The 72089-nt window shown below is 35.8% G+C and overlaps 1 pseudogene; it reads right to left on the reverse strand.

The window, feature by feature from the left end:
• Positions 1-12344: 12344 nt before the first annotated feature.
• On the reverse strand, positions 12345-15232 carry LOC114508813 (annotated as a pseudogene).
• Between the last annotated feature and the right edge of the window lie 56857 nt (positions 15233-72089).

Genomic DNA, 72089 nt, shown 5'->3' on the forward strand with positions numbered 1-72089 from the left:
CAGGGGCTGGAAAGAGCTAAATTGGCAATCAGTTTAACTCTGGTGAATTTTCATCTCATTGTAATTTCTATCTTTATAAATGAGTAACATGTTCTCTTTCTGTTACCTGTTTTACTTCCATTCTATGTCTTCACCCCATCCTCACACACTAAATTAGGTTAATGTAAGGTAATGAAAATCATGCATGTAAATAAATTAGTAGAACATACTATTGGTTTGTTTATGTCATTATTTATTATAGTCCTAACTTCTCCTGTAAATTATCTTAATTATCTTTTACTCTCCGAGTTCCATGCAGATACTCAAGGTCAGGGAGTTCTCATTCCATTTCAGTTGTCAGCATTGGTGATTTCTCAGATATGTCTGTTGTTGAGAACTTGCATGCAGTAATGGAAGTAGTTAACTGTATTAAAATTATATAAATTATTTCAAAAAGCCAAAAAGGGGTTAGAGGATAGAAGGAAAAATAAACCTAACCATTTTATGGTCAGTCACCTCACATTAGACCAAGATCAAGGCCGTTATACCAAAAGATAATGTGAGAACTGTGACATCTTGCATTTGTCCTTTATTTTCAGTTGTCTTTGTAAATATGAGGTCTATGTGCCAAGAAATGGACACTCTGTGTTTCATCACTCTAAAACACTAGGACATGAGTGGGATTCTCTCAGGTGAAATAAACATAGAAATAAACAACAGAACCCACACATTTTTACCAGCTACATATTTTGACATTAAACTTTCCTCATTCAATGACAATTGGAATTGGGCTCAAAATACCAAAACCCTTCAACTGCCGGAGGCATTAAAATTTCTCTACTAAAAGTTCTTTTAGAAATCTCAGAGGCTCTGAAATGGGAAAGCTCCGCAGTGGTTCATTGATACTTTGTCTCCTAAACTACTGATAGGTTTACATACTGTTTATACTACCCATTCCACATACAATGAGGCAGAATCAGAAAAGGAAAGGTTTTCCTTTGAAGTGCTACATCCCCTTGACAAGTGTTGTCAAGACCCAAGCCTTAAAATTTCAGCAGCCAACAGTCTACCATGGGGCACTATTCCATTCACAAGTAAATGAGATGAACTTCATGTTCCAGCCTACAGGCAGTGGTGGTGTTTGTTTGTTTTGCTGTTACAGCAATATCGGTGAAACAGAGTTTTCAATTACATTTTGTTCCAAAAGTGAAATTTAATAAGCACAACTCTAAAGTGATGCATGTGTTTGGTGCTCTATGCTTCAGTATAATGTAGGGAGAATTTTATGTAGGCATCTTATTGTTCTTTTATCTAACAAAATCATGTTAAAATTGGTGAATATATTGTCTTGTTAAGAAAAAAATTTAGCTTATTTTAGGCAAAGAGCTTCACATATACTATAATAACAAAATAAATTCCTCACCAGGTGTACCACATTTATATGAAAAGTAAAAGTTTGATTTGATTTTTCATTTAATTTTATTTCGTTTGTTCTAAGGGAAAAAAGGTTTATGTATAGTTTGAAAAAGTTTTAAAGCATTCACTAAAGATGTGAAATTTCTGTAATGTAATCACTTTTCACAGCAACACCACTCTCTTTGTTAAATCATGTGATTCTCTTAACCTCCTAGCTGCAAATGAAGGTCATTGTTTTCACAAGAGTAAATTCATGCATGTTCAAAACAGCCAATTAGTTGAATGGATCATAACAATATTACATGTGGATATATTATAAATCAATTAAGATAAATAAAAAATGGGTAAATTAATATTATTTTATGGTAAGAAGATATTTCACTCTAAATTTAAAGTATGGGAGACACAGATTTTGGTGCATACACATCTTAAAAGTTGATAGAAAATGTGTACAAAACAATTAACAATAATAATAAGTGTCATTTATTTAGCATTGAGAAGGCTCTAAAAACGTGGCTTACCTATTCCTTTATACCAAACCTCATTCAAATAGAGATAAAAGGACAAAATCCAAACAAAACCCAAATTCAAGGTCTTCATATGATCAAAAGCAGTCACAGTTATCCAAATACTTAGTTTTAACTATTAAAGTGACTGCAAATTTAAAAAGTACAGTTGGAGTTGAACCACAAATTTGAAACCAAATAATCTAATAGTTAAGTTCAATTTTGAAAAGTATATAATGCTGATATTCCATAATATAAAGAATAATATTGTAACTATTGTTGCATAAATTGAAGTGTTCTCATCCTTTATCAATAGTGCTATTTTAAGAGACCTGCCTCTGTAGTGGTAAATAAACCTCTTCCAGTTTTATAAGACACACTTGATTAAAAATGGTTTTTAATTCAAAGAAGCTTTGAACTAATTTAAATTTTGCTAAATAATACAACAGGTTTATGTTAATTTTACTGAAGCCGGTCAGGTCCTTGGTACAATTCTTTTTATTTCTTACAGATCCTTAAAAAAAAAACGCTTTGCTTTCTAAGGGTTTACAGATAAGCCTTTCAGTGATCTATTCTTTTTTACAAGCAAGTGAGGTCACTCAAGGAAAACTCCATAGAACCTTTTTCTCACTTTTGGTTTCTTAAAATAGATTATCCTTTTTGGCAGCTTTCTAAGAGGAAAACTAACTAATAATGTAAATGTAATAATTATAACTTGATGGTTTCTAAATATCACCTACAATATCAGTGACATCCTGCCACATATGTACATGCCCATAGTCAGTCTTTTAGATATTTTCTACAGCAGCTACTTCCCATTTTCACTCTGCACATTCTCCTTATTCCACTCAGTCCAGAGCAAATATAGTGCTCAAGCCTTCAACTTACCTCAGAGCCCTGAGATCAAATTTACCTATAACTGGATACTTCCTTACATTCCTCTTGTCTCAACATTCTTCTTATCTAATTTTTTTTGTTTCTCTCTTCATTTCCAGACTTTTGAAAATAACATCAACAGAAAAAAGTAACTAAAACTCTCTGATTTTTCAGATCAAAGCATATCATAATGACAGCCTTTGACTTCCACTCCAAAGTATATTTCTGCTGAAGTCATCCATGCAATGGCTCATTACCAGTTTTCATTTTATCTGACCTACTGTTAGCTTTTGACATGGCTACTCACCTGCTCCATTTGGGAAACTCTCTTCTCTCTTACAGCTCATGAATTTACCCTTTTGTGTTCTTCTCCAGTTATGAATATACTAACTACTCCTCTTAGGATTCTTAACAGAGCTCTCTTCTTCTGTACACTGAATAACTTTTAGTGTTCTCTGTTATTCATTGGCCAACCTCTTGCTCTGATTCCTTTCATGAGTGGAATTATCTTCACAATCATCTATTCTTAAGATTTCTAGCCTATGGATGATTGCTATGTCTATATACTCCCCCTGTTCTGAGATACATTACCATCTGTGTATTTCATAGACAACTTAAAATTGACATGAATCCAACTAAATTAATTAGCTTCAACTTCTAAGTCTGCTTCTCCTATACTCACTGTCTTTCTTATTGATATATTCATCTTCTTAATTTTACAAATAAGAAATACTAAAATCAACCCTAGCTGCTTTTTTTTCTCCTCAATCTTCACTACCTGTCTCTCAGTGAAGTCTATTCATGTGTTTACTATTTTATCAATTAAATAGATTTTGGGATATAGCTTAAAATTGTCATCTAGACATTGCATAGACATAGAGTTCAATTTAGATTTTAGAACATGTAGTCAAGAAAAAACAAAAAATAAGAAACATAAACTTTGAAGAAAATTTCATGATGCATTTGTATTTGTCTTTTAAAGAATGAACATGCAATTAAATAAATATATTTTATTAATCAGTCACTCACCTTATGATCCTGTATTAAATTATAAAGCTATATGGTTAAAAAGAATAAATACATTAGAATTCATTTTCAATTAATTTCTTTTTCATTATTTATACTGGACTTTTCTTTTCGTTTAAATTTTCATCATAATGTACCAAAGCTTCTAAGTTTTCTCCCTTGCCTAGGAATATCCCCTCTCTGTTTTCCCCCCTGCGTTTTGTTTTCATTTCATCCAGGTTTATCTTTCTAAAAGTCAGAATTGCATAATCAACTACACTTTACAGAGACTATTCACATGTGCAAAGAAAACAAGAGATTTTTCATTTGATCTATAACTGATTCAGTCTTATAAGCCCTTCTACTTAACATATACTAAGAAAAAACATTTTTAATTCAGTTTTTAAAATTAATTTTGTAATAATTTAAGTAGCGTATTTTACATATTCATTCATTTTGGGAAAACATGATTAGTTTCTTAAATTTTAGCTATGCATATCTTACCACTTTCTTTCTGTCCACCCTGTCTCAAATAGGTGTTTCAGAATATGGAGGTAGCTATGGTTTAGCTAACCAATGGTTTCTGCTGTGGCGATACTAATGACTCTTGTCTGGTTCCACACAGCTTCTGCAGGTACTGCTGGTACTTCCCGAATGACTCAGTTTCACCTTAGCTGACTTACATTGTAGATTTCTCAGGGTGTCTTCCATGTCCTTCTGATTCCTCAACTCTTTTGATTGCTATGCAATCTTGACTTTTGGGTAGAATTTCCTTTTGAATCAGTAGGCACCAGGAAGTCCAACTAATCTTGATCTCAACTACCTTCTTGCTCTCCTCTATGGAGCAGCAGGAGTCCCTGCAGGCTGTCCTTGGCACCTGGGCACTGAGATAATCAGGAAAATCAAATCGGATTCTAACTACAATGATGTATGCACCACTGTACTCTGATGGGGCCATCCTCTGCATTGGAATGGGGGAACAGCCTAGAAGGTGATCGATTACCTTCTAAAGTGTCATATGTAAGTAGTAGACAGTAACCCCTGTCCTTGGCTGTTTCTCATGGAATCCTAGATCCTGAAGCAATTTTCCCTGAAATGTGAGGGATACAATCTGAGCACCTTGCTCTTCTGTTTCTCTCTCCTTTATTTTTAACACAAACCCCCATATTGGAAGGCAAGCTGTTCTATTTTCTACTTCCTGTCTGATCAGGTCTTCCTTTATCTGAAAGTTTCTTATCAAGTTTGCTATTTCAAATCATTACTTGATAAAAAAATGATAATGAAATTTAGCCTACTCACTTTTTTTATTAAACAAGATAATAACCTTGTCTTCCTTGAAATAATAAATTTCAAGGTTTGCTGGAGGTGAAAGCCAGCAAAAGAATGTTATTTAAGGGCTGTAGTGAAGCCCTGATAGCTGATATTTCTTTATTGTAATGCAAAGGCAGGACTTAAGCTTTGATTGCCCAGCCTTCTACTTCTAAGATTTCTATCTCTAATAAAACAGTTGCCAACCACTTGATTAGGTAAAGAGCTTCCTCTGGACACTCTGTCTCCAATGCTCCTTTGTTTTAGAAATTTTGGTTGGTTTCAATAACTGATGTTTTTGGATCCCTTGCTTCTCTCTTCCTTTGTTTTAAATTATCACTCTTATGTTTTAAATTCACAGATGGAGAATGAGCCCCTGAAACTTAGGCTTCCCACCCTCAGTTCCAGCAAAAGCAGAAATCCAGGCTTATGCTCATTCTCCTTTTCCCTACCTGTGACCTTGCTGTAGCCTCAGGTGTGTTTTGTACCCCACAGGACCTGTAAGTAATGAAACTTTTGTTCCAAGTTTTCCTGATGGTTATTGCTGAAGGTGTCTTGCAATCGTAAGAAACACAAAGCTGATTCAGCCCCAGCACTGATTATCTGTAGGCTAAGACCAGTACAAAACAAAAGAAGTAAAAGATCAAGTTAATGTTTTCAAATTGTTCTATTCATAATACTTTATTAATAAAATTTGATTAATTTTTTTACCCATATATTACAGCAGAGCTTAAGAAACTATAATCCATTTCCTATTTTTGTAAATAAAGTTTATTAGAGCAGAACTACATTCATTCATTTGCATACAGCTGGTCTTCAACTATTATTATTCCCTTATAATGATGATGACAAAAATTAAATCAATTCCCAGAAGAGGTCATGGTCTATATGGAGTTTGTATGTACTCCCCATGTGTGTGTGGATTTTCTCTAGGTTCTCCAGATTCTTTCCACATCTCAAAGAAATGCATTTTAGTTGAATGGGTGTGGCTTTATTGTCCCAGCCTGAGTGTGTCTGAGCAAACCCTGTGATCCAAGGGTGTCCTGTCTAGGGTTGTGTCATACCTTTTTTAGGTGGGACAGATGACTACTAGAGTGGGGAAAGGAAAATGTGGGAATAGGATGGAAAGTTTACCTTGCTCACAAAACGAGGAACTCAGCTGTCCTGAGAAGTGCAAAAACAAGATCACAAGATGGCCCAATGGCTACAAAAAAAGCTCAGAAAGCAGAGAAGTGAGAACCTTGAAATCCTGTGGGCCAGTCCTCATAACAAGCAAGGGGAATCTTGACATGTGAGGCAAAAGAGCATGTAACCCTTAAAATCTCCAACAGGCTCACAACAGTGCTCAGCCTGGCTGAGTTGCCTGCTTATGCTTTATGACAAGCGAATTTCTTTAAATAAACTACTTGCTTTGCTTAATTACTGTGCTGTGTCTCCCACCTGAATTCTTTCTCACAGTGTGTGACAGGAACCAGGGACACGGAAGCTCATGAACTTGGGTCTTCTCTGGCCACATCTTGAGCTGTCAGGTTAAGTTGACCCTGAACTGGAATCAGCAAGTTGGAAAAATCACCTTCCTAGTTTTTATTAATCTTTGTTAAATGAATGTATAGATCACATTTATTTCAATGTGTAATATTAGAAATGCTTTGGGACTTTATTTGTAAGTTTGGTGATATTTTTGTAACAAGAACTTTGCCATAGGAGCTTAACTCTTGTGTATATAAAGTAACCTATTGGAAAATTGGTTCCTTATATGTTGTTTCACTTAAAGTCACAATTTCCAAAATCTATCAACAACATTGGAAGTTTACTGTATTGTATTTGGTTATTTCATACTACAGTGGTAAAACTGAGTAATTGTAACCAAGGTCACATGTCCCACAATGCTTAAAATATTTATTATTTGTCCTTCACAAAGGCTAAGAATCCACCTGGTGCCCAATGATCAATCCAGAACATTTCTTGCTCACGTCCCTAATAAGGTCTCTTATAAAAAGCAATCTATAGTTTTTATTTTATTAAATAAACTATAGTTCCTTTATCTCAGGATAATAGTTTATTTTTAAAAATATTTATTTATTTATTTTTTAGAGAGGGGAAGGGAGGGAGAAAGAGAGAGAGAGAAACATTAATGTGTGGTTGCATCTCACGTGGCCCACTACCCAGGCGTGTGTCCTGACTGGGAATCGAACCTGAGATGCTTTGGTTTGCAGCCTGAACACAATCTGATAGGGGTTTAAGACTTAGGAAAATTTAGCTTAAGGTAAATAGTCATAAATCTAGCAAGTAATGTGTATGTTAAGTTTTTGTTTCAGCAACTACAGATAAGGCGCATCCTGGTGCCTGAGATTAAGCAGTTGACCTCCTGGGGCATTGGCTGGAGGCATCTGTCTCCTTGTCTGGAGACATCTGTACCAGGAAGAAGCAAGCGACTACCCTTCCCTCTTGGAGGCAACTGTTGAATTTCAAAGGCTTTCACTGACACCTTGTTTGCCCTCCCCCACCCCCCTTATAAAAGATCTGGCTGGGAAAGAAAGAGGAAGATGGTTTGTTAAGGTATGAACCTTCCATCTTCTCGGATCGCTGGCCATCTGAATAAAGCACCTATAAAAGATTCAATCACTGTCATTGCTTATTGGATTTGGTAGTGACGGGCAGCCCAAACGCCGGTGTCTTTTCCGGTTACAGTAGGACTTTGCCCATGCATCACAAAATAAACTTCTATTTAATTATTAATAATAATAATGTCATAATAATAACCTATAATTAATTTATTAATTAAAACGCTGGCTATGCTAATTTGCTTAAAATTTTCCAATAAACTAATCCATTTAATGAATATGAATAAAATGTTTGTCATACATCAGACATTACAATAAGTGCTGAAGATCTAATGAAAATGTGGGTTCTTGGGAAAATGCTTAACCTTTAATAAGCATCATTAATATTATTTTGGATTCTCAATTTTTACTTATAGCAAATCGCTTCTATAACATGACTCCTTGTTCAGTTATATAATTTAATGTCCAAACCTAAATTATCTAAAATAGAACCTATTCATGATGACCCAAATACATGCAAAAATTAAATTATTATATAGTAAAAATGAATGTTTCCATGATTAGTACTTAATTTAACTGATATGTACTTCTTTGTCAATCTGTATATTGGTATTCTTTACCTGTTTTAGGTATTTAGTACAATAGAATGTGCACCAATATCATCTTGTAACAGGGGGAGTGTCTGGCTACATTGCTGGCCGATCGGGGAGACCTCAATTTGAAGGAACTCAAATCTTGCAGGAAAGGTTGAACTCCTCCAGAGAAGGGAGGGACCACAGGCTAGGCTGCAGCATCTGGCAACAGTAAAAAAAAAACTAGTGTGTTCAGTGTGCAGCACCCTGGCAACCAAGCAGCGCATTGTGACTCAGCAGGAGGCTGGGCAAAGAGGCAGTGCCTCAGGGTAGCCCTTCGCTCACTGGAGCGCCCCTTAAGAGGGGTTGGGAAGTGCTGGAGGCAGCCTGGGATCAAAACCCAAAGCTTGAGTGTTATTCTGTTTCTCTGTAGATAAGTAAACAAGGAATGCAGCTTGTGACACTGCTGACATAGGCTGTGGGGGCTGGATGCTCTGCAGTGGGGCAAGAAGCTTGTGCCCCTGTGCGTAGCTGGGGAACTCCTACCCGCGTCTGGATCATCTTGGCCAGAGGAGGGACAAAGACGCTGAGTGGGCTGGTGCTCATGGTAGGCATTGTCCTAGAATTGGTTGGGATTTGGACACTCCCACAGCACGTGGGATTTTGAGGGAAAGATTTAAAACGGCGGAAGCACAGAAGATCACTCTCTTCCTCACCCCCATGGGGGTGGGGTGCAGAATGTTCTTGGCACCCACGGGACAGTGGGCTCTGCTCATGACTCTTGCCTTGCCCTGCTCACAAGGTCTGGAGTAGGCTTGCACCATGCCGGCAGCCATCTGGCAGGATGCTGCTACCCTTTCCCACCAATATCCGTTTGATGGTTGTGTGTGGTGGCAGCCAAATCCCAAATTGTCCTGCAACATTCTTCCTAGTGTTACTTTACAGTTTGGGAAAAATTTATTAACAAGAGAGAAGCTAAAAAGTAAAAACCTTTTATATCTTTCAATAGGTAGATTATATCGTAATTTGCATTTTTTGACCAATCACACTCTGTTCTTTTAATAACTACATTCATTAACTTTTTAAATTTAATTGTACATTTTCACAAGAACAGCAGTATTCCTAAAGATACTTTCTTAAATTAAGATAATTTATCGATTAATACAATATTTTTTTATAACATTGGAGTGTAAGAGTTGCCTTCTCCCTAATTCTCATGATTAAACACATTTCTGCATTCTTTTGACAGGAAGTTTTAACATAATTAAAAAGAAACTTTTGGTGAAATATAATTAGAAGGTCCTCTAATGATTTTGTTCTCAGTTCTCTATTCTTCATGAAATTCATAAGAATACTTGAGAAAAGCTGAGTTTAAAAATATCAATAGAAGCAGTTTGAGAAACTTGTCTCTATTTTAATTAATCTTACTCAAATAATATTAATTACATAAACTTTCCCTGTTTAAGTGCTGTGCTGTTCTAAAAAATGAGTTTTTGATAATCAGGTCATTGGTTCACAGATGTATGTATTTTTTTCCTAAATGTAGTTATTGAATGCCCACCACCTGCCAACACTGTAACCTGTATGGGAGACTTAAAGATAAAATGGTAGCCCAGAGAGGTACACTAAACAGACCTGTAAACACGATAGAGTGATAGACACCTACACCCTTATCTCCTTAGAGACATGTGGAATTGTTTTAATGTTTTCATGAGGTATTGAGTTTTGTCACTAAAAAGTACTACCAGTTGAAAATCTTCCTTATGTTTGTATCCTAGAAATCTACCAGTAATCTTTTCCTAAGCCTTTCTTAATTACTATAACTGAGTCATCATCAAACAAAATACTCAATTCTACTCTATGATAATTCACTGTGAGATAATTCTCCTAATATTAATGTTGTCTTTTAGAATGCTACTTACTACCTAACTAGCACAGCCAAATTTGAATACTAATGATTAACATTCAACACTTGGTATATGGCTTACATATAATTCAGTAAATTTTCAAATATCTCGGAGGTATGAAAAATTTCTAATCTTGGTTTGTGAATGTTAATTTGCCTGAAGATCCATGGCTCATAAGTAACAGCACAGGGACTGGACCCATGTCTCTGCCACTGATATGTTTTGTATAAATAGCACTAAGTCCTAAATTATAGAGGACCTATATGGAGAGTTTATAGCATACATTTCACGAAATTAATTCATTTAGTAATGGCATATCATGTACCAATGATGCAAAAGTAAATATGATCTCTACCCACAAAAGATCTACATTTTAATTGGAGAGGTAAGATGTAGTGGTAGCCTTATAAATGGAATAAACAAGTCTACCTGTATAATAATAATAAGGTTGTTAGGTAAACAGTAAGAAAGAATTATGTATATATAGTCTAGACATAAGCCAGAATATGAGCAATTTTAGTTTTAAATACAAAAATATAAAAAGAGTAATGTATACTGTGTTAAAGTTTTTAATATTGACAATGATTGGACATGCCAGGTTAGTGACTAGACAAACAGAAAGATGGGAATATGAAACACAGAGTTATTGGATATTAACCAAATAAGTGTTAAGGGTCAGTAGAAAACACTGAGATTTGGAAAGCTGCATAAAAATAAACAGAAAGAATCAAGCTGCTAACATATTTTCAAAAGAGCCTTGTTAACCTAGCAGTGCTTGCAAATTTGGGGTGTAAAAGCTCTGCTTGACAAGTACTATATGTTGGAGAAAACAAGTATTAGATTGTTTTGTAATACTTAAAAAAATTTTAAATGACAATCTAATACATTTCAAGTGATATGTTTTAAATTTTATTTTTTTAGTGTATGGAAAGATACTTTTGTGAAAATTTGTGAGATTATAGTTAATGAGCATGTAAAAGAGTGATTGCAAGTATTTGGTCTAAAAAAATTTGGGGAAAGAAAAGATGCTTAGCATAAGTCATAAATCTCCACACAGCAATACATGTTATAAATGGCTATGTAACTTCAAATTAAGAACTATGTTTGGTATGAATTAATTACTTTTACTGCCTACCTATTTCATCTTCAGAGCATCCCTATATCGTTTTATATATTTATATATATATATATATTTGTGCTCAGAATTATGTTTCATTCTATGAATCATTCAAAGAGTCCATAGAAAAGAATTTTGTCCTGACAAAGCTTTTATTTTTCTTGGAATGTCAATCATCTCTAAAATAATTATATTTATATTTTCCTGATATTTAAACTTAAAATCAGAATGGAGAATTTTAACAGCAAGCAAGAAACAGAAGATTAATCCTACCTTTTATGATTTGAATGTTTGTGTCCCCCTCAAATTCATATGTTAAAGCCATAACACCTAATTGAAGGTATTTAGGGGAAAGTCTTTTGGAAGGTAATTAGGTTTAAATGAGGTCATGGTAATGGGATTCTCAGGATAGCAATAGTATCCTTAAGGTAAGAGGAATCCTTTTTCCTTTTTGCCTGATCCCTCCACCCCCTACCCTCCCCTTCCTGCAGCAGTCATCCTGCCCTCTATCTGTGAGTCTGTCTCTATTCTGCTTGTTATTTTGGTTTGTTCATTAGATTCCACATGAGTGAAATCATATGGTATCTGTCTTTCTCTGACTGGCTTGTTTCACTTAGCACAGTGTGGTGATTGCAGTGGGGAGGAGGGTATAAGGAGGCCAAATGGTAATGGAAAAAATACAATAATTTTTTTTTAAAGATAAAAGGAAGAGACAGGAGCTTGTTCTCCCTGCCAAGTGAGAACACAGCAAGACATTAATATCTGCAAGTCAGAAAGATATTTCTCACCAGAACCCTACAATGTTGACACCCTTATCTCTCAGACTTCTTGCCTCCAGAACTTTTTTCAGTGACACTTTTCCTTGCTTTAATATTTTTGTCTTTTTCTTCTTTTGAAATGAGCTCTCAATTACAAAATATCAAGGTACACTAAAAAATGGCAGCCACTGGCACAGTATGGAGAAGCCCACAAATAAGGTCAGATACCAGCAGTAGGTGGCAAGAGGTGGGAAGTGATTGAAATAGTGGTTAACAAACATTCACAGAAAGCTAAAACTATCCAACAGGTTATGCCCTAATTTAGCACAGGTTACACTAGTCACTGCCTTGGTGGGTGGCCTCAGTGTGTTTGGATTCAGATTCTACACAGCAATACAATTTCTTCCAGTTAAGAATTCCTTGCTTGCACTGATCACAGGGTGACTGGAGGGCATCTGACCAGTCTATTAGTTTTTTTAAAATGCTGTTATAGACTTGACAGATGTCCTGAGAGACTTCAGGTACTCTATACTTCAGCAACGGCATATAATTGGGTTCTCCTGGCTGGGTACATAGCTCAGCCAAGATCCAAAATGCCTGTGGTGAGCTTCAGAGATTGGTACACCTGCCCTTCCACATTTATCTTGGCAATAGTATAGACATTGTTGTTTTGCAAGTTGCTGGAAACAGTGTCAGAACTTGAATGGCATTCTTTAATCTAAAATTAAAGTTCATTTTCATTGGGAATATCCTTCCATTTTGCAAGGAGGACCTGGCACTCCATTTTTCCATCTTCTACAAAAAGCACATTGAGTGGGGTGAGGCAGCTGAAGTAGAAGGCATCAATATTGCTTTTCACAGCCAACTGCAGGTTATTCAGACTTCCATCTTCATGACTGAGCCCAAGGTGTTGAGAGGCAGGGAGACATCAATACTCTGGTTTGGCATCAGTGGCATGTGGACAGCCAGAGGAGTGCTGGGGATTACACCAAGGCTATTCTTGTCAAATTGGATTGCAAAGTCTGTCATGTGCTGCAGAGCTTTGTTGCTGAAGTTCATTTCCCTATAGATGTGCCTCTGACAATGAGTAAATGTTCTGGAAATCTCCAGCCAGCCAGCCTTAGGAGCCACATATCCACCATGTGTCATGTCTATCCTGGTAGAGAGTTCAAATAGATCATTCAGATGACTGCTGACCACAGATGGAGTAGGTGAAGGAGCAAAGGTTGCAGGCACTGATGATGGGATGAAGGATTGTTCTACCAGTTTATCTAGTCCTCCTCCCAAGAGATCCGCTGCTCCCATCTGCATGGAGGACACCTATGGCAAAGTGACTGGGGGACTGAGGTCAAGGTTTGAAAGGTCTCCCAGAAGGTCACCTAAAGAGGGAATAACCTGAGGCTGCACCAGGTTGGTGGCAGTGGTGGTACTAAAAGGGCTATCACCAGCATCAGTGCTCCCATGATGTATTGGCAAGTGTTTGCAATGGATTCCAGGACTTCCTTCCACATATGTGTTGGGAGGTTTGTGGTACACAGATGCCAAAGAACCAATGTAACAGATTAGCTCATCCAGTAGTGTTGGCACAATAAGATCTTTTTCTCAGAGATCACTGGCTTCTCAGATAAGACTACTTCTTTGGCTGTGACAGGGTCCATTGAGAGAAACCACTAATAAATATAGCCCCTATCTCAAAGGCTGGATTATCAGAATCCTGTGTTGTCAAGCTCAAGACCTGCTGTACCAGCTCCTGTGTTTCTGATGGTTTCTTGAGAAACAGCTTCACTATGGCAGTATGCAGAGTGAGCTTCACCTGGGTGCTTTCATTCTGAAAACCCTCCAGGAAGCTTTCTAGTAACTTATATGCATTGTCAATTCAGCGGCATCTCCCACAATCCAAATCATAGCTGTTCTAACATCTGGCTTATCCAGTGAGTCTAAGTTCTTACACAGAATAGCAATGATAACTTTCATACTTGTTGGGGCACTCATGGAAGGTGTCCCTGATGACAATAATTGCTTTTTGGATCACATAACTTACTGTGGTCTGGATAAGATCAGGCAATGTGCTTACACAACATTCTGTAGATTGTTCTACCTTGCTGCACCATCCAATGACCCACACGGCTTTGTGAACAAAGCATCAATCTCTGTGGCATATTTGTTCAGTTCAGCCAGAACCTGAGCAATATTGCTTTGGGATGCTAAATGGATCATGATGTCTAACTTCTCTAGTGGTAACATAGATGTTAAACTATGAGCCGGCTTCTTCAGCAGCGTGTGGTAGTGGTCAGAGTCCTTTGGGTAGCAACTCTAGAAATTTCATTAGGACTTTTACTGCTGAAACCAACATTGCTGAGCTGTCATGAGATAGCTGGGGAGTCACCTGCTTGCAGATGCTCTGAGCCCCCTGATCATTTTTAGGATTATAATTGGACAGGCATTCCAGAATGAAAATCAGGCCCCATTCAGTGCACTCCTGGCCTATCAGCAACTTATTAATGTTCTATGGGTTCAGATCAAGTAAATTGCTATTTGGGTGAGATTTGCTGATTTCAGATAACACTGTATGGCATTAGCCACCACCATTGGATTTGAATCTACTAAAAGGTCCTGAAGAGCATCCAGAAATCCCTCATCTTTCACCATTTGGGCATTAATACCATGGAATTTTGCCTCATAGACTGATGCTGTTTTCTAAACATAGAGATCCTCATCCTTCAAGAACTTGCTGAGGACCTCATAGAGATATTCTGTAATCTTGTCCACCGGATGCTTTCTATGGTTCTGACTAACAAGGACTGAACCAGAGGATTGAGGTCATCACAATCTTTCACAAAGCTATGGACAGCCATGATGGCCAAGTCTGGCTGACTCCTGGCATAGTTCATCAGGCAGAGATCCACAAGCTTCTTTAGTGACAGGCTGTCAGTCTGCACACAGTTCACTACATCTGGAAAAAAAGCTAACATCCTTCCCCAAGGTCACAGAAACAATCGCTTTCTTCACAGCCCCCTTTCCCTTTTCTTTCTTTTTATTGTTGAGTTCAGTCTTTAAGTCAAAGATTTCTTCTTTTTTATTGGTCGTGAAGTACTTGGAGTCAGTCATGGTGTTGGCTCTTTAACCTGTACTGAGATAGCAATGCAAAAACTAGTAGGTAAAGCAAATGAGTAAAAAATATCTGTTCTAGCCTCCAGAACTTTGAGAAATCAATTTCTGTTGTTTAAGCTACTCACTGTACAATATTTTGTCATGGAAGTCTGAGCAGACTAAAACTTTACCCTGTTGCTGGCCTTCAAATGTGCTTTCTAGGCTTGAATATTTCCCCACTGCACTCAGGTTGAGAAGACATGTGACTATTCTTTCTAATACCAATATGAAAACTGAATTATATAAAATAAGACTTTATGGTAACATTCAAAATAAGGAGATACTTTGGGGGTATTACAAAGAAGTGAAGTATAAGTCTCTGCTTTTTGTTACTAATGAAATTCAAGAAAATATATTCTATGGTAAAAACAAAAAAGAGGTAAAAACATAACAAGAATTAATAAAGCAATAAATTGAATTAACTAATTTTTACCTGAGAAGAAAAACTAAAAAAAAAACAGATCAATAATAATAGGAACAAAATGCAGCATAATATTTAAAGTAATCAAGAATCATGCAGATAACTGAGTCAGTATGTATACCAGAGAAAATGTAAAACATAGTCGATTTTCTGTGGAAGAGAAAAGAACAGAAAGAGAAAACAGAAAAAAAAAGATATTATGTTAAAAGAATGTTTTGCATTAAGGCATTTCCATAAATCGAGATTGTATTAAAGAAAATTAACTGGAAGTGCATAAGCAGATATTGAAGCAGATAGTTCAAACATATTGAACTAGAATATTTCCCCATACATTAAGTATTTTTATTGTTGTTTTTTAAAAAGCTTTTATTTATTTATTTTTAGACAGAGGGGAAAAGAAGGAGAAAGAGAGGGAGAGAAATATCAATGTGTGGTTGCCTCTTACACGCCCCCTACTGGAGACCTGGCATGCCACCTGGACATGTGCCCTGACTGGTAAGCAAACCAGTGACCCTTTGGTTCACAGGCCAATGCTCAATCCACTTAGCCACATCTGCCAAGGCCGTATGTTAAGTTTTGGATAAAATAGACCAACATAAAGAGTTTGAAATGGAAAAATATAAATAAAAACTAACACTGCCAACTTCTTGTAGTGTAGGAAAGAGATTTTAAAATGTAAATGTACTCAACAAGTATGGAACAACATACTTACACTGTAGTAAAATATGAAGACTCAACAAGTGAAAACAAGAGGCAAAATTAAGCATTCACAGAGAAGAAATTATGAAACTAACCACAGTAATTGAAAACATGAAAGAAGAAATAATAAAAATAAAGTGATAAATTAGTAAATAGAATAGTAGCATTAAAGGTAAATAAAAGCTACTTTGATATCATCATTAAAACTTAAAATACTAAATAATTTGAGAAAAATATAAAATATACACATTTAAAACCAAAATTTTATACAATTACTATTTATTTACTAAATATATATATTCAGAAAGTTTTAAAAATTAATACAAAATAAAATATTTTCAGAAAATATAAATGATTAATAAGTCTTATAGAAGAAGTGGAGAATGAAACTAGACCTACCTTTATGGGACATAATAAAATAATACATTTAGTAGTTATATCAAATAAAATGTCAGCTGACTTTTAGCGTGTTATTTAAAATTTGCAAAAATGTATTTTTAAAAATATTGCAATGTGTAGACTAGTATACAAAATTTTATAAATTATTTTCTGAAACTAAGACAAAACTGTGCTATCAAAAATTTTACTATAGTAAAAAATAATAAAGATAAATCACATATTCAAACATTAAAGAAAACATTTTAATTTAAAATATATATTATAAAACTAACAAAACATACAGAAATACATAATAAAGTAGAATTGTTTTTTCTGTAAATTCTCAGACAGGATAATGTAATCAGTTTTTTTTAATGTTTTAATGTATTAAAATAATTTAACTCATTATACATTAAAAGAAATATATGATTATGTAATAGATATTTGATAAAATTAAATATATAGATAAAAGTTGTTAATAAAATATGAACAGAAGTATAAATTTTTGCATGTTATAAGGATATATATTAGTTATCCCATTTAATTCTAATTTGTCTGCCAGTGCATTAATCTTGAATTTTCACCCAATGTAATAAAATAATACAACTATTGTAAAAAAAATAAAACCTATTGTTCCATATTAAAAAAAAAGATGTTCTATCCAGGAAGGGCATAAACATTGATTCATATGCCTTCAGGATTAGTGACAGGTCAATGATTAGGTTAGTTGTACAATAAAATTAAATAATTAGTCATTTTACCATGTTTGATACTAATTTGTTAGGTTGATGAACTGAGTAATAAAACAGGTCCCCTTTCCACAATTAACCAAAATTTTAAATTTACAAAGATTGTTTATTCAGAAATGTAAATCCCAATATAATTCAAGCATTAGAAATATTCCTAATTTCCCCCCAAAGATAGTTCATTTTAGATGTCTTATGTTTGTAATAATGGCAGAATAATTTAATGAGTGCCAGTGCATGACACAGGGGTGGTCTGCTCTGTACAGATGAGCAGGTGGTCAGGTGTTTCAGCTGAACTTACATGGTAATGACATGGGTGGTGTGGGTTGTAATTAATGGATTATAAATGGCTTTGTCAGACGCTACTTCGAGCTATTAAAAATGTCAAACATTTCCTAGGACTTGGGTTTTGAATTTCTGACCAGAGAAACTCCAGCTCTATTGATTGATAAATAGATGAAAATGGGAATGTTAAAAACAAAGTTGTAGTTAAGTGGATAAGATCTTTTTTTTAAGAGTTTATTTTATTTTATTTTTTAGAGAGGGAAGGGAGGGAGAAAGAGAGAGAAAGAGAAACATTAATGTGGGGTTGCTGGGGGCCTGCAACCCAGGCATGTACCCTGACTGGGAATCAAAAGCTGATAAGGTCTTAAGTGCGTATTTCAAAATGCTGTTTATTACCCACCATGATTTTTTTGCAGATGCTGTGAGGCTAAGTTTATTTGAAAAGTTATTTTGCAACAGACTTAATGTAGGATTTCCTGGTAAACACGCTTTATTATTGATATTTTAAATTTTTAATGAAAATCAGTGAATTTTGCAAAGTCTAAGTCTTTGTGGAAATGGTAGAGTAAATGCATCATTTCTGCCTAAGTCCGTAAATTTTAGTTTTTCATGTAACATTATATTTTGTCTGCTTTTATATAAATCAATTTATTTTTAATAAATATAAAAAGGATAGAATATTGACAATCTACTTTTTCATTAGTTATATTGTTTTATAAAGGAGAAGTTGCCACAGAGTACAGATATAAAGATTTTGGAGGGATAATTAGAAGTGGAGGAGTTTCAGGGAACACACCTGTCCTCTGAGTTCTCATTCTTTCACAGTGTGGAGGAGCCTGGAGTTGTTTTGTACATGTCGTAGCCCAGGTTGAAATCTTGGCAGAGGGAGGTCAGCTTCAGCCAAAAGTCTAGTCATGGGAGAAGAACTTGTCAATGGGAAAGAACAAAAGATTAAATATTTCTAGTTGGCTGCCTAAAATAAGCTAGGTTGTGGCGGATACCGGCCAGCAGTCTCCATCTCTGCTGCAGATGCTCGTTGAAATACTAGAAAAACATACACAGAGACAACCAGGTCCTCTGGGGAAATGGGGACAGAATGGCCACTCTCTCTAGTGGAGAGCATGTAGTCTCCATTCCCAAGTAGATTTTTATTGAGAATACAGATTTAGTTTGTGGATTCACAGTCTGGCAGAAAAAATCAAAAGAAGTAGGTGACTTACAAAGGTGCAGACACAACCCCCGCTGTGATTCTGGGCAGAGTTTGGGGTTTTATCACTACAGGACCTAAAAGGCTAGTCTGGTTTCCTGCTTGTGCCTTCATATTCTAATCTAATAACATCTTCCAGCAAACAGATCTCACAGGATCTTGCATATTCTATGTCCCAGGCCTGATTACCCTGGGGGTCCGCAATCTCTGGTCTGGGCTGCAACACCCCTGCTATTTCCGCAGGCCCGAGTCGGGCAGAGGAGACAAAGGCAGCCAGGAGACTTGGATTTCTCACATCTAAGAACAGGGACTCAGGCTTTGACAAAGCCGAGGGGGCAGGTGTTGTTGTCCATCACCCCTTCATTTCCACAGCCCCGAATCTCTTCCCAGAGGCCTCCTTGTAATCATGCCTGTCTCAGATGATTCCCTCCATGGGAAATCTTAGCTATCATTGGCTAACTGGTCAAGCTTAGGAGGTCAGGCACAGAATAGCGTTCATGCCAGGGAAATTAGTTTTGTCTCCTTAGTGGCTCCTGGTCTGGAGGTCTCTCACTTAGCCTAAGTCATGGGGGGTTACAGCTTCCTGAGACCAGGCAGGGCAGTCCCCAACATCAGGTAACACCTCGTTTCACTATATAGCAGGACCTCCAGTCCAAAAGCAGTGCTGGGAGTGTGCATAGTAAGAACCAAAGACCACATACCTAGGCTCTGGGAATAGCCCTACCAGCCAAAAATTGGCAGTTCAGTTAAGTCAAATTTTGGAAGGGCTTTAATAATTTAACATCCATTGTGGAATCACAAATATATATTGGATAAGTTTCCATCTTGCCTTATATATTATATTATGTCCCATACTTTATGTGAGAAAATTCCTTTTTTTATTAATTTGATCTGAAGCTGTAATGGAATCGGAATTTGGAAGTCTTGGGAGTGGGTAATTACATTTGATATATTGGAAGTAGGCAAGTAATTTGTGGGTAGAGGACCAACTATAGTGGATTAAATATATTCAGGTGGGGGTTCTCATTCTCTTTCCCTTGAATCTTGGTTTACATGTGACTTCTTTGAACAATAGGGTGTAGAAAAGTGGCTCTTTCCCACCCTGGCCTTTAAGAAGCTGGAAGCTTAAGCCTCCGCGTCCCTTGGACCCTGATATGCCCTGCATGAAGTTTGGAAACCCTGCCAAAGAAATGATATGGAAAGGGCCAGACACTAAATGAAATGGGAGTTTTTCAGCCATCCATGTATGAATGATGGGTGTGTACATAGAACTGCCCTGGAACCTCCAGACCATCCCAGTAAGAGTCTAATATCCATACAGGACCCTAGTAAAACACATGGAGCAGAATTGTATAACGAACTCTGTGCATTCTTGACCCACGAGAAATGTAAGATATGATAAAAAGTGTAAGTCACTAAATTTTGGGGTAGTTTGTTGTACATGAACTGATAATCAGTAAAAATTCTCTTCAAATGAATTCAAATTTTCATCCAATTTCAATAAAATCCCATTTTGTGTAATTAATAGAAATATCTTATATGGAAGAAATGTGAAATTCAAATAAAATGATATTGTGAAAGCATATTAACGAAGAAGTACAAGGCCATATATAATATGTATTATAAACTTTAAATAATTTAAGAAAGTTTGATGGTGGTGTTATAAAAATCATCCGGAGCAAGAGAATTAAACCAAGAAAATAGAGAGATTTCAGCTTACATAGTTGAGTTTATGAAAAATTTGTCACTGGTGAATAATTCTTTCATGAAATATCTTGTATAGCACTGTGAATCGGATACACATTTCCAAATTTGCCAAAACTGAAACACCAAAAGAACTAGAATATAATGTAGCTAAGTATTAGCTTGGAATTTTTATAATTATTTAAAAAGTATATGTATTCTTGTATTTTAACTTTCTAAGCTACAAATTCTGTGTGGGAAGGAATCACATATTTGTCTTTTTTAATCTCTCACAGTGATTATGAAAATTTAATATTTTAAAATTTTATGCTTCTAAACACAAATGTTTCTTATAAGATGTATTAATGCAATTACTTAGTAACTATCTTGGTTTTTACTATTAAAACTTAGACAATTTCCTCTAACTGGTGTGAGAAAAATTTGCATGCAATCAATTTTTGTTCTCCTAAATAATCTTGCTTCCAAGAAATCAGAGTATGGAGAGCTGTTCTTCCAGTTAATGTACTGTCATATAGTAAAAACATATAGTTTCCCATAGGCAAGGGTTCATGATATTGTCAATTGACATTTAGCAGCATTTACCTCTTGGCTGACAATTCTCCATTTTGCATAATACATTTTTTTTTTCTTAAATAAAAACTAAAACACAGGGAAATCTTCAGTTGGCATGTCCCTGTGGGATGGCAGCATGATCGACATCTACGTAATAAAGGCAGATTTCTAATGCACCAAGACAGCCACACTTCCACACTCTGACATTTTCCCACACCCCAGACCTACATGCTGAATGCTGACTGATGAAAGAAGAAAAAACAATGCATCATGGAAAAAAGTAGCATGAGAATACATAACATTAAGTACAGTTGCCATATGGTATATCAAAAAAAATGGTTTGACAGTTCTATTCTTTTTAAGTACCTAAAATACCTGATGAAAAAGGCCATATATTCATGTTGGAAGGAATTTTTACTTATAGGCAATATTATAAAACATTCTTTAAATCATAGACACTGGTTATGTAGGATTTCAAGTAAAATTTTTTATTATCCCTGATACATTGGAAGCAAAATGATATTTTCTCCAAATTTCTACTGAATAATAATTTTAAGTGCATAAATGTGAATGCTAGTTGTTTAAGTGAATTTACATTTTATTAAATTCATTCTAGTGTTACTACTGCCCTTTGCCTTCTCACACATGTTCACAGTAGGGTTAGGGGATGGAGCTGAATATTAGACACCTTGAAGACACTGAGCAATCATTGAAGAAGCAATCACAAGTTTCTTAACTGCCACTAAGGCTTAAACTCACTCATTCATTTACAGACACAATAAAAAATAATGATGGAGTATCTGCTGCTCATAATTATTCAATAAATGATAAGAATTCAATATTACTGTAGTATTTGAGGAGGTCACAATTTAGTGAGAGTTTAAACCCAAAAGAATTGTATATTCGAATACTATTGTTTTACTGAGGATCTAAATCAGATGTAAAGAAAGCGATACAGAAAAAAAAGAGGAATTTAATCTAATCAATCATCTTTGCCAAAGTTTCCTTAGCAATATCAATGATCTGAACTTTAAAGCTGAGCTTTGGGAAAACTTCAGTGGGGATATATATATATATATATATATATATATATATATATAATATGTATGTATGTATGTATGCTTATTCTATTTTTTCACTGATGATACTATAGAAAGGAGGGGGGCTCTCTGACACACACCACTGTTGCTACAGGACACAGGTATAAAGATTTGGGGGGAGATCATGTATAAGAAGAGAAGTTGCAGAGAAAAATAACATATATGCATACATATGAAATCAGAGGTGTTTCAGGAGAAAAAAGCCATAAGAAAAGGCAGTATTTAGCATAACTATGCTGAAGAGCAATGGGCATTGAGAACAATGCTTTGAGGAGATAAAGCTGTGATATAATTGAAGACAGGCAATGGAATTCCGGGACATTTATCTTTACTCTGCACTACATTTAGTTTTTTGGTAGAAGTGTGACACTTTCTGATTTAGGTTTAGTGGTGGGAAAAGGATAAAATAACAAAGGATTGCTTGGAATTGTAGAATCCTGTTGGGGTTTATTGTAGAATCCAGAGCAGAGATAACAAGCACAAAATTTAAGGTGCTGGGAATTGGGGTTATAAGAAGGGAAGGATTTACTGATGATGCAACATATTCAAATTTAAGCAGTTGAGAATATTGCAAAACCATTAATTGAGTAATGGTACTCAAGTCTACAGGAAGAAATGCTGAGTTTTCTTTGGGACATGTTGAGATTATGGTAACTTCATACTCTTTGTGTTAACTGGAGTATGGTGCTTCAGAGGGCAACTACATGTATGCAGAAATCACGAAAACACGAACACAGATGTCATGTGGGAGATGAAAGTAACATGGAAGAATGGTGAATTAAGGAGTGAAAATGGGCATGATTAAACTTCAAATGGGGGTGGAGAGATAGACTCAACTCAAGGAATCAAGCATATGGCTTGCAAAGTCCAGAATACTAGGAGAAAGCTGTGCTATAGAAACCAAGAGTGAACTAAAGGTGGCTGATGGTAAATGCTTGAAGGACACCAAACAGTTCAAGTTACAAAAAAGGTACTTCTGTGTTTTTGAGAAGTCAGCTTTATCAGAGTTTTGAAAATAAAAATCAACTGTCAAAAGGTTGAAGAGTGAAAATGAAGTGGTAGAAGGTGATTTTAGAACTTGCATCCAAGTAAGTTGGAATTTAGGAAAACAGAAAAGACATCTATAGCTTGATAAACGAGTTGATCTCAAAATATTCTTTCCAAATGAAAGTAAAAGTTGAACATATTTTTATGTCAAGAAAGTAGCCAATGGATATCAGTTTAATGTTTCCTGTGATATATTTATTATAAAATTACCAAAAACTAATTTGTGCTTATTTTAGTCTTATGACTTGCTCTTACTTTCTTATTGTTATTTGGAACTGTAGTAAGTGAGTGAAATATAACTCTAGGTTAGTATACATTTTGTGGGTCAGATAAAACATTATTAAGCTGTTGTAATCATTTCTGACTTCCCTGAGAAAACACATTGTCATTATGTAATGTTGATTGGCTGGTGGGATGGCATTACTTTTTCAGTAACTAGGAATAGTTGTCTTGCTTAATCCTCATGTATCTTTCTATGGTAGGAATTAATTTTAATTCTATGTAAAGGGGAAAAGAGATTGCTCAATAGTAACTTCATCATTTGGAATAAGAACAAATATATTTTTTGTCATTGTTTTTAGCCAATTTGTGGTCTTTTATATTACCATGTTATCTACAGCAATATATTTCTCATTATCATATTAAATGAGTTCAATAAAGACTCATTCATTCATTGTTATCCCATAACACCAAAGTGTTTAACGCAGCCTAAAGCTCCCTAGTCACTTCCCATATACAAAGCAGTGAGGGACTAAATATTCAATAGTTTATTGTGTATTCTTTTTCTGCACTCTGGCTGTATATTTATTTGTAAGAAAGACATTCTTACTTAGTACATATAATATGCATCACAGAACTAGATGGCTCTATAGGATTTGTAGTATGAAGTATCCACCCATGTAATTATGACTTTTCTTTAATGTTATTCCCATTATTCAGAAGATTACTTTTGTTGGACTGAATGATATCCACTGGTGCAGTGAAACTTTGTATTAGCCTTCTTTGGATTTCTACACCTCAATGCATGCCTGGTCTGCAGGTTTAGCTTGTTCTATTGTGCTTCAGTGTATTTGTCATCCTGTGGTTTCTCACTGTTTTGGTCATTTTGAAGTACTATAATGCTTTCCTCCCTGCCAGGACATTTCTTATAATGTTTCATCATCAACACAGTTTCTTGTACTCTCAGAGAAGGTAAGATCATATATATATATGCTCTGTAACTATGACTGTATTTTTAGAATCTCATATATACACTGTAACTATAACTGTATTTTTAGAACTGCTATTCTAAAAATACAGAAGTTCTATGTACTGTTTTTGCTTGGCTGCCTAAAGAAGCACAAAAAACAGTACATAAGAATTGCTGCTTGAGATTGAATATCTTATTTGTTGTGGTGTCATAGAAAATTAAGTCCTTGATAGTCTGAATGATGTTTTGTGATGATGAAGATGATGCAATATGTCTCTTCATAGAATGAGGGGAGCAGAAACTGGTGGAACAGGGTGAATAATCACCCAGTTTTGTAGTTGGGAAACTTCGTTCTGGTGATTCTATTGTTACTAAAATATAAGAAATTAAAAAGAGTTTTTAAGAAACTTATAAAACTGACTTTTTTTCTTTCTCTTTAAAAAAGAGTGTTGGTCCCATTTTATCTTATCTTACCTCAGAGCAAGTAAAATACCCTCTCAAGAATAAATTTAACTAAATGTGGATGGCCATTGTTTTAATATTTATTCTTGGTAAACATCTGCAAAGCCTGTTGCCTTTTCATCGTCTGTCGCCTTCAAGGACTTAAACGGAATCCAGACAAATAAATGTGCATGATTTGACATTCTGTTTATATTTTAATTAAAGTTTGGGTTTTGATTGGCTAAACTTTAAATCTAAAATAAAAGTAGCATATGCAAAGAAATATAATTTAAGTGAAAGTGTTACCATAAAAGAGTACATTGGAGCACCAGCAAGTCTCCCCCATCAGTCAAGATGGTGGAAGGGGGAGGTTCTTATACTGAACATGCAAAAATCTAGCAAGCTAATTGGATAGACAAAACAGTCCTCCCTCCCCCATACCAGGTTGGGGGTGGGATTAGGGGAAGGCAGGCACCTGAGCCATAGAAGTGAAAATGGTGCAGAGGCAGGTGCTGGACCAAAGAGGCCTATTATTCTCCTGAGGAAAGAAGTGATTGGTTGGGAGATGGACTCATCCCAAGAGTAGGAAAGTTTGGGAAGTTGATTGATCATTTTGAGAAAGAACCTGGTATGCCCCAGCTGGAGCTAATATAATCCCAGAGTAACAAACAGGTTCTCTGCTGCCCACCCTGTGATGCACTTGCCTATATATTCTCATGTGCTCTCTTTCCCAGTAGCACATGACCATGTGTCTCCATCAGCTGCACAGCCTGTGGACATGTGGGATCCACACACAGGCTCCAGGAGGGAGCCTGAAATGGACAGCAGCCAGGTATAAGCTAAACTACCTGGATGTGGGCTAAGACTGCTTAGCAGCCTCCTGTGGGCTCCAAAGGACTGGCTGCACTTTAAAATGGAGCAGGAACTCAGGACACCGACTTTTGTCTTGGTCTTGCCGAGGATGTTTGGATGTTTTCCATGGCAAAAAGAGGAGACACTTTTTGAGAATGGAGTCTGCCATTCTCCCAGGTTGTGTAGTGCCTGAATAAAATCTCTTTGCTTTTGCACCAGCATCTGTCTCACAAGTTTGGCTTTTGTGAGGACAGGCAGCTGAACTTCTATTTTCGTTCAGTGAACTTCTATTTTTGTTCAGTTACAAAAGTACTTTTATTTTCTTAATCTACACTGAAAAAATATGCTCTTTAGATATACAAAATAACAATTCAAATTTTCTTCAATGTTCACTATAAACATGAAAACCATAATATAATTTATATTCTGCTTTATTTGTCTTTTCAGCCAATAAATTCACAAATACTCTATTTTCAAAAAACCAATGAAATATGACTGATATAATGGTTACAAATACATATGTTATTATTTTTATAAGGAATATGAACTTGGAAAAAGTACACTTTCTTTTGTATACTTTTTGTATATCAAATATTTCATCACAATCCTAATAAAGAAATGTAAGAAAAAAGAAATAAAAGAATTAAAATGAATATTATGCTTATTCTTTGGGAAAGTATTATAATTGTATGTTTATAGGGATATAGAATAAAAATAGAAAATCACTAGGTGTTAGCATGTGCTTTCCAAAAATCAATCAAATTTATAATACAGAGTACTTTAGGATGCTTGTGTTATATCAATATTTCTTACAGTATCTTACATGTAATAAATCCTTCCTACTTTTGCAATTTGGTGAAATTTTTGTCATATTAATGGTTGATGATTACAAAAATATATAATAGACACATTTCATTGCGATTTTACACGTCTTTGATAACAATGCATCTTGACTATTTGTTCATGTTTATCAAATATTTGTAGTCTCTTTGTGGTGAAATCCTGTCTCACATTTGCCTATTTATCAATTGGATTTCACTAATTTATGGACACTTAACATAGGATTTTTGTATTATAATGAACTTAACACCTTTTCCTGCTGTTTTTTATGTGAAAACTTTCTGAACTTGGCATGCCTTTTTATAGTTTGTTTACTTGTTTGTTTTAAGTTAGGTAATAGTAAAATTGCCAATAGTTTTTCTGATATTTTCTATCAGTTCAAAAATTTGTTTTTATTCATAACATAAACATTTAATTTCATATTTAGTTCTTTTCTTTTTTAACTAAATTCTTACCAAGTGTTGCTGCTTATAGCTCTTGGATATCTCAGGTGCTTTTACTTCTCTCCATACTTCTTGTCATTATAGTTTATTTAACCTTGACTCTTCTATAGATTACTGCATCAGTTACCATATTGTTCTCCGCTTCTTTCAATCGATTTTCTATGTTTCAAATTGAGTGACCTGCTTATTCTATTCTGATACTTAAGATCTTTCCTAGTTTCTAATGCAGAAGCAAACTTCATCTCCTGGCTTTTGTAATTACATGTTTAGCTTCATAACTTTGTTTCCTGGCATTTTTTTTTATTTCATTTCTTTTCTCCAGATGGAATGTCTCTTAGTTCTTTTTTTAAAAAAAGACTTTACTTATTCATTTTTAGAGAGAGGAAGGGAAGTAGAAAGAGAGGGAGAAAAACATCAGTGTGTGGTTGCCTCTCTAGTGCTCCCTACTAGCGGACCTGGCCTGCAGTCCAGGCATGTGCTTTTGGTAATGGACCTGGTGACCCTTTGATTCACAGGCTGGCACTCAAACCACTGAGTCACACTAGTCAGGGCTGTCTTAATTCTTGAATGCAATGTCTTTCTCTCTTCTGTGGCTTTTCATAACGTCGTTCTGATAACTATCATTCTCATGCATGTCGACTTCTTATCCAAGTTAGTGCTTACTCAATTCATTCAACCAATATTTATTAAGGGCCATTTTGATGAAAATAAAATTAATATTTAACCTTTGAAATTTACAGTCCAATAGAGGAGACAGAAAGTAAAAAATGTGTATGTAGATATACAATTATAATTTTTGACAAATTTCATGAAAATAAGATCGAATGAAATAGAATAACAAAGGGTAAATAATTTATATTAGAAGAGAGTTCAAAAACAGCTTTTGAAAAAGTGAGTTAAAATTAGAATTGAAAGGTTAGTAGTAGTTAAGCAAGATAAAAGTAGAATAAGAGTATGACTGTGATTCAACTAATCCTTAAGATACCACTGTTTCTGGGAAATCATAACTGCCTAAATTGCTCAAAATCTGAGCTCACAGAAAACCTTTATCTTTCCTTATCATAGTTGTTCCTTATCATAGCTGATTATTAAATAATAAGTGTGTGTTCTTCTATGTGACTCATGGATTTATTATTTTCTTTCATTTATGGCTGAAGCACCTGATCATAGCCTTCCAAGCTTGCATCTTTGTGTAGTATGAAAGTCTAGTTGCTATTCATAACATTTAATACAGAAGCATTATTCAAATGACCTTTCTCAATAGTTATGAATTCTTAATGGCAGTGTACAAACTTTCCTATTTATCACTGGTCACTGCTAAAGGCCAGAGACATCATGCTTTCTGCATTCACAGCAGCTCCTGGCTAGTTCCTTGCTGATCTAGCATGAAAAGGTATATATATTTAGATTTGATTACATTTCATAAAATTTTCTGTTTAGCTGCACCAGGTAACAGCAATGAACATGTACTTACAGATCTAAACAAAGCATCTGTCATTTATGCTTTCTGTTTGAAATTAAATATCTTAAAACTCTATCTAATACATCACAAATGTTCAACAAGTTGTTTTTTTTTTGCCACCTCCCACCACCTCAGCCCCCATAGTTTTTTGTTTGTTTGTTTGATTGTTTGTTTTCAGTTTTATTTTAATCATTGTTTAAGTACAGTTTTCTGTCCTTTACTCCCATTCCAGCCCACCCACCCATCCCTCCCCACCTCCCTCCCATTTCCATCCCCCTAGTTTTTGTCCCTGTGTCCTTTATATTTTAGAAATGGTTATATTTTAACTACATTAATAAAGTTGGCTATATAGGTATAATCTTTTATAAAGCTGCTCTGACTTTTCTGTAAGCATCGTCTTGTATCACATTTGCTGTTTTCTGGATCCAGCTTGTTCTTCCTCCCAAAACCTGAATGTCTCATCCATCATTACATTCAAGTGTCTGCTTAAATGCCATTTCTTCAATGACACTTTCACCGACCACATTATTTTCTATAGCATACTCTGTCACCACCCATACCCTTCATTTTTCTTCATAGACATAATCCTAACACTCTAAGATTGATAGAATAAAGTAAATGGATAAAAATCAGCATCTTTTTTGGACCTGCCACTCCTCCCTTGCTGAAGATATGTTCTATATGCTTTTATTCCAATAAAAATTTCAACCTTACCTTCCTAAGATTCATTAATCACCTTAAGCAGTAATATATTATATTTCTCAAAAGTACTTTCAAACACAGAATTGTCCATTTCCAATGCTTCCAAATGCTTCATGTGTCAACTGGCAGAAGATGACACTATCCACCAGGTATTCCAAAGTGCTTTCTCAAAACTTAACAACCCTATTCTACAAGTGAAGGCTTATTCTCCTTCATTCTTCTCTATAATAAGGTGCCTGTTATCATCTATTTCATAAATCTAACTCTGGATCACTATCAGACAATTCAAATGTCCTTAATTTGAGGAACGATATATTATTCTATCTTTGTTCAGAGTTCTTTAATTGACATGAATTCTAATTTCACAGTCTTTGGCACTGCCACAATCACAGATGTATATGTAGTCCCTGAGAAGTGGATACAGGACCATAAATTAATGGTTACTTAACATTATTTCTTAAATCATTGATCATAGGCCTGTAGGCCTGCTGGGTTGTTTAATAAAGTGTCTTCTGAGTATATCATGCTGCTCATCTTTTTCAAATTCCCGAAGAGAGAACACTGTTCCTAGTACATAGCTTTTTCTTCATCTTTTCTTTTTATTTCTTTGGCAACTGTGCATCTGCAAAATCACAACTCTCTGTACTTACAGCTCTGCTGCCTCTCTCCAGAGTCTTTGGCTATGACTTCAGTAATCCTCTCCAAGAGATTCATTATTACTATCTGATCATCTGAGTGAGCAAACCAGGCATATGGAAGAGTAGGGAAAACTGCTCTCTTATTTGTTTTGGGTTTAAACAGGCTCAGACTTGAGGCTTACTTTTGACCCTTAACTTCCTTCTGAGACTCAGGGCTTATCACAAGATTATCAAGATAGACATAACTCAGTACTCTGGCCAAAAGGGCAATGTATGGGAACCTGGGAAATCTCTTGTTAATAAAATTAGGGATTAAAGTGAATTATTATTTAAGGTCTACTGTCAAGCATAGCTTTTCTCTTGTCTTTATGAATATGTTCAACAGTAGTGATCCCTTTGGCCTTGAAGAGATAGGAAATGAAATGGGCTGTTCTTCTATTGGGTGTTCCTCAGCTTTATTGATCAGAATTGAGGCAATTGCTTATTGGGGTTTTTTTCACTTTTGCCAAAGTCTGCAGTTATGCATTTTTTAAAAATATATTTTATTGATTATGCTATTACAGGTGTCCCATCCCCCCCCCCTTTATTTCATCTGCCCTGCACACCCCCTCCGACCCACATTCCCCTCTTTAGTTCATGTCCATGGGTCATACATATAAGTTCTTTGACTTCTACATTTCTTATACTATTATTAACCATCCCTCTGTTTTCTACCTACCATTTATGCTACTTATTCTCTGTACCTTTTCCCCCTCTCTCCCACTCCCACTCCCCTGCTGATAACCTTCCACATGATCTCCATTTCTGTGATTCTGTTCCTGTTCTAGTTGTTTTCTTATTTTTGTTTTATGTTCAGTTGTTAATAACTGTGAGTTTGTTGTCATTTTATTGTTCCTATTTTTGATCTTCTTTTTCTTAGTTAAGTCCCTTTAACATTTCATATAATAAGGGTTTGGTGATGATGAACTCCTTTAACTTGGCCTTATCTGGGAAGCACTTTATCTGCCCTTCCATTCTAAATGATAGTTTTGCTTGATAGAGCAATCTTGGATGTAGGTCCTTGCCTTTCAGGACTTGAAATACTTCTTTCCAGCCCTTTCTTGCCTGCAAGGTTTCTTCTGAGAAATCAGCTGACAGTCTTATGGGCACTCCTTTGTAGGGAACTCTCTCCTTTTCTCTTACTTTTAAGATTCTCTCCTTACCTTTAATCTTAGGTAGTGGAATTATGATGTGCCTTGGTGTGTTCCTCCTTGGGTCCAGCTTCTTTGGGACTCTCTGAGCTTCCTGGACTTCTTGTAAGTCTATTAGCTTTGCCTGTTTGGGGAAGTTCTCCATTATTTTTTCAAATAAGTTTTCAGTTTCTTGTTCTTCCTCTTGTCCTTCTGGTACCCCTATAATTCGGATGTTGGAACATTTAAAGATGTCCTGGAGGTTCCTAAGCCTCTCCTCATTGTTTTGAATTCTTATTTCTTCATTCTGATCTGGTTGAATATTTCTTTCTTCCTTCTGGTCCACACCATTGGTTTCCTATACATTTTCCTTTATTTCACTTAGCATAGCCTTCATTTTTTCATCTAATTTGTGACCGTATTCAACCAAATCTGTGAGCATCCTGATTACCAGTGTTTTGAACTCTGTATCTGATAGGTTGGCTATCTCTTTGTTGCTTAGTTGTATTTTTTCTGGCGATTTGATCTGTTCTTTCATTTGGGCCATTTTTTTTGTCTTGGTGCACCTGTTACATAGTAAGGGGTGGAGCCTTAGGTGTTCACCAGAGTGAGGTAACCCACATCACTGTGTTGTGACACTCTATGTGGAAGAGGGGTCTGAGAGGGAACAATGATGTTTGCTCCACTCCCTGCCGGTTTTCAGTCACTTACCCTACTACCCACAAGTAAATTGGGACCTTCTGGTGCTTATTCCTAGGTGGGTTGGATTGTGTAAGTTCTAGGACCCTCTGGGTCTCTCCAAAAAATATCCTGTGAGGCTGAGAGTTTCTCCCATTGTGGCCAGAACCCCCACCAGAGTTTTTAGTCAGAGATTTGAGGCTTTATTTCCCCATGCTGGAGCCCTGAGTTGCACGGTCTGTCTCCCCAGTTGTTCCTCCCAGTTTATCTGCACAGGAATGTGAAAACTGTCCAGTCAGCCAGCCAGCTGCCTTGCCTGCCCCAGTCCTCTAGCTGCTGCCCTGCAGTGAGTCCTGTCTGCCCAGCTGCCCGTCTCTCCCCCTTCTACCGGTCCGGGTGAATATTTCTTCTTAAAGTCCTTGGTTGTTGGACTTCCAAACGGTTCAATTTTTTGGCAGTTCTGGTTGTTTTTTATTTAAAATTTGTTGTTGTCCTTCTTTTGGTTATGTGAGGAGGCACAGTGTGTCTACCTATGCCTTCATCTTGGCTGGAACACTGCAGACATGTATCTTAAAAGTCATAGAGAAGGACTACCTTTTCTTCAAAACTGGATTGATGTGTCATCAAGTAAAACCATTCTTCCAGCAAACCAAAAGAAAATTGCAAATTTCCTATTCCAATTGTTACTAATGTTTATATATGATTTTGGCTCAGATGCAAAACAGTATTCAGTCCTTCTACCCTGTTGTTATTTCTGCCTGTATTGTGCCTCTGTGTACATATGCCTGAGAGAGAGGGAGAGAGAGACAGGGGAGGTAGGCACAATCTTTTCTGTTTATTAATACTCTTCTTTTTCTTCTTTCATTATGAAAAGTTAGAGCAACAGAAAGAATCCCAGATGGAAGTGGTATGCTCTTTGGTCCTTGAATACTTAGTTGGAACCTGGTTAGTCCACATGAGTTCCATCAGCATTCTGTTTGCATTAAATGGTTCCAATCAATCTACATCATTACCATTGATTGAATTTCCCTTATTCTATGTAAAAGTTACTTTTATAGAAATAGGTCCTCAAAAAAAGGAGGAGCATTTTATCTTCTCTCCATTTGGTCATATAATATTTTTTTTTTATCTCTCAGAAATTTCTACTTTACCAAATGTTTGCTCAAAGCCAAAGTCAGTCTAGTTATTTAGAGTTCTATCCTTTGGTAATGCCTTCAGAACTGTTCACAATCCACCTAGTCATCACAGTTGCTGAAGAATTCCTATCCTGTAACCTCCTTTCAAAGGTAATCCCAAATTCTTCCTCTTTGACACTCTTGCTGTCTGCCATTCTCCATCTCTGTTCCTTACCTGTTCCCTAGTCCTAAAAGATCGACATATTACTATACCAAGCACAGCTTCAGTGATTTTTCTATCACTTGTCATACACTTTTCCACAGCCCCATTTGGGGAGAATCATATTATGGCAACTTGAATCCTGCCTACAGTTTGATCATTTAATTATTTCCTGGAATAATCAAGTTTATAAAATTATTCTAACTAAAAATACTTCAGATATATTAAAACAAATAAATATAGTATGCACTAGTATAAATTTTAAAATTCTGCATGTGTCAGTTCAGGGACTTGTCTTCATATGTCCCCTTCTTTGCCATTGCCTACAGAACACTTTCTGATGGAATCTTATGCTCACACAAATTCCTATGCAAAGTTGTCTCATACTTCTTATTGAAACATCTATTCTCATACATTGAAAGCTCCAAAACAATGAGCAGAATGAAACTTCCACCAATATAGGAACTTATCTAGTTGATTCACAAATGTATGTCCAGGATAAAAACAATGCTAAATGCTTATTTCTTCCTTTTTTCTTTCCCACTTCTTAGTACTATTTAAACAAATATCTAGCTATAAAAATGTTTATGGCTGTTTTTTGTGCTATACTTTTATTATGATTAATAAGAACAAACGTTGAGCTGTCATATGTGCCAGGCATAGCATTAAATAATTTACTAATATTGTGTTCTTTAATCATCCTCACTACTCTATGTGTTAGGTATGTTATTTTCATCTTCACAGATATAAATCAAGACTTATAATGACTTGCTCAAAGTCATATACTATCAAGTAGTTTGAAACTAGCTAGTTTCAAATACAATGTTATGAAGTTTTTAGGCCTGGTTTCCTATTATATTACCTTACCACCAGATTTGCATACAGTGTATTATTTGATTTGTAAGAGTCTATATGGTAAGTAATATTAGCACTATTTTATAGATAAAGCAAAGAAAGTCCGAAAAAAGTTTGGTGATGTACTTAGTCCCACAATGAATTAGTGGTTGGGCTTGTTTTCCAATTCTGTTTTATTTGTACTGAGACCATGCTGCTAATCTGGTCAGGGTCTCACCAAAAGCAGTTAAACTCTGTGTAGTCCAGGTAAAAGAATTCCCTCAATGCCATATTGCACCTCTGCTCATCCTACTCAAGTATGAGGTTGAAAAGATAATGCAAATTTGCCCTCTTCCAGGGCAAATCTTCCCCATGATGTGGGGAAATGAGACGACACAAAACAAAACAAAACAGCTTACTATGTTCAGGGCTGAAATAAGTGCTTAGCAGACAAGCTTTATCATTTAACAGATCGGGGAAGAACATTGATAAAAATAAAGAAGAAGAAAGAGGAGCTGTTTGGTGTATGTGGAGAAAATTATAGAAAAAAGGTGGAAATTGAAGCAACTGAGAGGTAGGTAAGGGAACCTACCATATACTAGAAAACACAGAAATTGCTTTATTTCAGATCAATAAGAAATGGAAACTGTAGAGTCACAATAGAACTAGTTTTAAATTATTGCAAAGTTCCCCTTTTCACTCTATTACAGAACCAAACATTTTGTCTACCCTATTTTTTAATGTAAAATTGTTCCATGTGTTTATTTTTAAACTATCTCCTTTACTACCTAGGAATATTGTCTCAGTAGGTTTTATGTCTAAGTAGGATATCAAATGGTAGGACAGTACAAATATCTCTATGGATACTTATTAATTGTTAATTTATGATGGTAATCTAACCTTTGATCATCATTTGATGATTGTCATGCAAATTGGAATTTTATTTTTACACTGACAGTTGATGTTGTGGTTGCTTAGTAAAGGGAGCCTGTGAATAAAAGAATACTGAAAGAATGAAAGGGAAAAGGAACTAAGTACCAAAGGCTATATAGGTAAAATTAAGTATGAAACATATAAGAAAAGATCTTCACCTTAAGATTTTAAAGTAGGTTTACCTTTATTTTCCATTACACAAAATATTAAACTACTTTGTTTTAGAAAAAACAGTAGAGTTTGGACCAAACTATATCTATATACATATATACCAGAATAAAAATATTTATTATGATTCATTAGTAGATTCCAAGTGAGTTATTTTACAGATTTCATTTGCACTACTTTTTATTTTTTTAGATTATTTATTTATTTATTTTTAGAGAGGGAAGGGAGGGAGACAGAGAGAAACATCAATGTGCGGTTACTGGGGGCTGTGGCCTGCAACCCAGGCATGTGCCCTGATTGGGAATCAAACCTGCAATGCTTTGGTTTGCAGCCCTCGCTCAATCCACTGAGCACTACTTTTTATAAAGTCATAAATGCTACAGCCAGACATGAAGAGAATGTGCTAAATTATTTTATTTGATTTCATTTGAATAGAAGATAGGGCTTCTTTAATTCTTTTAAAATCAAAGACAGAATAAACATGGATTTTGGAGTCCCAAATTAGTATTACTTCCTCTGCTTACACATTGTAATGGAAGTATTAGCTAATTATATTTTACATGAAACAAGAACATAATATCCAATGTTTTGACAAGAATAAGATTATACATTAGCTAGTTGTAAATAAATTTATTAGAAACAGTTGTTCTTGTTTGTAGATTCTCCTTTGAAAGAGTAAATTAATTTAAGGCTCATCATTCACAACAAATGTATCATAATATCAAAACCACAGTTATATAAAAACAGAAGCAGAGACCAAAGAATAACTAGTAAACAGCCAAAGAAATCTGATGTTACAACAATATGAAAGAAGAATGTATGTGAGGTCTTTGATGTCAGCATGGTGCCCTCTGGTACTCAGATTTTCAGTCATGATTCATTTGGCTTGATTATTCTGCTAATAATGTTATCTGTGCTATAATATAAACATCATATTGTTTTCCACTGAGAAATGTAAATTACAGAACGTGAAGAATTTTTTTCTTGAGGTTTCTTTCATTGACATTTAATTGGTGATGTCAGCTGTTTTGGACTTCATAATGCAGTACCTTGGCTGTTAAAGTATGTTTGCAGCAATGGATATGTAGAGGTCCTAATTTTTCTACTGTAAGGTTTGAATAGCGTAACTAAAACACAGAATTCGCATGATAACTTTCAATTTACGTGAGTATATACTTAGTTTATGCACAATTCGATCATAAATATTTTTACATGCAGGAGGATGAGTCAAAATTTTTCTCATTTTTTTAAACAATTAATATTTATTAATGTGCTTTCTAGTTGTCAGAAATTGGGTTAACTATTTCACATGCATCTTCTTACTTAATTCTCCCAATTATTTTCAGAGGTAGGGTTCAGGGTGCTATGTTAAGTGTGAGGAAGGTGGGGCTTGAGGAGGTTAAATAATCCAGCAAACTTCACTAGAGATAGTACCCACATAAATTCAAACTTTAAGGAAACATGGATAGATGTATTCATTGTGCTAGGTTAGGTACCCCAGGGAGTAGACTCTGAGACAGAGATCAGTAGGCTACAAATTTTCTAGACAGTGTTTGTGAGAACACTTTGGAAGAGAATGGAAGAAGTCACAGCTGTCCAGAAAGAGAAGGTGGGCCAATGCATGCTCCAGAGGTATCACTCCAAGGGGAGCCTGGAACCTGAGATGGCCTTTCAGAACTTAAATTTGGGAGAAGAGACGTGTTGTTATATACTGAAGTCACTCAGTCATTGACTGTGGGCTTCCCTGAAAAGGAGGCTGTCCTTGGGCAAGAAGGCATCTTCAGCGGAGGTAATTCCAGGCTGCTGCATGCGGGGGGTGGGGGGGTGCTCTGTGCCGGCAGCACTCTCAGTAGTGGGGACATAAAGGAGGCAACAGCATAACATCTACTGCACGCATGTGTGTGTGTGTGTGTGTGTGTGTGTGTGTATGGAAATTGTTTAAAGCTCTTCTACTGGTGAAGTTGTCATTCATATTAGAAATTAATATGTAACAACATGAAAGTAAATTTATCAAAATACACCAATACTATTGTCATTACTGGAAGATAACTTCTAAATTGTATACTATTTTTAGTCCAGTCTTTAAAATAAGGACAATATCTTTTACATATTTGAAAAGTAATAGCATTACTTTTTAAAATATATTTTATTGATTATGCTATTGCGGTTGTTTCATTCTCCCCCTTCACTCCCCTCCACCGTGCTCACCCCCTCCCACCCACATTATCCCACTTTAGTCCATATCCATGTGTCATAAGTTCTTTAGCTTCTACATTTCCCATACTATTCTTGCCCTCCCCATCTATTTTCTACCTATTGTCTATGCTGCTTATTCTCTTTATCTTTTCCGGCTCTCACCTCCTCCCACTTCATGTTGCTAACCCTCCATGTAATCTTTATTTCTGTGGTTCTGTTCCTGTTTTATTTGTTTGCTTAGTTTGCTTTTGTTTTAGGTTTGATTGTTACTAATTGTGAGTTTGATGTCTATTTTTACTGTTCATATTTTTTTATCTTTTTTCTTAGATAAGTCCCTTTAACATTTCATATAATAAGGGCTTGGTGATGATGAACTCCTTTAACTTGGCCTTATCTGAGAAGCACTTTATCTCCCCTTCCATTCTAAATGATAGCTTTGCTGGATAGAGCAATCTGGGATGTAGGTCCTTGCCTTTCATGACTTGGAATACTTCTTTCCAGCCCCTTCTTGCCTGCAAGGTGTCTTTTGAGAAATCAGCTGACATTATGATGAGAACTCCTTTGTAGGTAACTTTTCCCTTATCTCTTGCTGCTTCTAGAATTCTCTCCTTCATTTTTACCTTGGGTAATGGAATTATGATGTGCCTTGGCATGTTCCTCCTTGTGTCCAACCTCTTTGGGACTCGCTGAGCTTCCTGGACTTCCTGGAAATCTATTTCCCTTTCCAGGTTGGGGAAGTTCTTTATTATTTGTTCAAATAATTTTTCCACTTGTTGTTTTTCCTCTTCCCCTTCTGGTACCCCTATAATTCAGATGTTGGAACATTTAAAGATGTCGTGAAGATTCCTAAGCCTCTCCTCATTTTTTTTGAATTCTTGTTTCTTCATTCTTTTTTGTTTGGCTGTTCCTTTCTTTGTTCTGGTCCCTCCCATTGATTTGAAACCCAGTTTTCTTTTCATCACTATTGGTTCCCTGTGCATTTACCTTCATTTCTCTTGTCATAGCCTGCATTTGTTCATCTAATTTACGACCAAAGTCAACCAATTCTGTGAGCCTCCTGATTACCAGTGCTTTGAATTGTGCATCTGATATGTTGGCTATCTCTCGTTTACTTAAAAGTACTTGTTGAGTGGCTCCTAATTCTGTTTGAGCCATCTTCCCGACCCCCCTAAGGCCTGGTCCAGCCTGTTATGTATGAGGGGCGGAGCCTTAGGTATTCACTGGGGCAGGGCACCTCAGTCGCTGGGTTGTTACATTGTATGTGGGGGTGGGGTCCAAGAGGAAGCAATGGCACCTGCTCTGCTCTCTCTAGGACTTCAGTTACCTCTGCCGCTTCTCACAAGCAGATTGGGCCCTTCTGGTGCTGGTTCCCGGGCAGGTGGGCTTGTGTACTTTCTCGGATTCTGTGGGTCACCCCAAGGAGCCTCCTGTGAGGCTGAGAGATTCTCCTGGCCTCAACATTCACAGGTGTTTTCAATCGGTGCCTTCAGGCTTTGTTTCCCGGCACTAGGTCCCTGAGTTGTGCAGTCCGTGTGGCTGCCCATTTTCGATTATTTTATCCGCACACAAATGTGTGACTGCAGACAGCCAGCTGCCTTGTGCACCTCACTGGGTCTGCTCGTTGCCTTCTGCGCCCAGGGTCTGCCACCGGTCTGTCAGCTGCCCCTGTGCTTCTGGGGTCTGCCAACTGCCATCTGTGCCCTGAGTGCCCGCATCTGCCAGCCACCGCTTTTTCCTGCCGGGACCCCTTGACCCCTCTCCGCAGGCCTCCGACTCCACCCTTCCTTACCTGTCTGGATGAATGGTAGTCAGACTTCCATTTGGTTCATTTCTCTCTGTTCTGGTTGTTTTTTTGTTTCTAAATTTTTGTTGTTCTTAGCTTTGGTTGCATGAGGAGGCACAGTACGACTACCTATGCCTCCATCTTGGCCAGAAGTCAGTAATAGCATTACTTTACTATAAACAGAAAGACCCAGTGGACTTCTATCTTTAAAGCTCTCAATTATGTAAAATGTACTAACTACAAATTCACTATATTCTTGCCATTGTTCCTTCCTTATTCACAAAACAACTAAAATGCCTATATATATTATTTTATTGTACATGAACAAAACGTTGATAAAGGATTAAATATAACTATAATTATACAGCATATTAGAAAAATATAATTTGTATTTTTAAATATAGGGGCAAACTGTTTATGATAGTCAAACTACTATTCAGGTCTAAAAAATATGTAATACATATGATATATGTAAATATATCATAATATATGTCTATATATTATCAATTTCAAAGAAATATATGATGGTAAAGAATATTAATATATGTAATGTTAAAATTGCTGATGTGATATATATATTAGAAATGTCCTTTGAGGCAAGTGAATGAGAACAAACATTATTTTAGTCATGCGTAATAATAAAAGCTTGCAATAATAAAAAATGGCTCTGCTTGCTCACTTTTTCCAGTTCAAATTACTGAATGCCCTCTAGACAAAGGTTGAGGAAAAAAATCTACTCATAGTCAGGTGACCAGATTTCAAAGGAGAACATGGTGTTTGCAAACTAAACATATGCTTTAAAGCAATGAGAAAACATTTTAAAACAGAATGCTGTGTTAATATAAATTAGAGATCATATAGTGGATAATATAAAATGTTTAACTCAAAATCAAAAAGTTCTGCCACTAATATATATCTTAAATATTTATTCTTTGCCTGAGAAACCAGCACTGTGCAATAGGACCATCTTGTTATTCTAACCTTATTTTTATTATATTTTATTTAACATATTTTTAAATTTTAATTTAAAAGTTCATACGAGGCTTGTGGCTACTATATTGGACAACATATTTATAGACTTTTTTTCTAGGACAAATGTGGACATTTTAATTGCAGTAGAAACAGGAAAGTGATTCATATACTTGAGAATCTATAGTTTGTCAAATATTGTGGGTTCTAGATTAGCTATGTAAATATGAACTACATTGGGAAGTTCATGAAGTGTACAAATCCTCCTCGACTTATGATGGGTTCTGCCCTAATAAATCCATTGAAGGTTAAAAATACCATAAGTAGAAAATGCACTTAATACACCCACCCATCCTAATATCATAGCTTAGCCCATTCTACCTTAAATGGTTTGAAAACAATTACATTAGCCTACAGGACAAAATCATCTAGCTGCTACTGCCCAGCATCATGACAGAGTATCATAATGCATATCACTAGCCCAGGAAAAGTGACAATTCAAAACTCTATGTAAGTTACTACTTAATGCTTACCATTGTTGCACCATCTTGAAGTAGAATAATTCTAAGCTTGGACATCTCTACTTTAGTAACATAATACAGGAAATGGTATTATGACCTTTACTGATCACTGGGAGGCACTAATTTGATAACACATGAGGAACAGAAAGAAACCAAACTGTATAAAATAAACAAGGGCCCTGACACTGACAAAACAGAGTAAATGTAAGAATTACTTGTTTGATCATCCACTCTTTATATTCAGGTAAATAGTGCCAGTGAGCCAGAAGTAAAGGCCTTAAGTAGTATGTGTGTTCTCAGACAAGCAGTCCTACAGTATTTCTGCTTTGAATGCTTGTCATCAACATGATAGGCAGGAAGCCATGGCAACTAGAAATATGTGAAGGCATCAGAGGGCAAAGCTAAGGCACTGTGTGGCTATATCAAATACTATAACTGCGTTTTCTTGATTTATCTGCATTAAAGCTTTCAAACCTATTAGTGTACACTTTTTAAAAACTGAATATTTCTTTTTGAAAGGTAAGCACATTCCCTAGAAGACAGGGGAAAGTAAAAAAGAAAAAAAAGACATACATTAACTTATTCTCACATAGTATTCTGTTTTCACTAATAATATCTACAAGAAAGTAAAGCTATGAACAAGTACAATTCCAGTTGATATTATTTAATTTCCCAATGTAATGCATATTGTACATAAAACCTTATGTATAATAATAAAATAAATATCTATTAACTAGAGTTTGAATTGTACTAGTCATTTCTCTGCATAATTAATAAAGGCTTCATTGACCTTAAACTCACACTTATAAAATTAACACTAACAAAGGAAATAAATCAAATGTAAAATTTCACAGAATGTTTCCTGTCTCTCTCTAGTCCTTTTTGTCTTCTTATCCTCTAGCTCAAAGCAACGCTTCTGTCCATTCAATCCTATTTACCTAAGGCTGATTCCAGGTACAATAATATCTACAATAATTTATTTTTGGAAGAATTATATTCTACATTATGTTATATAAACACATTGGAGACTGCTATTGTAGTATTCTCAGTTTACAGCAGAAATACATTAACAGTGTAAAAATTTAAAACAAAAACTATAAACTTTGCTCCAAGTGTAAAAATGTTGAGTTCTTTGTGTGAAGATTTTGGACCCTAGATTTTGCTTCCTCTCTTAATAGGACGATTGTTCAACTCTGCCCATTCTTAACTGTAAGTTTGTTTGTTTCAGTCGTAGTATAAATTAGCTTCTCATAAAGAATCTCAGTCTATGATCCAGCATGTTAGGAAATCTTTGCATGAAAAGAAACACATTTTATCTCTTGCAGAAGGCAAGAATATTAGCATGATTAAAAATGGGTGCTCTGAAGTCAGTTTGCCTGTGTCTAATTTCAGCACATTTACTTTAGTTATACTAGTTTCCTCTCCCTCTATATATATGATGGAGAGGCTGTAATCTCATCCACTTTATAAGGTGATTAGAAAAAAAAATCACTTAGCAGATTGCCTAACATATCATCATCATCCTGATCGTCATCAAAGCAATTTTTAGCCGTTTTAGTTCAGGAACAGGGTCTTGTTGACCATCTCCTTCCCTTTCAGCAATTTGGCAGAGTACAAGTAAAAGGAAAGTTTACAAAATTTTAGAAACTTTTATGTATTAAGTTTTTCTAAATTTTATTTTTCTCTTTTTAATAGAGCAACATCAATTTAACAGTAGAGATTCTGGACAGCTTATGGCCCAAATTGCTTTCTTATTTCCCTCAGTTACCTTTACATAAATATTTTTATCATCTCACATAGATTTCCCACTCCAATATTGCAGGTTATACCCAACTTCACAATAGCCCTTCTGGGAAGTTTGGTGGTTATATGGACAACAATTTTTCTCTGAAAACTACCACCCTGAAGGTGCTATCCCCTCAAGAGAACAATGAAAATGTTTCCTCAGAAAACTTAAAGAGTTAATGAAAGAGTGTGCACATTAAAAAAGTCATCAAGAAGGCAATATGGCAGAGCTCAAAGTTCAGGCTTAGGAGCCAGAATGGCTTGGCTCTGATCTTAGCACCCCACCTTCCTGGGTATGCAGACAAGTCGGGGTTGATACTAACAAACACATGCCAACATTTTCTTCATTTATTATAACCAAGTTTATTTCCAGTTCACACCTCATATCTTTATGTGTTTGCAAATGTATCTTTTCCACATTTTCTGCATTCCTGGCCTGGGCTAACAAAAGTGCTGCTTGATACATCCTTCATGGTCACAGAAGCAGGTAAGACATAACATGGTCAATTTTGCACTTGCTCTGAAAGTTTATGCTCCAAAGTGACAGGTATGTTTATTGTACTTACATTATGTTGGATTAGTCAAGTTACTTGACATATCTGAGTTCAACAAAAAGAAGATATATAATTCTTCTAAAGGAAGAGGGTTTAAAAATTTATGAAATAATAAGGCAGTCTACCATATAGGATGGCTATGCAGCAACAAAAACATGTTTATCCCTTGAGTTTTCTTCCCATTTAAGTGGAAATAATAATAAAATATATTTCATAGTGTTGCTGTGAGGACTACATAAGATAATACTTTTAAAGCACTTGAAAGATATATTGGCACATGACAAGTGGTATTTTTTTTGTTATTGAGATACAATGTGAAAAATCATAATTTAAAAACCATGACTTCTAAAAATAACTAGTTTTTAGTAAATATTTCACAAATGTTAACTGGTATTTGCAGCATTATTTTTGAAGTAAAATAGATAGTATTACTATAATTTGATTAATAAGACATTTGGTTGACATTGATCAAATCATGAATTACATACAGCTCTTCTGACTCTAGACAATAAAACATGTAAAATTTAGGGAATCTTAAGATATTTTTGTGGACCAAAACTGAGAAGAAAGCTATAGATCATCTACCCAGAATATGTATATATGTGAAATTTTTACAGAAAATGTATAAATTTACTCACTATCTGCTCTGTGATATTTTGTTATAGTAGCCCACACAAATTAACTTTTTTTTACATTTTTTTATTAGAAACAATTCACAGGTCCATATTCAAGAAGAGAGAATTTAAATAAGGCATAAATACAGGAGGTGGGAATGATGGGGGTCACATTAGAGTCTCTCTACTAGTACTCTTTTTACTTTGCGTTGCTCACTTATCCACAGGTCCTGATTTAGGACCTAGAGTAATCATTATAACTGTTCACATGCATTCCCTTTGTGCTTCACAGAACATGGTAAGTTTGTGCTTTCTGGCCCCGTTGGAAGTTAGTCATAATCATGTAACTTTCTTTGATAAGTGAAATGTGAGTGGAAGACAGTGTCATTTCTGAATGAAAGCTTTAAAAGCCAGTGATTGACTCACCTTGTTCCTTTTCCCTCACCTTGGTGATCATGGAAGCAAAGCACAAAATGCAGACTCTGTCAGCCTAGATCCTTGAACTACTATGATGAGCAGAACTCCACTCCCAAACTCTCTTAGACATGTAGTATGAACAAGAAAATAGTTTTTATTGGGCTAAGCTAATAAAATGTTAGAGATGTTTGTTACTGTGGAATAAATTATGTTATTCTGATGCAGAAATTTTTATATGCTGCTTATTTTTGTCTACCCTACTAGATTTTAAATGCAGTTGGGATAGGAACCTTCTCTGCTTTGTATAAACCACATATCTAGTTTTTAGTCAGTATTGGAGTATGGTGGTAAATCCACTAACAGTTATTAAATGAATGATTAAATAAATAAAGTCATCTAATTCACTAATTCCTTTAAATATTTAGGTCTCTTCTCCTGGATAGTAGCAGTCATTTCATAATTTTTAATTGAATTATATTGAACATCTTGATTTCGACACCCTCTTTGTTAACCCATTTCAAATATTAGTTTCATGGTGCCTTGACTTACATTCCATTAAAATTGACCATATTGCTTCTTAAGCAAGTCTTTCATATGATTATTTATACCCAGAGCCTTCTCATTTTCATCACCCCAAATTTCTCATTCTTTGAATTTTTGAATTCCGAATTTCTCCTCTTCCTCTTACTCTGTCCTTCTTCCTCTTCACTGCCTTTTTGAAAGCTGATCAACTTTATCGTGATCTCCAATTTCTTAAGTTTTTCCTAGTTTAACAGTCCATTAATAATCCTTACCATTAGCCTCATCATAACCACAGCTACGGGTTTGTCTCTTTCCTGTGGGTTGTGAACATGTCAGCCAAAAAACACTTTCCTGGCTGGGAGACCTTGGCCAATTTGTTTAACTTCTGCAACCTCGGTGTTCTTGTGTATAAACAGAAAAAAGTAATATTAAATATGCCATTTGGTAGTCATAAGAATTAAATGTGATAATACTCTGCACATATTTTATAAACTGTCAAGTCCCATGTCAATGTGCTAATTGTTTAGTGCTAATTGTGGCTATGTTTGTTGGTCTCCAAACACAAAGTTCTTTTTCTTAGACTCCATGATTTAATAGTGACTTTCTCCTCTATTTGCATGGTTTTACCTTTCTATTCCCCTTCTGTTGCAATGAATAGTGATTAAACTACTTGTATGTTTTTAAAAACTTCATATATATGACTACAAAATTTTCTAAGGTTCAAAACCACAAAAGTATTGATAGAATTTTAGATCAAGGAGTATCAGGTGTGTCCAAACTTTTGGTGTTTCTGAGTCACTTTGGAAGAAGAAGAGTTGTTTGGGCCATACATTAAATACACAAACACTAACAAAAACTGGTGAGAAAAAAAAAGGTTTTAAGTAAATTTATGATTTTGTGTTGGGCTGCATTCAAAGCCATCCTGGGCAGCATGCAGCCCATGGGCCACAGGTTGGACACCCTGGTAGATCATTAGAAGCATAAATAACCTCTTTGATTCGTAGTTTAAGAAAAAAAGGCCAGAAATATTTTTCACCCAAATCACACAGATAGTGACAAAGCAGAAATTCGTGTCCTTGCTTCTCAACTTACTGTTTTGAGTTCTTTCACCCACATTGTATTGAGACATCTATCTTAAAACCAGTCTAATCCTAGCTACTATAAAAGCATAAATTGGGATGACTGAAACTTTGAGGAAGTTTGATACCTTTAAAGTTGTTACATTAAATTATGTAAGTCAGCCTGGTGTTGGTTACCACTGTAGTCACTTACTACAATTTCCCTTAAATATTCCTTGCCTTCTCTGTGTACATGTAATGTAGTTATTTTGTAGTACCCTAAAGGGTAAACAAGGAATCAGAATTATTCCAATATGGCGAGAATATTATATTCTCATATTTAACTAAAATATAAGCAATATATTACATAACTATGTTTTCTTCTAAATAACTAACTATTCAACTACTAAGCTTGCACTTTTGAGTCAAATATAATTGTATGGATGAATATGTAATTTAGAAGATGGCTCATTAAAATTTGCCTTAGTTGAATCTCCTTGATATAGCTTTTGAGAATTTATCACAATAGCCTCTCAATATTCCTGACAGTATGAAATAGTAGATTGTATCTTTAAGCAGGTTTTATTACTTAAGTATAGTGAAGATATATCAAAATAACATTTCCCATATGCACTTTTCTCACATCAGCAATTGATTCTGTGATTTATTTTTAAATTCTTTTGTATGGCATGGATAATTTATCTAGCCCCTGAAACAAAGATAGAATTGTCTTTTGTTTTTAACTTTCAAAATATAAGATAGTTAAAAATGGATATGTTAACATTTTTATGAGCTTTAGAGTAACCAGGAAGATAACAAAAATAGTTTCTTTGAGCTCTAAGAAATAAATCACTTCTGTTAACAAAATTGTACAAAGATTCTATGACCTTTGTAACATAAGAGGGATTACATTTTCTCTCATATGAGCTATTTCTATATGTTTTCTTTAAAATATAGTATTAAAATAACCACTCCTTTGAAGTTACAGGCTTATTTTCCTCAACTTATATTTCTAACATATTTTAAAGCCAGTATTTGAGAGTATATAATTATCCTGTCATATTTTGTTTTCTGTATACATTTTTTAAAAATTCTATCTACAGAAATTCAAAATTTGGAGACAAATACTGTTAGTGCCTGCTGTTTGTGTCTTTCATTCAGCAACAAGAAAAGAGGACAGAAAATTTATAGGTGTTAGAATGCCGATAACAACAAAAATACTTCAACTCAGGAGGCAGTTGGTTTCTTCATCATATTAAAAAAGTTGGATCACATTATTTTACATTGCACGTTTAACACATTTAAGGTTTAGCAGCCACTTCATGTTTCTGGGCTTTATTTCCCTGGTTTTAAAAGTCAATGTGTTGCTTTCTAATGGAGGTATATTACATTCACATATAATATATGTTTTATACAAAAATAATACATTTAATGTAATTATATATATTATAATGCTCAATATGTGTGTCTCTGTATGTGCATGTGTAAGTGGATGTATAACCTTTTATCTGCTTGTTTCTATATTTTTAGTCCATTCTGTTGGTTATCATATTTTAATGTTGCATATTAATAACCTGCTTTTAAATTTTTATTAAATTTATTGAGGTAACATTGGCTAATAAAATATATTTCAAGTATATATTGCTATGATACATGATCTCTGTACTACATTGTATGCCCACCACCCAAAGTCACATCATCTTTAGTCACCATATATTTGGCTCTTTTCACCCTTTACTAGCCTCCACTATCTTTTCTCTAGTGACAGCCATAATGTTATCTATGTCTATGAGTGTCAGTTTTATATTCCACATATGAACAAAATCATATGGTTCTTAGCTTTTGCTGACTGACATATTTCACTTAGCACAATTTTCTGAAGGTCCATCTATGTTGTTGCAAATGGCAGTATTTCATCTTTTCCTATGACTGAGCAGTACTCCATTGTATACATGGACCACATCTTCTTTACCCAACCCTCTGTCAAAGGACACTTTGTGGTTGATTCCATATCTTGGCCATGGTGAAAATGCTGCAGTGAACATAGGGGTGTATATATCTTTGCAAATACTTGTTTCTGAATTTTTCAGATAGATACCCAGAAAAGGGATTGCTGGGTCATATGGTAACTCTATTCTTAATATTTTGAAGAACTGCCAAACCATTTTCCACAGTGGTTGTACCAGTTTATATTCCCACCAGCAATAAATGAAGGTTCCTTCTTCTTCATAACCTCTCCAACACTTGTTATTACCTGTCTTGTTGACAATAGCCATTCTAACAGGTGTGTGGTGGTATCTCATTGTAGATTTGATTTGCATTTCCCTAATACCTAGTGAAGCTGAGTATCCTTTCCTAAGTCTGTTGGCTATTTGCATGTCTTCTTGGGAGAAGTGTCTTTTCAGGTTCTCTGCCCACTTTTTAATTGGATTATTTGTTTTCTTTTCTTTGGTGTTGAGTTGTATGAGTACTTTATATATTGTGGATATTAACCCCTTGTCAGAGCTCTTGTTTGCAACTATCATCTTCCATTTGGTTGGTTGTCTTTTTTGTTTTATTATCAGTTTCTTTTGTTGTATGGAAGCTTTTTTAATTAGATATAGTTCCATTCATTTTTTGTGTGGTTACTTCCATTGCCTTTGAGGTCAAATTCATAAAATGTTCTTTATGACTAATGTGTTCTCTATGACTGTTTTTGCTGTATCCAGAAGTTTTGATATGTCATATTGTCATTCTCATTTGTCTCTATATATCTTTTGATCTCTCCTTTTATTTCTTCTTTGACTCAGTCATTTTCTAGTAGTATGGTGTTGAATCTCCACATATTTGTGATTTTACATCCTTATTGTAGTTGTTTTCTAATTGCAAATCACTGTAGTCAGAGAATATGCTTGGTATTATTTCAATTTTTTTTAATTTGTTGAGACTAGTTTTGTGACTCAGCATATGGTCTATCCTTGAGAATGTTCCATGTGCATGGGAAAGAAATATAATCTGATGTTTTGAAAGAAATGCTCGGTAAATGTCAATTTTGTCCATTGGATGTAATGTGTCATTTAAAGTTGATATTTCTTTATTTATTTTCTGTTTGGAGAGCTGCCTAGAGCTGTTAATAGAGTATTTAGATCCCTAACTGTCACCATGATTTTGTCAGTTTCTCCCTTTGGTCCTGTTAGTAGTTGCTTTATATATTTTAGTTCACCTTGATTAACAGCATAAATTTAAGAAGTATTGTGTCTTCTTAATACAGTGTTCCTTTTATCATCAGAAAATTTCCATTTTGTCTCATTACCTTTATTAACTTGAGATCTACTTTGTCAGATATAAGTATGGCTACATCTACTTTTCTGTGGATGCTTTGCTTGGAGAATCTTTTTTTTCCCCTTATTTTCTTTTTTTACTGTCAGCCTACCTTTGCCTTTGCAGCTTAGATATGTCTGCCTTAGAAGGCATCATATGGTTGGGTTTTGTCTTTTGATCCAGTCTGCTACTATGTGACTTTTTATTGGTCAGTTCAGTCCAGTTACATTTAGGGTAATTGTTTATGTCTTAGGATTTTCTATAGTCATTTTAACCCGTGTTTTTCTGGTAGATCTGTGTCTTTATTGGTTCTTTCTTTTGTTCTTGTCTTTTTTTGTTTGTTTGTTTAGTAAAATTCCATACCTCTTTCCTCTTTTTCCTCTTTCCTTTTTTTCTTTCTTTTTTTTTTTTTAAGTTATATGTCCCAGTTTTAGGGTTCTTTTGTGTGTGTGTGTGTATGTGTGGTGTGTGTGGGTGTGTGTGTGGCTTATGAAAAACAAAGTTTCATATATACGGTAGTCTTTTTTTCTTTTTAATGGATCTGATCTCCATTCTTCTTTGCAGATTCTGACCTTTATCCCCTCTCCTTTTATGTTTTGGTTGTCACAAATTATTTCTCTCTGTGCTGTAAGTTCACTTGTGATCTTACTCACAGTTTTGTGATCTTTTTTGTTTCACATTGAAGAACACCTTGAGTATTTCCTGCAGTGGAGGTCTTCTGGTGATAAATTCCCTCAGTTCTCTATGTCTGTTTAAAGGCCTAACTACTCCTTCATATCTAAAAGGTAACATTGCTGGATATAGTATTCTTGGCTGGCAGTTCACTCTTTAGTAGTTTGAATACCTGATTAAGGACCTAGTTTGTTGAGTTTTCTGCTGAGAAGCCTGATGATAACCCAATGGGCTTTCCTTAATAGGTTACTTTTTTATTCCTCCTGGCAACCTTGAGAATTCTTTTTTAGTTCTTAATTTTTGAGAGTTTTAATACAATGTATGTTGGAGAAAGCCTTTTTGTATTGAGGTAATTGTGTGGTCAGTTTGCTTCTTGGGTTCAGTGAGCTAGATTTTTCCATAGATTTGGGAAGTTCTCATAACCTATTTGTTTGAATAGGTTCTTAGTTCCCTTCTCCCTCTGTTCTTCTGGTATGTCTATTATTCTTATATTGCTCTTTCTGATGGAATCAGATAGTTTGCATATAGTTATTTCATATTTTTTTAATGCTCAAGTCTCTCACTTCTTCCCTCTGTATCATTTCTGGATTTCTTTTGATCTTTGATATCACTAAACTTTTCCTTCATCTGGTCCTTTCCTATGTTCACTAGTTTATTTTTTGTATTTTTATTGAGTTATTTATCTTAAGAATTCCTATCTGATTCTTTCTTTAAAGTTTCAATCTTTTTGGTAAAGTACTCTTTTTGTTCATTGATATGTTTTCTTAGCTCATTGAACTGTCAATCTGTATTTAATTACATTTCATTAAGTTTTTTCCTAAGTAACATCTTGCTCTCTGCCATTTAAATCACATGTTTCCGTGTCTTTAAGTTTGTTTTCTGGCCATTCTTCATGTTCTTTTGAGCTGCCTCACTACCTTGGTTATCCTGGTATTGACAGATTGCTTCTCTGTCTAGGTATCTATGTATGAATGGTACTTCTCTAGTAGATTGATATGAAGATATCTATTAATTTAGTAGGTGCACTGAATAACAAGATTTTTAGCTCTCTTGCACTGCTTTGGCTGTTCAAATCTTTATGGGTTTGATGGAAATGGGAAGGTGGCTGCTTCCCATGTGATCTGGTACCCTAGTCTCAGGGGACCAAACTTTCAGGGGAATACAGTGAGTGAAGGGTCTCCAAATACATAAAACCCCAGTGCTGCACCCCTCCAGCAGACACTGCTGTCAGTATAGCCATGACACCTGGGGTTGGTGTGAGGTAGGGGTAACCTAGATTTCTTATAAGTTTCTTTGCCCTGCTGGTAATGACAATCTCAGACCTTCAGAGCATCCCCTGCACCCTTGATCCCAGGACCAGCCACAGACTGTGCCCTTTGCTCAGGGAAAAAAGTGATTCTGTAGTACTAGTTATCAAGTTAGCAGATGCTAGGCTCTGCAATTAACACCAAGGGCAAAAAGAGGTGAGCAGTGGGAGTTTAAGGAGAAGCCAGGCTCCATGGCTTTGTTTCTCTGTCTGGAATATCGACTGCTGGACAGCCATAGGTGCATCTCTGTGTGTCCCAGTCCAGTTCACTGGGCTCAGCTGCAGCTCTTACTGCCCACCCCTGCCTGAATGCCCACTGAACCTCTTTGCTTCCCCTAGCGGAAGGGAGTGACATCTACAACCTCATTTCTCCCTTTTTCCTGCCATGAGTTCCTGGCTGTAGGACTGCAACAGTGTATGGCTTGTCTCAGTTTTCTCCATTCTTGCCTCCTCAATTTGCTCCCACTTGCCCACCTTTAAATGTTTCAATATGTGGATCCCTCAGGTGTGTTTGTGCATTGAGCATGAAATCCTTTGCTGAATTATAACTGTTCAGGTTGTTGAATCTTCAAGGGGAGAGATCAAGGGGCTCTCAAATGCCACCATTCCTGTGATGTCTCATATATATTTTTTATATGAGCTGAAGATGTTGCATCTAAGCACACACTATTTTTGTTTTGCTGTGTACCCATTACAGATTTTAGGATGTCACTTAATAAAATGGGACAATTGTAAAGAGAACCATGTATTTAATACTGTTATAGGTACCACAGAAGATAGAAAAATAATTCCTTAAGTTATTTAAGTCATAAAAACTAACTCTAAAAGATTTATACTTTATTTGAGAATGAAAATTAATTAGGGCATCTTGCATTAGATTGTAGTAATTATTTGTAGTTAAACTTGATAGAGATTTAGCAACCTTAAAGAATGGGATACCTGTAGTTGCAAGTGACTTGAGATACATAGATTTGTTAAGGATTAATCATGATTATTGAGATAATTACTATTTAATATACTATTTTATTATCTACAACTTGACATGTAAAATAGATATGTGAAGCATGAAAGATGAAAGTGAGTAGTGACACCAAGGTTATATCAAAATGTAGCTTTCATGCCCTTTATCATTTCATCCTCCCAGGAGTGGAGACTATCTTCAGGGCTGGCATGTCCTATGCAATTATTACACTACGTGATTCCTAAGATTTATTTGTTAAGGCTATGTGTGAAATAACATAAATTTGGTCTTTTTAGAAGCTAGCCTGTTGGGAACTGCCTTGCCTGGTTTCAGAAGCTGTAACTTCCCCCACGACAAAGGCTGGGTGAGTGACCTTGGACCGTAAGCCACTGAGACAAAAGCTTATCTCCCTGGCAGGAGCACTGCTTCTGCTCCTTTTTCCATAACTGGCCCCCAATGCTTGATCAGTTAGCCAATAATGGGTAAGATTCCCCAAAGTGGGGAACAGCCTAAGCTATGCACGATCATGTGGAGGCTCCCAAGGAAGGACCTGAGGGGCTACAGCAAAAGGGGGTAATGGACTCTCGCCCCTTGGCTTTGACAAAGCCAGAGTCCTTATTCTGTCTGCAAGAAGTCTCCTAATCTCTTGGCTGCCTTATTTCCCCTGCCTGACTTAAACCTAAAACAATGACAGAGGGTGGTGCAGCCCTGTGCTGGAAAGGGTGGGTTCCCCGGGCAATTGGGCCTAAGAAAGAATATGTAAAAATCCTATGAAACCTGCTTTGTTTAGAATGCTCTCAATTAAATGATGTGGGTCCAAGTGAGAAGTGAGTTTGTTCCTCAAAGTTTTATAGTTCTTTAGCTATCTGACCCTGTGTCAAAATAGGCCCTCAGAGTTCTTTGTTATCTATTGTTTGATCCTTACTGCCTGACAATGTTTAATGAGTTTTACTGTATTCTTGTGCAAACGAACCCAATAAAAACCCATCGAGGAAAAGGCTCTTGGCCCTTCTCCTCTGATAGACTGGCCACCTTTCCTCCCCAAGTAGATCATGCCTTGGAAGACTTATTCTCATCTGTGGCAGCTGGGGGTGGGACCTGTGAGCAGAGCCCCCCCAAACTAGCCAGATTGAGGAGATCATTAAAGATATAAATGTCATGTGCTAGTGATAAGTGTTAGAAGGCATTGTACATGAGAATAAATGATTTTTAAATTAATTAATTGTTTATTTTATTAGTTTTCTTATTTTCCCCCTTTTCCCCCTTCTACCTAGACCAACCCTCTAGGCCACAGTGAATCCCCTTTCCATTCTCCATGTCCGTGCTTCATTCATACATATTCTTTGGCTAGTCCCTTTCCCTTTCTTCCACCATTTCCTCCTCCTTCCTCCTTCTTACAGCTGTCAGTCTGTTCCGTATTTCCATGCATGCAGTTCTATTTTTCTCATTAGTTTATTTTGTTCATTAGATTCCAGCTATAAGTGAAGTCACATGGTATTTGTCTTTAGAATTTATGGTAATAACTATCTTTCCATTCAAAGTTAGTTTCTCTCTCTCTCTCCCCCCTCTCCTCTCCCCCACCTTGCCCTCACCCCATCTTTGTAAATTCAGTTATCATTTACAAATATATTCTGATATGATGTGCTGCCCATGACTATGGTTGGGAGTGATCTACCTGATGCATTTCCACAAAATCATTTATTTCTTATTGCTTGATTGAAGAGATTAAGAAAATTGTAAGGTCCTTTTAAAGTTCAAAAAATTCAATACTGGAGTGGTGTAGGCTTGAGGGAATATTTATTATTGTCTAGATAGGGTAAGTGGTAGTAGGTGACACATACCTACAGTCACCATTTTCGTATACTTTTCTGTTTTTCCACCAAATCCAAAGTAGCCAATACAAAATTTTACAAGGAGGTGAAATAAAACCAAAGTAAAATGAAAGGGACTTGTAGAAATGAAAGCCAGTATATTTAGGGTTCTAGACTGTTTATGGTACTCTTGAGTAAATTTTTTTAAAGGATATATGGACAATGGAAAGGAGTAAATATGGTACCATAAAGATGTTTTGAGATAATCTATTTCTGTAAGTCCAATAAGTATTTTAGTTATTTGGAGAAGTTGATATTTATTTTTCCCTGTTACAACAAAATGGATTATTTTTGTACTAAAAACACACAACCATAACCTTTGTAGTTAGGATTTATGGGACTCTTATTTTTTATTATCATATAACTTGGACTTCTTATACCCTCTTCTATAATTTTTGGAGGGTCATCCCTGTCTAACAATTTTTGCTTTCCATGCTTTCTCGCCTTTTCTTTATTCCGCCCATTGCCCCGCCTTCGTGGTTTCCCTTTTGTTCATGGTTGTTCCATTCTGCTGTCTCAATTTTTCCCTGTTGTTCCCCCGTCTCCCCCACCCCTTTCCCCGTACCTTCCCCCCCACCATGGTTGTCCATTACCACCTGGGTCCGTTTCTCATGGTTTCTTTGATGCGCCTCTTCCATGCCTTACCCCTTCTCCTCCTTTTTCTTCTCCTCTGGTCATTATCAGTTTGTTTCTCATTTCCCTGTCTCTGGTTCTTTGGCTTTTTGTTTGTTTTCTTTATTCGGTTCCCGTTATCAGGCGAGATCATATACTTGTATTTCATGGCCTGGCTTATTTTCACTTAGCATAATACTCTCTGGTTGCAGGAGGACATACCGAGGGCCCAGAGACCTAGAATGGATGCTCAATATCCCTTGCCATTAGAGAGATGCCAATAAAAACCACAGTGAGATACCCACTTCAGATGAGTCAGAACTACCCTCATTAACAAATCAACAAACAATAAGTGCTAGCGAGGATGTGGGGAAGGGAACCCTGGTGCACTCGTATTTGTTTTCCTTACAGCATAATAATTATTCCACATGATCATTAGATGGTACCAATTTTTAGTTTTGTTGAATTACATATTTATGATGAGGTTAACTGAAATGTGAAAGTTTTTCATAATTTTCATGGAAATATTCCTGGATCTGTTTTTATAGTTTATTTCGATTGTCTTATAACTTATAATAAGAATATTTAGAGAAAGTCCAATTATGCTCATATTGCTAAAAATCACAGTTATATTTGTCATTGCATTAAGTCACACAATGTTTTTAATTAGGATCATTTGAGTAATAGTGTATAACTGAATTTAGTTTTTCATAAGTGTCTCACTATTCCACTGAATATGAGGAGTTAACAATTAAAAAAAATTAGATATTTTCATTCAGAGAGAAACTTTTTTAATTTACTTACATAGTATTACTCATGGCCAACAATTTCCTCAATATAGCTGTATATACTTATTTTGGAGAATTGGGTCAGATGGCAATTTAGAGTCTGTTAGTTTAATAATTTACCAATAATTCCCTTCAGTTGTTTTCTAATAATAATTACCATTTTAAAAGTACTTAATTTAATAACATAACTATCTATTTTCTGTGCAATGAGATTCTGCCCTTGCCCGCTCAATGATGAATGTTAGTATTAATACTTCATAGGACTTTACTTAAATTCCTTGCAATTATTTTAAAAGCACCCAAGTAGAACTGATCACATTTTTCCCAAGATTTTAATTATATCTGGGAAAGGATTATTGAAAATATTTTTATTTTTAAAAGATAATATGATTATTTTCTACGATCACTGTAAACATTCATTCGGAGTCAAATATACTTCAACAACTTGTATACAGAAATCTGTAAATTGACACAATTTCATATTTTTGAGAGAAGCTTTCTTAGTCTCTGCATGTTTTACCCATTTCTTGTCATTTATTTCAAAATATCTTTCAGCATGTCTTAGTTTCCTTTTAAAATTGCTGAACAAAATAGCAGAGTGTGTCCCAAATATGTTTGTTGTTGTTGTTGTGTTTGGTGGTTCTTATATGGTATATATATTCCCATACACCCCAGAACTTCAGAAAATTGAAAGTCTTCATAGTATTCAATGATGAGTTGTGAAAAAAAATGTGAACATCCGTTCTTCATTCTCTGTATAATTCCTTGTGGACCGAGTGTGACAACTCTGTCTGATGCCAACCGCCTATTATTTTTTCTTCAAATAATTATGATAATTACTATTTGTATCACATAATTCAGGACTATTCTCACACTTTTATACTACTATGTTTTGGAAATATCTACAGTTATTGGAGTAGGCAATTTAGCTGCAGAAACTATGGCTCATATGTTTCTCAGTAGCAAAACTGTAAATTTCCTATAAGACAACATAAGAGAAAATCTAGATAACCTTGGACATGGGGATGCCTTTTTAGATACAACATCAAAAGCATGATCTGTGAAAGATATCAATAAAATAAACTTCATTAAAATTAAAACTTCTGTTATGTGAGATATAATCTCACGGAATGAGAAGACAAGCCACAGACTGGGAGACAGTATTTGGGAAAGATGGATTTGATAAAGTCATGCCATAAAAAAAAAACAAAAAAAACAAAACCCCTTTAAACTAAAAAATAAGAAAACAAACAACCTGATAAAAAAATGGGCCAGAGACCTTAATATACACCTCACTGTAGAGGATATACAGATGGCATAAGAAGATATGGAAAGGTGGCCCATGTCATATATCATCAGAGAAATGCAAATTAAAACAAGGACATAGCAATACACCTATTTGTTGACCAAAATCTGGAACATTGACAACACCAAATGCTGGTGAGGATATGAAATAATTGGAACTTTCATTTATTGTTCGTGGGAGTGCAAAATAGTACAACTGCTTTGGAAAACAGTTCAGGGGTTTCTTACAAAATTAAACATACACTTACTACACATTCGAGCAATTGCACTCAAACACAACCTGTGCACAGATGTTTATTCCAGCTTTATTTATAAATGTCAAAACTTACAAGCACCCAAGATGTTCTTCAATAGGGGAAGGTATAAATACATTGTGATATATCCAGACAATGGATTACTATTCAGCTCTAAAAAAGAACTGAGCTATCAAGCAATGAAAAGAGATGGGAAAAGAACACACATATTACTAAGTAAAAGGCAATCCTTACTGTTATTTTGATTTACAGTTTTAGGAACTTTCATTATCTTATAATTCAAAGGTCCCCAACCCTGAGTCCAGGGACCAGTCCGGGACAAGTTGAGAACCTACTGAGGGAGGCAAAGCTCTCTGGAGCTCCACCTCCTGATACCTCGCTCCCATTACAGCAGAGGTCTGCCTCCCCCAACCTCTTTTTCTACTAAACAGGTCCCTGGTTCCAGAAAGGTTGGGACTGCTGTTATAAGTGATAGAGAACTCATCAAAGTCCATTAAAACAAACAAATAAATATAAGTAAAATATTTATACAGTTTAAAGAGAGACAGTATGAAGTTATACATTTTATTTCTCTTTTGGAATAAGTAGAAGATATGGAGTCCTAGAGTTGGGGGAGTATATCTAATACTAAATGTTTCCATGTTTAAATGTAGTCATTTTAAAACTCAGCATTTTAAGTGTTTTAAGTTGAGGTCCCTAATAAGACCTTAAGGCAAAGATCCTTGTCCATGTGATTCGTTAAGGGAGTGCTTAATTCAGACAAATTCAGTGAAGGATTGGAGGAAACAGGACAGAGATAGGGAAGAAGTTAAGGAATAATTGAAGAAGTCATGGGAACAACTTCAGGAAAAATCTCATGGAATACACCTTCAGCCTGATAATGTCTGGGAAATTCTAGCCTCAGAGAAGATTGTGCCTCGCAATCCGCTCAACCAAGGGCACATAAACAGAGTTTCATGTTGTTATACCCATCAGTTCTCAGCTCAGGGATGCTAGGATTGTTCATGTGGGGTGATGGACTTTATCTTTTAGGCAATTTTGGCTCACTTTGGTCTCTAAGAGATCAAGATCAGTTTTCTAAGAGTTACACCTGTAGACTATTGGCGGGGGGGGGGGGGAGCAAAAGTGCATGAAAGCTAGAGGAATTGAATATGGAAATGCTACAAACAGTCTGAAAGTATTTGGGTAGAAAAACAGAAGTGTCCATTACAATGAGGTTTACAGAACAGTGCCATCCACATTTATAGGTAGAAATCTCAGACACTGAGATAATAAAGATATTTTGTAAACATAGCCTCATAAATAATGGGCAGGTATTAAAGCATGAGTCTTTTGTGTTCTCCATTTTTTCATGCTCCCTAAAGTTATAACTTTTAGTTATTTCACCTGGTGACTTATGCCTATATGTAAGAATAAAGAAATATGTCTGTTAAGTCTGTCCTTAAAACTAAAATATCTAAATGTAAGATTCAAAGGGATTGTTCACTATGCTGCCATTAAAAACTTAGGTACCTGATCTGCATCATAGTCTGGAATTCTTCGGGCCGAGAACTTGGTTCCAGAAACAACTCATTACCTCCCTGGGTCTGTGGTGGACATCTAGTCTAAAATCCTTTTCTTCTTTAGAATTCCTGGTTTCACATGGTGTCCTAATTACATGCATTTACTAATCAGCATTTACTAATTCCTGTAGTTCCATGCTTCCTGATCATATGCATGACAAATTTTCAATATAGAAATGATACTAAGTAAATGAAGTGTGTAATATTTTGTGAATTGAAAATTTAAGTAAGATAATTTTGTTACCTGGTAAGATTTATATGCACTTTATTTTTCTATTGGAGAAGTAATTATCTTTAAAATAAGATCTTTATTAAATTTAGTACTGTACAAATGTATTTGAATACCCTTTTCCCCACAAACCTCATGTAAAAACTTGGAAGGCTTAAAAATGGTGACATTTGACATAGAGTTTTTCCTGATTATATTGTCTCTTTCTCACCTCCGCCTCTAGAAACTTACAATTTTAATATTTGCTATTTGCTTCTAGTGTGATGCTAAATTTATTGTTTCATACTGTCTGTGATATAGTTAGGCTATGCAGTGTTATTTGTACCTTTGTTTCATAAACCTTCATGCTTTCTGCTACCACTCATTCATTTCGGTTTCCATTATTGTCTAGAGAACGAAGCAGGAGTGATTTGCAGAGTGAGTAAAGGCCCACGCTTGCGCCTTCTTCACAGTTTTCCTGAGCCTGCAATTTGCGTATATATAGATCACATTGACACTTTTACAAGGCTAGACATTTGTGTATTAACATCCTGTTTAGAATTTTCTGTGATGATTCTGCAGCAAGATTGAATTAATTAGATTTTCTTAAACATCAGCATAGAAAAATGATACTGAAAATTTGCTACTGCTTTTCAATGCCCTTAAAATTGTTCTCTGTTTGTATGGGAATATGGAAGGAAGATGAGTAAGCTAATTGTCATGCAGTTAAATTTATTTTATGTTGCTTCTGCAAACTAAATAATTCATTATACTTTGATGTTTACTTACAATGAAAAAATAAAGCCCTCTGATCAGATAGTTGTGAAATGTTATTGTTGTTTCCAAAGTGAGATTTTACTTATAACCATTCATTATTTAAGAAATTAGTAAAAATAAATATCTCTTTGAAAATATCTTTATGCACTCAACAAAGATATGAAATATGAAAGAATAATTTTGGTCTCATTTAAAGTAATGTGAATGAAAACTGTTATTCCCTCCACAAAATCTTAATATTTTTTATTTATTTAGGATCAGAAGTATCAATATGAGATTAATATAAAAATTAAGTATTATATTTCTACTAGATGTCGAAATACAGGTTAAATAATTGCTCCAAATTATTATTAAATTAATAGATTATTTTAATTGAAAATGATAAGCTAAAATAATTAGTAGTCATTTGACTTTCCTCCAGTAATAAATTTCAAGAATACTAACTAATTGTAGTTTATGTTAGGTCAGTCTACTTAATTTCACAAAATAGGCTTCGTATATGGAAAACAGAAATAGTTGGAGTCCTTTGTTAGCATATCATTTATTTGTTTTTTAGACAGTGAATTTTTTAAAAGGTAATTAGTAAATATAACTATATTCACCTTCCATGGCATTTTGATCTCCCTGATTCATTTCAAATTCAGTACCTTTTAAGGGTTTGTAAAAAATCCTGTTTTTAATTTTTTTTAATTTTTAAATTTTATGAAAAGAATCACTTTGGAAGCTTGTTAAAAGTAAAGGTAACTAACCCTGGCCACTGTGTCTCAGTGGACTGAGTACTGGCCTGAAAACCAAAGGATTGCCAGTTTGATTTCCAGCAGGACACATGCCTGAGTTTCAGGCTAGGTCCCCAGTAAGGGGTGCTCGAGAGGTAACCACACAGTGATGTTTCTCTCCCTTTCTCCCTTCCTTCCCTCTCTATAAAGATAAATACATTTTTTTTTAAAAAAAGAGGTAACCAGCACTAACTAGTGTGGCTCAGCAAAGGGTTGCTAGTTTAAGGGTCAGAACACACACCCAGGACGTGCCTAGGTGTGGGTTTGGTCCCTGGGTGGGGAGCAGATGTTTCTCTCTCACATCAATGTTTCTCTTTTTCTCTTTCTCTCTTACTCCTCTCTCTCCAAAAATAAATATAATTTATAGAAAAATAGAGTTAGCGAGGGCATCCTCCCCAAATTCTCATTGAATTGGAATAGTACCAGAGATTTATATTACTAACAAATCACTCCAAGTCTTCCTATTGTAGGTGTTCTGGAAATGAAACTAGAGAAACAATAGTATAGAGGCTGATAAAAATTCTGAAGTCTAAAACTTGAGTTTGTGGTTTGGGGGTCCCGTATATATAGGTAACTATGGAAAAAGTGTAATGAGTAAAGGTGAGTCTGTCAATCTTCAGCCTTTGCAACCTAGGGAATTTTTTACCTCCAAGCCATGACAACTTCATGTGGGCATTTCTTATTCCCTTTGATGTAGGCAAGGTCAGTTCCTATTCCTAAATGTTGTCTTAATTATATCTATTTCCCCTTATTCTTTTGTTTATGAATGATGGATTGACCATTTAATATATGGGTACACACAATTATATTCCTGCAAAGATGTATACCTCCTAATTACCAGAAATTGTGAATAGATTATGTTACATGGCAAAAGGAGTTTGCAGATACAATTAAGGTAACAGATGTTGACATGGTAAGATTATCAGAGGTGATCCAAGAAGAATCAATCTATCACACAATTTCTTAAAAATAAAGAATATCTCAAGTGGGTTAGAGTAAAGAGACTGAAGAACAAGGAAGATTCATAAAAAATCAACCTCCCTTTGCAGATTTTTCAGGTGAAGGCAACAGGCTGTGAGCCAAGGAATGTGGGCTTCCTATAGAAACTGGGAATGGGGCTCAATCTCATAGCACAAGGAACTGAATTCTGTTAACTCAAGTGAGCAGGAAACAAATTCCACCATTGAGCCTCCAGAAAGAAAGAAAGCCCTGCTAACCCCTTAATTTCAGTTTAGTGATAACGTTATCAAAACTACTGGCCTACAAAACAGAAAGACACTGTTTTTGCTGCTTTAAGTCATCAAGTTTGTGGTGATTATTACTGCGCAATAGGAAACTAACACAGGAGGCAAATGAATCTACTTTTCCTTGAAGTATGTTCATTTTTTGAGTTAAATTTGTAGACTAATGCTTTTTTTTAATTTAAGTTTGGTTTTACTTGTTCCTTTAAGAGGCTTTCTAGATATTTATTTCAAATATATTACAGAATGCCATGGGGCAATTATCTGTCAACTATTAAATGCAAATTATTTAGCAAAGAATTAGGACACAAATCTGGGAGCTAACAAAGATTTCTTGTGAAATATTTTTAGCAATATATTGGTTAAGTATGCTGATGATTATTTTTGCTACTGATATTACAATTCTCCTTGTCTCATATGAACCATGAGAACTGAGTTTCACAGCTTTTGTTATTTCTTTGGCATATAAACCCAGCTTCACTGTGTTGGTTGTTGACTTCACATATTCCAGTCCTTGACTAGTGTTCCTATTTTCTGGTTCTCTTTGCACATATTTTTCTTCATGTATTCCTCAGGCTCTTCAGTGAACTCTTCTTATTTTTTGCTGTAAATTTTCCCAATAGAAAGCTGAGATGGTTAATAATCTTACTTGCACTCTTGCTTAAATATGTAACCATAAATCTCTGTTATAACTTTTATTTCCTGTTTTAGAGCTCAGCATCATTAAGAAGTTGTTTTTCTTCAGAGTAACTAAGTCTTCATTTGTAAGATTCTGGTGTTATCAGTGATCTCAGGGGACAGATATAGTAGAGATGGTAGGGAGGCATTGTTTGTCCTCACCATCAGAAATAGAGGAAGGCCTATTTTTATCACATTTTTTCTGATTATTTTCAAAAACAGTTTAATCTTCCAACCTTCATTAAAAAAAATAAAACTCCTCAGTGGCTTACAACAACTTGTGAAATATAGGTTGCCTATTCTCTATTCATAGCACAGAACAAACTGAAGAATCTACTTTTATTTAGCGTTAAGATATTGTTATGATAAAACTATGCAAAGATGGGTAACTTCTGAAACATGATTCCATTTTATCCACATTTTACTGGGCAAATCAAGTCATGTGCCAAAATACAACAGCAATGAGGTAGAAAGGATTCCTCTCAGAGAACTGGTGATCACATGGCAAGGGGTTGAGAAGTTACAGACAAGGAAATAAATAATTAGTACAGTGATAAAATCTAGAACACTATAATACATTTAATATATTTCTATATAAAACCCCATCTCCACCTCTCATTTATGAGAGTAAAATTAAATACCTCTCACTTTCTGGAATGAGTAAACACCCTGTTTATTACTCTATCAGATGCATAACAAATACAAATATGAAAGAACATGTTATATCTGTCAATGTTAGTCTTAACTATATTAAAATTATGATTTATTGTGTCCATTGAATGCAGATTTTCCTGCCTTTGTTGTGACTGAAGTTCAAATTTTCTGTTTCTTTGGTAGTAGTGAGGAAGGAAGAGAGAGTAATTCGTACTTTATCTTCATTTTATAGGGGAAGAAAGATGAACAACAGAGAAGTGTACAGGAGATTCACACACACACACACACACACACACACTTGGGAAAGCAGAAGACTCCTTTCTCTTATTTTTGGTTAAATATATATGAGAAGCTCAGAGTGAAAATATTTCATTGAGCCCTGTAAGTCTAATGTTTAAGCTGATGGCCAGTTAATTTATCCTTTGAGATTGTCGTTTAGTCATTAGTATATATGGGTTAGGGTTTCATATGAAAGAACACATATGAAAGAACTGATAATTTTTCCTAACAAATCTTTTTTCCTGATCTCATTTTCCTTATGGGAAATTTGGAGCTGAGTGCTTATACTCAGAAAATACTTTTCATTTATAACCCAAACAAATTCTCTCATTTGCTATCTTACAAATATAAATAAATTAGTAGTGTACTACATAGTCAAGAAATATTTACCATTTGATTTTATTTCAATAGTATATCTTATTAAGTAATAAACACATTAATATAATCATTTTGCATATCATAAAATTATATAGACTTTAAAAAATAAATTATTTAAAATGTCATAATATTGCTAGTTCACATGCATTGTTTGCTTAATTTTTAATCTTCTATAACTCTTTATGAGATAATTAGTAACCTAATAGGTATATGATTACCTTACTATATAGTAAGAAAGATAAATCAAGAAGACAATGCATTTTATAAATCTGATGAAAAAGTCTTTTTAACCTCATGAACAATACTGCATTAAATATCTTCAATTATTTTACTTACTGTAAAATAACTAAGATAAGGAAAATTAAAAAAGAAAGAATATTGAAATGGATATGTTTAATGAAATTCAGACCTCACTATGATAAATTCTGTAAGGCAATGTTAATTTACAATATATTTTTAATATTTATATAAATATTATATATATTATATTTATAAATAAATATAAAATTATATTTATATATATATTTTTATTTTATGTATATTTATTTTTAGGGTAATTCACACTTATTTTGAATTCCATTCAAGTGTCTATATATTTTTGATGGTCAAAAATGAAAGGAAGGAAGGAAGGAAGGAAGTTCAAAAGAAAAGGAAGAAAAGAAAGAGAGTGAGAGAGGGAGGGAGGAAAAAAGGAAGATTCTTTTTTCTCATAAAACTCACCGGGTGGGAAAAGGAGAAAAAGCAAAAAAAAGGATAAGGTGGTGGAGGAGAGGCAGGGGGAATGGAGGGAGAAGAAAGGGAGGGAGCAGAAGAGGGAAGGTGGGGCTGTGGTGAAGGGAGGGCTGGGCCTGCAGGCAGGTCGCAGGGGTTCTTTGACCAGACCTGCCTGAAGGCCCGTGGTCCAGCCGCTGGCAGTTCCTGCTCGAGTGGTAGGGTGGCAGTACAAGTTAGTAAGGGGCTGTTAGGCTACCCTGAGCTGGGGAGTCACGCAGGGGTTTAAAAGAAAGGGTCTTGCAGTGGCAGGGTGGGCGGGGGGCTAAGGAGGGGCATGGGAGAGGCGGCAGCATGTGGGATAAGAGATCAGTCTGGGCCAGGCGCAAAGGTGTTGGAGAGAAACAGGTCCTAGTGGCTAAGGCTCAGGCCCCACCTTGCCACACTTAGTGTTGCCCTTTAGAATAGGTTAGGGCCTGGCCTCCTGCTCCCTGGTCAGCAGGGCCCACTTTCTCACTGATACTGCCGTCTCCTCACCCACTGCTACTGGTGAGTCCAGAGCCCTAAGGTCTCGAGACTGCCTCTTTCTAGGGGTTGTGCTGACATGGGCTTCCCAGCGCACTTCTGAGGCACCCGCAGCCTCTTTGCCAACCTTCTGAGAAGCCTCCACCCACAACCGCTGCCCAAACTCCATCTTGTGTGATGAAGATGAGGCTGTGAGGTCAGTGGACTGGCATGAGCTGTCCAGCACTGTGTAGCAGTTCTCCCTGCTGTCCATGAAGATGGGCGTCCCAGGCATCTTTGAACTGGAGCTTCGGGTCATCCTTAGTGAGCTTGCATTGTCAGAAGCCTTCCTTTTGCTTGGATGCATTTTCTCTCTTCGTGTCTTTCCTCACCAGGTCTGCATCACCTGTCCCGGGACCACCACCTGCAGGTGAACCAGCCCATGATCTCTTTCCCGCCCTCATGGTGGACAAAGTGTCGTGGGTTCTAATGACCTTCAGGAGGTAATCTGTGGACTGTTGGGCTGGCATATCTTGTTTTTTCTTTTCCTTCTTCCCTTCCCTGCTCTGCCTCCCCCTTCCAGTTTCAGTGGGCTTTTATTGACATAAATTCACAAACATCAAGATTTTATCAAATATCTTTTCTGAACCTTGTAAACTTAGCAGAGGCTCTGGTTCATGTTCATGTATATACAACCTGGCCCAACAAAAACAGAGCCCTACTGGAACACTGCCAACAAAACACCCAGTGGACACACCTGCCTGATGGCCACACTGTCCAGCTACCGTGGTTCCTGCTCAAGTGGGAGGGTACAGAATTCTTTGTATTTTTTTGTTTTTGATTTTTCACTGCAGGTGAAAATGTTGAAAAGAACTCTGAAATTTTAAAACATAGGGGTGGTAGTGTACAGGTATTGGTGTTTAGTTTGGATATTTCTTTCATATCAACTAAAATTTTAGTGAGTAGTTGCCTGTGTTTTAATGATAGGTTTATCAGTTTCAAAAGTTGCCAAAGTGAATGAAATACTATGTCTCGGATTCCTTGGTAATTATATGGGGGAGAAGTGGTTTGAGATATTGATGAAACAGGAGTCATCATGAGTTTTTAATTTTTGATGCTAGGTGATGGGCACATAAATTTATTATATATTTTTGTCTACATCTGTGTATGTTGAAATTCTGCATAATAAAATTTTAAGTTGTGCAGAATTTACCTGTGCTAACAACAAAATTCAACTAAGTAAATTTGAGGATCTAGTTGATTTTATTAAGTGATTCATGAATTGGGCAGCATGCCATCTAGCAAGTAGAAAGGTGCTGGGAGAGGTTGTACAAAAATGAGAGGTTTTTACAGGAAAAGGGTGGGACACAAGAGATATTAACAAAAGGAAGGATTATTTTTAGACCAGGATGCTTTTTTGGGGAAACGGTTTTTAATCATGCAAATTGTATCTTCTTTCTAAGAGGGGTGGTGAGGGCACACCTGACAGATTACCTTGTTGGTGTTGACCAGAAAATTCCAGACTGGCTGATTAAGATTATGTTTATGAGCAATGTTGAAGCAGCAATTAGGTCAAGTATTAAAATCTAGGTTTGGTATCATGGACTTTAGCACAAGTGAGACCATTTTGGGCCTGTGATTTTTCTCCTTAAAACCTGTTAACTTTTACTATGGGCAACAAATACAAAATCTGTAAGTTAAAACAACCACCACTTATCACTTATCAGTCTAAATTCAAAATGGATAGTTCTGGTTATTATTAGAGAAAATAACTAAAAGATCTGCCAACTAGAAATTTCTCTACACAAAGTGCAGTTTTATTATCAAATAAGTATTATAACAGACTGGTGTGTTAGAGGCAGCTGGCTGAAATGTTTTCAAAGACAAAGAAATCTCACCCTCTTATGTACCCATTATATATTTTCTTAAGGTTACCTGTAGCTACTCCTCAAGTAAGAGAGCTCAAGTAAGAGCATCCTTTGCCATGCAATTCATAAATTCACCTGGAAATTGGAGTGGCCATCTGTGTTAGCTAATTACCTTTGTCCAAAGGAATCAATAAACTTACCATATCTTGATGATGATGACAGGAGGTAGTGTAACACTTGAATCCAAAAGCAGAAGTGAAGTTAGTCTCCTTCCATTTAGTCTGTCATTGGAGACTAGGGGACAGGTACACTATCTTCTTTGATGATTACATTTTAGAGAGGTGGCTTATGTGTCCTAAAGAAATTCATGACTGGGTTGACAAAACTGGCAGTAGGTTTATTTAACACTTAAAAAGATTTGTATATATTTCAAAAGCCAGCATTTGCAATTAAACATTTTCTGAGGGAAACGCTGTAAAAAAAGGGGGAGAAGAAGGTCTATTTCTTTTTGCTTTAGGGAAATTAAATTTTCTTCTTACTTTTGATTTCTGTTTAACCTTCCAACTTTGGAGCTAGGTTCATCTGGTTTTGGCTGGGTGGGCTTATGTGTCTGCAGTAACCTGGCAGCTATGTTGAGGTCAGACTCATCTATGGAATCTTCACTCATATGTGTCTTGATGTAGGCTGGGACCAGGGTGGTATGTGTTCCACTATCCAGCAGTGTAGTCCAGGTTGTTCAATTAGAAATTATAGGATTCCAAGAGGCAGCAGAAACATGCAAATTTCCTTGATTCTTGGATAAGAACCAGCACAAAACATTTCTCCGTCAATCTATTGGTCAAAGCAAGTCACAAGGCCAGTCTACACTTACGGGATGGGGAAATAGTTTCTATCTCTTGATGAAAAGAGCTTAGAAGTAACATTTCAACAGGGCCTGTTGTTGACATTATTCGGCAAAGTCTCTACATCTAAATAATATACATATAATTTTCAAGAAAGTTTCATTGTGGTTCTTGCAGCTGTATTATGTAGTTCTCAGAATTCTTAGCCTTCCTTGAAGTGAAATTCAGACTTCCTGCCTAATTATGGCTAATGGACCATTTGAAGTGGCATATGTCTCTCATAGTCTAAGAGAGTCAGGTTGAACATGTGTTGGCTTCATCCCTCTTTCTCATCTGGGCACTTTGAAGGCAACATGGTCCGATAAGCATAGCTTTGCTAACGGCAGATGGCACCAGATGTCAGACCTTGGTCTTTGAGTTTTGGCTAAGATTCAGAGCCAAGACTCAAATACAAGCAAAAATTTATTTAGAAAGTCACAGAGGTAGAAGAAATGAAGGAAGTGAGCCATGGAAGAAGTGAGCCAGCTGGGCTATGTGAGCTCAGAGAACAAGTTGAAGGTATATGTGCCTGAGGGAATGTGGGGGAAAGGTTCAGGTGTGCTCCAGGGACAGCACACCTGAGGAGGGACGGGGAAAGGCACAGGCATGCTTGAGATAGAGAGATAGGCAGATGGTGGGAAGAAAGTCAATGCTGCATTATTACTCAGAAGTATTTTAAAGGTGGGGATTTTAGGGGAGTCTCAGGGGAGGATCGCAATAGAATACTCATTATTTTTTTCCAAGTGCACCCTTATGGGGTTATGGTCTCTACTGATTGGTTGGCACCAGGGCAGGGGGTCATTAGTCATGGCTGCTGGTCCTGATATCAGCCATGCTGTCACCCTGCCTAGCCCTGCCTCTTTTCTGAGCCTGGAGCTAAAACACAACTGAGGTGAGACGTTATCTCCAGTTTGACCAGAATGCTGTCTCTATGGTCCAAAAACCCAAGGCTTTGTTCTTAAGATTATTTGATGTAGGCCAGAACCTAATTGTCCCAAGGGCTTAATGGTTTAGGTAGTGGCTGTTCAAGGGCTTCTATGGGAGCTGTATGAGGCTATTCTTTGGCCCATTTGATCCTCTTCTAGGGGACAGGGGTCTGTGGCCTGTCCAGTGACATGCCAAAGGTCAGGGCAGGGTGTGCACCTCATGACAAGAGGTATGAATGGTCAGGGGGGAGTTAACCACATGACCAGTGATATGCTGGGGAGGGAAATGTGATCATAGGAGCAAGTTCCACTTTACAGTTGGTGGTTGCTGGGAACCCAGGGTTTTATACTTTGGTGACCTTCTGTGCCTAGCCTATTATTCCTACATTGCTTATGCCTTGCTGCCTACTATGTCAGCTTCATAATGGAGGAAGGCTTCTGACATGTCTGAGTTGGTGAAAAATAATTCTTTATAGTGATACCACTGAGATTTCTGAGTTGTTATATCTGGCATTAATTACTCTAACTACCAAGACATTTATCTTTTAAATCTAAGCATAAGATTTATTAGATTTTTCCTTTTCTATAATAAAAATTCACTGATAGATTGTTTACCTTGGAATCCCATCAAAATTCCATTTTATTATTCCACATAATCCAATACATGACTATTTTCTTACTGTAAAACTTAATAAGTATAAATAGTAAACTATTTCCCTTTGCCTGGACTTTTATTACTTTTCAAGTCCTACTCAAGATGTGCCTCTGAGGACTTTTTAATTTTTCATCTCAGACAGGATTAATTACATCTTTATTCAATTGCTTCAATATTACAAATATTGCTTCTGTTGAGTGCACCATCCTATTCTGTATTAAATTGTATATGTAAACTACAAGATATTTGACAACAAGACCAATCTTATTAACTCATTGATCTTATTATTCTTTAGTACCACATTGCCCAGTTTAAGACTGTTATGTAGAAGATAAGATATACAAAAAAGAACAAATTTATGGTGGTTGAAGGTGGTTGAAGGTGGTAAAGGTGTTAGACTATGAGTTTCATGTTAGTTTTCCAACATAAATAATAAAGTATCCCCTCTGTATATCCAAGATGTTTAGATATATATGTATATGTACGTGTAAATGCTGTTAAGCAAAAACCTTTGAGACTGAGAGCTGTCCGGGCAGAAATGTGTTCACTGAATCATATGCTAGCCAAAGAAAGGGGCAAGTCCTGGCATATGCAGTCTAAAGCATCTGTGGCAGGGCTTGATGGAGCAGTCAAACATGTCCACTCTTGGGGAGAAAGACGTAAGACAGTGAGCGATGATAAAAAAGGCTTGTACGGGAGTCATAGGAGGCTCTTCTCCTCACTCTTGATCCTCCTCTAAGGGTGTCTATCCACATGACTAGTGATGTGCCAGAGAGGAAAGGTCAGGGGAGGGTTCGAACCACATGACCATCAATATGAAAGTTCAGAGGGTTTAAACCACATGACCAGTGATATGATAAGAGAGGAAAGGGCACCCCGGAGGTAAGGTTCCAGACTATGATTGTCATTGCTAGGCAGCCAGGGATTTCTGCCCTGGGTGACCTTTCTACCTGGCCTGTCATCCTTGCTCTGCTCATGCCTAGTTAACTGCCTATTACATAAGTATATACATATATTAGATTTTAAATAATATACATATATCAGTGCTTTAAAATAATTTTACTAAATTTGAATTTAGAAAGATAAATATCCATGGTGAAGCTATTAATTATATGAACAAACAGCATTGTATCTATAAACTGAAATTACTAAATAGCCAGTAACATATGAGGTAAAAGGTAGAAGAAACAAAAGAGGTGCAAATGAAAGGGGTCTGATCTGCCATTCTAGGGGACCTGCCTTACATGTCTTGTCAGCCCTTTGGAATGTTAAATTTGGGCAAAGTAACCTTTGCACTGGGCCTAAGGCAACACTATACACCAAACAATTTCTTGCAAAGTAATAAGAAAGCAGATATTGTGATCACCAGACTCAAAATCAAAAACATTCTTTAGCATTGGCATACTTATGTTATTTTATCTGCACTTATAGAAATTCCTTCCTTCTATTGCTGTGATTGTTCTTTCCTGTCTCATGCATACCCATTACCTTGCCTCCTAATTGGAATACTATTTACCATAAGTTTCTGCCTGAATAAGTGCTTCCTTCCCGAATAGCCATTATTTTGGATCTCAAATAAATGCTTGCTATGTACTTTTGGCTTTTTCTTGTAAGTTAACATCACCAACTGTGTGGATAAAAACAGAATTAAATAATAAAATTATGGCTGGGAGTCTGCCAATTTTTTCTTTTCTCTTTCCTTTCTTTTCTTTTTCCTTTTTTTTTTTACAAAAATAAGTAGAAAAAAATGCTGCCTTTTTAGATATGCTGGCCAAACATAGGTCTGTTTACCATATGGGGGATTTGGTGGTTTTTAATATATTCAAAGAGCTGTGTAGCCATCACTATTATCAATTTAAGAACATTTTATAATCCAAAAAGAAAGCCAATACTTATTATCAAGCATTTCCATTTCCATCCACCCCACTAAATGTTTTATGCAACCACTAATCCACTTTCTGACTATTTATTTACTAATGCTGCAAATATCATGTGAATGAAATCATACAATAAGTGGTATTTTGTGACTGGTTTGTTTCACTTACTGTTTTCAAGATTTCTGTACCTTACAACTTGTAACTGTACTTTATTTATTTTATTTTGAAATAATATGTTATTGTAGATATGCCACATTTAACTTATCTACTCACTAGTTTATGTATATTTGAGTTTAAACTTTTGGTTCTTGGAATTAGTGCTAAAAGCTTTTCCTCCTGACCCCAAATATAATATGTGATGTCTTTTCCTATGCCACTTAAAATCTCTGCCTCCAAGGAGATGTCAAACAATTAGTTTTAGTTCTGACACTATCTACCTGGATTTATCATCAGATCCCACAAGTTAAGGGCTCAATCCCACAAGACTACTCCTTATCTGGAAGCCATTTGCAAGTCTCTGGCCACCTGTGCTTCTTATTGACTGGTATAAACCAAAATTAATTTAGATTGTAATAAAGAATAATAAGCATTTATTTGAGTAAAAAGCAGCTTCTGCCTGGAAGACACATTCAGGTAGCAACCTGAATTGTTTAGCTAAGACAAAGAGGAGGTCATCTTTTATAATGCTAGTGTCACTGGCAAAGGGGTTCTTTTTACCCGTCTCTGCCTCCGCCAAGATAGGTATCAGGAAAATCAGGAGAGGAATCAAAACAGATTCAAGAAGAGGTTTACTAAAAACAATGTGGAGGGAAAAGGAAAAGATAAGGAACTTGGTACACCAAGAGAGTACAGTAAGATAAGCATGACTCCCCAAACTGCTGTTGGGGTCTAATTTATATAGGGCTGCAGTTGTTCATACAGGCACAGAGTAATCTCTTTGCTTGTCAGTATCCCACTGTGAGTGAGCATGAACCAGCCTGGGAGCAGAGCAAAGCTCTGCTGATACGGACTCCATCCAGCAGGGTCCGTATGTTGTGGATGCAATGAACAAATTTACATGAACTGCAGAAGTCCTGTGGAGAAAACAGGGTGGCATGGCTACTCTCTGAGAGAGAGAGTGCCTTGACCCTTGCCTGGGCAGCTTTTATTGGCTTTCTAATAGCATACATTAAAGAAGGTTTTCATTCATTATGCTTGGGTTTGCTTTACGCAATTACTTTTTACAGATAACAAAGGAAAGGATGGTACTGATTATTTCCTACAGATTAACAAGGAAAAAATGTTGCAAATGCAAGGGAATAATAAGTGATTGGTTTGGTTACCCTCTGTCTTTGGGAGAATTAGCACAGACTTCAGGAAGTTTCTTTAAAGATATGTAGTAAACATTTGCTTCAATTCAGGGTGAGGGAGTTTCAGCAAAAGCAAGCCTCAAAGCAGTCTAGATACAATGCAGGCCTGGTTTCCAAGGGAAAGGTGTCCCATGGATTTGGCTTCCTGTGTGCCGACTCTCGCCTGTCAGTGTTCCAATAGAGCTGGGCTACATTTGCCATGCCAATCGGATTGGTTCCCTATACTTTGTTTTCCAGGTTCTTGCCATTAGGTTGTATCTACCATCTCAGTCACAGAGCAGCAGAGCTCTTTGGGG

This window comes from Phyllostomus discolor, chromosome 11, assembly GCF_004126475.2.
Source record: "Phyllostomus discolor isolate MPI-MPIP mPhyDis1 chromosome 11, mPhyDis1.pri.v3, whole genome shotgun sequence".
Classification (NCBI taxonomy): Eukaryota; Metazoa; Chordata; class Mammalia; order Chiroptera; family Phyllostomidae; genus Phyllostomus; species Phyllostomus discolor.